We start from the raw sequence: 61,897 nt of genomic DNA, 5'->3' as shown, positions 1-61,897 counted from the left end.
GACATAAATCTTAAAATATAATTTCATGATCATAAAGAATTAAAATATCAATGAATAAAAAATATAGTACATGCAATATATTTTTACAGAAAATATAAAATATTAAAAAGGGCTGAAGGAATTTCTACTTAAATATTATGATAAATTATGCACATGATGGATAGGTCCAATAATATACAGGTATAAATTGTGTCCAAATTTATAGGTAAAATCATTATTGTTTGAACTAGCCTCTTAAAGGGTTCCATGGGGATACCTACCAATAGTAATATTTATGACCATTAGTAATATTTATGTAAAAGGGGAAATGAAGTACTGAAATATTCTTGACTAAGAAATGCAGACAGAATCAGCACAAGTGGATCACATCTGTAATCCCAGCTACTTAGGCGTCAGATTTGAGGATCAAAGCAGTCCTGGCAGAAAAGTCTAGCAGACTTCTGTCTCTAATGATCCAGAAAGAAAGAAATAAACATAAGCTGAAATATATCATCACAGAGATATTTGATTTATTTACTACAAATCATGATAAACTTCCTGATAAGAAATGTGGTGGCTTTTGAGTAGGGAACAGTTTACCAGATTGGGATAATTCAGAGGCTAGAAATAATTCTTGAGTGCTCAGACCTCAGTACCTTTGCAGTCCTCTAGGGAAAAATAAATTGTTATTATAAAGGTAGAAGAATAATCAATCGTTTTATGTGAACAAAAGGAAAAGAGAATGAAATAACCCCTCATCTGATATGTAGACATTAATTAATAAGAAATTGAATAAAAGCTGGGTGCTGGTGGCTCACACCTGTAATCCTAGCTACTCAGGAGGCTGAGTTCTGAGGATCACGGTTCAAAGCCAGCCCAGGCAGGAAAGCGATGAGACTCTTATCTCCAATAAATACCACCAGAAAATTGGAAGTGATGCTGTGGCTCAAGTGGTAGAACTCTCACCTTGACCGGAAGGGCACAAGGACATCACCCAAGCCCAGAGTTCAAGCCCCAAAACCGACCAAAAAATTTAAAAAAAGAAACTGAATACATAAATGGGATTTATAAAAAGTAAATCCCAGTTATCATAAAATTTTCTTGGTTTTCCTGTTATAGCCTGGTATGATTCAGATAGTACACATCAACATCAGTTTTGTTCTATACAGGTAACATAATGTTGCTTGTGGAAAGACATAGTGATACTACTCATCACATGATTGATGTGTGTAATTCTAAAATATTGATGAGACTGAAATCAGAGGCCTGAATGGTTAGACAAACATTATAGACTCTCATCTCCAATTCACCAACAAAATATAGAGGTGGAAGCACTGAGTGATGATTAGAACACCAGCTGTGAGCAACAGTCCAAGGCTCTGAGTTCAAGCCTCAATACTAGCACAAATAAAGGCGGGAAAGTATAGGTGTAGGTACCTAAGAGATGAGTAAGCTGAAAAAGGAAACTTACAAACATATATCACTAATAAAGGATTAAGGGATTAGTCCCTAAAGTGTGTATTTTTGTGTATATAGTATCTATAAACATGAAATATACAGACAAAGGCACTGAAAGGCATAATGTATAAATATATTATAAAAGGAGACCTAAGATGCAGAAACATCTCTGGGAGACTCCAGAATTTGGACATATGCATAATTATAAAATTTCAGGATTTTGTGTGGCACTCATTTGTAAACAGTAGGTTGCCCATAATGAACACGTTATTTATCAAAATTCCTACCTTACTTTGAAGGCTGTTTTTAAAGTTACCTTTCAGGAGACTATTTGGAACTCCAGAACTAGTATAATGATGACTAAGCAAAGAGCTGTTCTTTAAGCAAAAGACAATTCTTCTTCTTTCCCTTTATTTCTTTAATTATATATATATAACTTTAACCATTTGTTGAACTACACCTTTTGCTAGTTTCAGTATATACATGCACCTATTTTACTCCTGTAGATCTGTCTTTCATCAGTATAACTGGTAGTCCCCCAATTACATACATATATAGGAAAAGAGAAATATTCTTACTGTGCCACATCTCATAAACTTACTATTACCTCCTTTTTCACCTGCCTCTAATACTTGTAAAATATCTGTTCATTATGAAATTACCATTCCACTTAAAAGAAATATATCTTCTATTCACTTGCTTGCAACTATTTCTTCAAATTGGAGCTCAGTTCATTTCAGTTGGAACACAATTGTGCTTCTTCATTTATTAATGAATCATTCTTTTTCGGAAAGAGAAAGCATGGGATGTGCTTCATTTCTCTAGCTTTCTTTATTAAATTTCATGTTCTGGTATTCTTTCCTATGTGGCCTTCATCACCCATATTTGGGAACATATCTATAGACTGTATGTACATCTTTATTTAGCATGTGTTCTGGGTCTCATCTGTGAAGATAAGAATGTGTGGAGTTGGATAAAGCAATGTCCTTGTTTTGAGAAAAGCCATTGTGTAATCTTTTTTCAATTTTTCAGCAAATGGAATACATTTTTTAAATTTTATTTTATTTGTGAACATACTGTACAGAGGGGTTACAATTACATGGGCAAGATAATGCATACATTTCTTACCAAGCATTGCAGCCTCCTCTTTGTTCACCCTGCACCTTCCTTCCCAGCCTCCACTCTCCCCCGCACCCAATCCTTACCCCCTCCGCTCCACCCCCCAGCAACATTGTAAAGCTCCTTTTTGACATGATAATTTGTACTTCTCATTGTTGGAACAGGTCCAACTGAATCCTTAAATGACTTGTTTTTCCCCATCTCCTCCATAAGATATACTGCCATCAAATATATTGAAAGCGGGGGTTATACTGTGGGGGAGGTACATACAAAGCAACAAAAATAAACTTATAAATGCATAAGAAACACATGCATGAAAGAAAAAAAAACATTAAAATGCCTATCTAAGAATTCATTTTCCTAACATCACATTATCTGAATTTTTCCACTTGACTCATGCATATACTAGATATTGCAAATAAGGGAAACCATGGGACCTGTGTTTCTTTGTGCCTGGCTTACTTCACTTAATATAATTTTTTCCAAGTTTTTCCATGTCCTAACAAATGGAGCAATGTCATTCTTTCTGATTGAGGCATAGGATTCCATTGTGTATATAAACCACATTTTCTTGATCCATTCATCTACTGAAGGGCATTTGGGTTGGTTCCATATCTTAGCTATCATAAATAATGCTGCAATAAACATAGTTCTGCTGGTAGTTTTAGTGTGGTCTTGTTTGTAAACATTTGAGTAAATGCCCAAAAGTGGGATTGCTGGGTCATAGGGGAGCTCTATGTGAAGTCTTTTGAGGAACCTCCATACTTCTTTCCAAAGTGGTTGAAAAAGTTTATATTCCCACCAACAATGAAGTAAGGATCCCTTCTGTCCAAAACCCCTCCAGCATCTGTTGTTAGAATTTTTGATTTTTGGCATTCTAACTGGGGTGAGGTGGTATCTCAATGTTGCTTTGATTTGCATTTCTTTTATGGCTAGGTATGTTGAGCATTTCTTCATGTGTCTATTGGCCATCCTTCTTTCTTCTTCACAGAAGTTTCTCTTTAAGTCTTTAGCCCACTTATTTATTGGACAGCTGTTTCTTTGAGGATTTGTTGTTGGGGGATTTAATTTTTTGAGTTCCAAGTATATTTTAGATATGAGACCCTTGTCCGTTGTATGGCTAGTAAAGATCTTCTCCTAATCTGTGGGCTTTCTATTGATCTTGCTAGCTATGTTCTTTGCCATACAGAAGCTCTGCAACTTCATGCAATCCCATTTGTCCAACCTTTCTTTGATTTGTTGTGTTTCCAGGTCTCTATTCAGAAAATTCCGGCCTGAGCCAAGGAGACCTAGGGTTTCTCCTATTCCATCCTGTAATGTTTTCAGAGTGTCTGCTTTGACTTCGAAGTCTTTGATCCATTTGGAGTTGATTCTGGTGCAGGGTGATATATAAGGATCCAGCTTTAGTTTTCTACAAGTAGGTAACCAATTTTGCCAGCACCATTTACTGAAGAGGCTGTCTTTCTTCCATTCTATTGTTTTAGCTCCCTTATCGAAGATTAGATGGCGATAGGTCTGTGGGTTCATTTCTGGGTTTTCAATTCTATTCCATTGGTCCTGAGGTCTGGTCTTATGCCAATACCAAACTGTTTTGATTACTATGGCTTTATAGTAGAGTTTGAAATTTGGTATTGATATTCCTCCAGCAGTGTTCTTTCCGTTGACGAGCCTTTTGGCTATTCGTGGTCTTTTGTTTTTCCATACGAATTTTTGGATTGCCTCTTCTATTTCCTTGAAGAACGAGGTTGGAATTTTGATAGGTATTGCGTTGAGTTTGTAGATAGCTTTGGGAATTTTTGCCATTTTCACGAAGTTAATCTTTCCAATCCAGGAGCATAGGATGTTTTGCCATTTTTTAATTTCTGTGTTGACTTCCTTTTTCAAGATATTAAAGTTTTCATCAGAGAGGTCCTTCATTTCTTTGGTTAAGTTAATTCCTAGGTATTTTATTTTTTGTGGGGCTATTACAAATGGAGTTGCTTTCCTAATTTCAGCCACACTTTTCTCATTGTTGGCATACAGAAAAGCCATTGATTTTTGGGGGTTAATTTTATACCCTGCTACTTTGCCAAAGTTTTGAATCAGCTTGAGTAATTTGGGAGTGGAGTCTATGGGATTCTTTAAATATAAGATCATGTCATCTGCAAAGAGGGAGAGTTTTATTTCTTCTTTCCCTATTTGGATCCCCTTTATGTCTGCATCTTGTCTTATTGGTGTAGCTAGACATTCTAATACTAGATTGAAGAGAAGTGGAGAGAGTGGGCATCCTTGTCTTGTTCCTGAGTTAAGATGAAATGGCTTTAGTTTTTCACCATTAAGTATATTGCTGTCTGTAGGTTTGTCATATACAGCCTTTATTGAATTGAGGAATGTTCCATGGATTCCTAATTTTTCCAAAACCTTCATCATAAAGGGGTGTTGGATCTTGTCGAATGCTTTTTCTGCATCTATTAAGATAACCATGTGGTTCTTATTCTTGCTCCTGTTGATGTGATGAATAATATTAATTGATTTGCGTATATTGAACCAGCTTTGCATCCCTGAAATGAATCCTGTTTGATCGTGGTGTATGATTTTTTGGATGAATTGATGAATTAGATTGGCCAAAATTTTGTTGAGAAGTTTTGCATCAATGTTCATCAAAGAAATGAGTCTATATTTCTCTTTCTTTGATGAGTCCCTGCCTGGTTTTGGGATGAGTCTTATGATGGCTTCATAGAATGTGTTCGTTTGTGAGCTTTGGTGGAGTATTGGTGTGAGCTCTGCTTTGAAGGCCTTGTAGAATTCCGCTGTAAAATCATCTGGACGTGGACTTTTCTTTGCTGGGTGGTCTCTTATTGCTGTTACTATTTCAATGTTTGATATGGGCCTGTTAAGATGGTGTAACTCATCTTGGTTTAGTTCTGTCATGTCAATGTTTGCTAGGAAAAGGTCCATTTCTGTCAAGTTCTCAAACTTATTAGCATAAAGTTTTGAGAAGTATTCCCTTATAATGTTCTGAATGTTTGTTGTTTCCGTGGTGATGTGTCCATTCTCATCTCTGAGTTTATTAATTTGGGTGTGTTCTCTTCTTTTTCTGATAAGATTTGCTAAGGTCTGTCAATTTTGTTAAGTTTTTCGAAGAACCAACTCTTTGTTTTGTTGATTCTCCTTATAGATTTTTTGGATTCTAATTCATTTAATTCTGATTAAATTTTAATTATTTCTTTCCATCTACTGGATTGGGGTTTATCTTGCTGCTCTTTTTCAAGGAGGTTTAGATGTGTCATTAAATTGTCAGTTTCAGATCTCTCCAATTTGTTGATGTAGGAGCTCAGAGCTATAAACTTGCCTCTGAGTACTGCCTTTGCTGTGTCCCAGAGGAGCTGGTAATTTGTGTGTTCATTTTTGTTGAATAGCATGAATATTTGAATTTCCTTTCTAATCTCCTCCATGACCCACTCATGATTCAGCATTGTGTTGTTCAGCCTCCATGTGATACCGGACTTTCTTTGGTTGCTTTTGGTGTTGAGTTCTAATTTTATTCCCTTGTGGTCAGAGAGGATGCAAGGTATAACTTCAATGTTTCTGAACTTAGACAAGTTTGCTTTTTGGCCTAAAATGTGGTCTATTTTAGAAAACGTTCCATATGCTGCTGAGAAAAACGTGTATTCTGATGCTGCTGGGTGAAATGTTCGGTAGATTTCTGTTAAGTCTAATTGATCTATGCAGCTGTTTAGATCTGCGGTTTCTCTGTTGACTTTTTGCCGAGTTGATCTATCTAGTGGGGTGAGTCGTATGTTAAAATCCCCAACAGTTAATGTCTTTGGATCTATATGGGATTTGAGGGAAAGTAGTGTTTCTTTGATAAATTTGGGTGCTCCATTGTTTGGCGAATAGATATTTAGAATTGTAATATCCTCATGAAGGAGAGATCCTTTAATTAGTATGTAGCAACCTTCTTTATCTCTTCTCACCAATTTTAATTTGAAGTCTATTTTATCTGATATTAGGATTGCAACCCCTGCCTGTTTATAGGAGCCGTTTGCTTGGTAGATTTTGTTCCAGCCTTTAACATTGAAAATGTGTTTGTTTTTACGGGCAAGATGTGAGTCCTGCAGGCAGCAGATAGAAGGGTCTTGTTTTTTAATCCAACTAGACAGTCTATGTCGCTTAATTGGAGAGTTCAGTCCGTTAACATTAAGAGATAGGACTGAGAGGTATTTGGGAGTTCCTGCCATGTTATCCACCTTCTTGGGGCTTGCAAAAACTGGGTTCTTCCTATGGTTCTTGCATTCTCAATTTGGGTGCAGTTTCTTGACCTTTATTGTGGTCTTGTTGGTTTTCTATGTGTAGGACATCTTTAAGAATCTTTTGTAGGGCTGATTTGGTGGAGATGTTTTGTTTCAATTTTTCTCTACTATGGAAGGTTTATATTTGCCCTTCAGTTATGAAGGAGAGTTTAGCTGGGTACAGTATTCTTGGTTGATAGTTGTTTGTTTTTAGGGCATGGCATACACCATTCCATGCTCTTCTTGCTTTGATTGTCTCTGCTGAGAAATCTGAGGTGATTCTAATTGGTTTTCCTTTATAGGTGATTAATCTTTTCTCCTAGACAGCTTTAAGGATCTTTTCCTTGGTCTGAGTTGATCCTGTGTGGATTATAATGTGACAGTGGGATGTCCTATTCTGGTGTGGTCTATTTGGGGTTCTAAAAGCTTCTTGTATCTGAATAGGCCTATCTTTTTGCATATTTGGGAAGTTCTCTGCTAGGATCCTGTTAAACAAATTTCCTAGGCCATTAACTTCTGTTTCAAGGTGCTCCTCTACACCCATTATCCTTAGCTTAGCCCTTCTGATGGTGTCTTCCAAGTGTTGGATAGATCTATCATATTTCTTGGACATGTCTTGGATGGTTGTCTGTTCTTTCTCTATAATATCTATGCTGTCTTCAATCCCTGAGATTCGATCTTCTACATGGTCAAACCTGCTGTCAAGACTTTCTACTTTGTTTTTTATCCCTTTTCCTTCTAATTGGTCAGCTATGATGGCTTCAAGTTCTTTATTGAAGCTTATTGTTAGAACTTGTATGAAATTCTTTACTTCCTTATTTTGATATTCAGTGTTTAATCTCAGATCACTTATTTGATTGGTAATGGTTTCCTTGGACTCCCATTCCTTCTGTTGGGTTCCATTCAGCATTCCCTTTGTGGTCTCCCTGACTTCCTTCAGCTCTTTGTTAATGGATTCCATGAATGCCTTTAGTGATCTTTGTGTATTCTCTTCCTGCTCTCTCAATTACTGTATTACTCTTTGATAAGCTTCCTCCTGTTCCTGGGATTCCTGTAGTTCTCTTTGAGTGTTTTCAGCCTGTTCACGCCACTCATGCCTTTCTCTTTGAGTATTCTCAAGCTGCTCATGCAAATCCTGTATCCGCTTTTGAGTAGCTTCCTTATGCTTATGTTATTCCTGTATAAACTTTTGGAATTCCTCCTCTCTCTCCCTATCATGCTCATACAGTGACCTTTGTATGCTTTCAATCTTTTGATTTATCATGTTTGCCAGCAGTGTTTGTAGAGCTATTTGGGAATTCTCCTCTGGATTATTCATTATTTTTTCTGTCCCCTGATTATTGGGATTGGGAATTGAGATACCCGGATTTGCCAGTTTTCTTGTGTTTTTCTGGCTTATTCTGCCCATTTGAGATGAAAATAGCACCAGTTTTGTGCTAGAACACTATCTTAAGGCAAGCATCAACCCAAGTCTGAATTTGCACAGTCAATAGTCTACAGATACAATCTAGTTCAACCGATACATCCATTCAACATCAAACAACTATACCTTTATGGGCTATGAAACGGAAAGAAGAATTTGGAAGACCAGAAATTATTAGGGTTAGGGAGAGTTGTGGGTAAAAATTAGGAATAGATTGATGTGGGGAGGCTCAGGGAGAGTTAACTAAGTCTTAATCTCATAGCAGGAAACAAGTTGGGTAGGATGAAAGTAGGGAGAGAGGAAAAAAAGAAAGGGAAAGGGAAAAGAAAAGAGACCAGAACAAATAGAAAGGTAGAAATTAATAAAATTATGTAGAGTCGATAACAATCTATTTAGGTAAGAACCTGAACTTATTGAGAGAAGGGGAGGTATATAAAGGAGATGTGAAAATTTTAAAAATAAAAATGCTTAAAATATTATATAGGTATAAAGAGGTAGTACTGCTATTAAGGAATTTAAGTCTTAGAGGTTTTGACTTGAGTAATAAATTTGTGGATTAAATGTGTACACAATGGGGGATAGGGTCTAATATTCAATTACGTGTTTATCAGAGGATGTGGAAGACAAGAATTTAGTCATATAAAGAATAATGAAAGAGAGGAGAAGGTGAAATGGATAAGAAAGGAAGAAGAAAAAGATGAGAAGTTCAGTAGAGCTAAACAAAAAACAAAAAGATAATTTTAAAAGAAAAAAAAGAGAAAGAAGACGATAAAAAGAAAGCAAAAACACACACTCCCCTATCCCCAAAATAATAATTATAAGAGGAAAAGAATGTTACTGGAAAACAATTTTTTTATCAAAAAAGGCAAAGATTAAAGGTTGAAAAAAGTTTTAGCATAGAAAAAAAAGTTTTTTTTTATATAAGGTACCAAAAATCAAAACTGAAAAAAAAAGAAGACAAAGAAGAAGAGAAAAAAGAAAAGAAAAAAAAGAAAAACTTCATTGTTTTTTTTTTGGAGGTGTGGGAAAAATCCTGTATCTCCTTGTGTCTGTAACGAGCCTCTTGTTGGAGTCTCTGGTCTGCTTGTGGTCCTGTGGCTTGGTTTTTTTCTTAAGTCAGTTTGTTCGAAAAGGCAGTAAAATGCTCTGCTTTACCCAGGATTTTGCGATCCTCCTCCCAGGCTATTTAATTGGGAGACGGATCTGCTTTGAGTATCACAAAAGAGGGGGATGCAGTGATGAGTCTAGGTTCTGGTAGCTTTTCTGGGGGTGGTTTGGGAAAACCTCACAGAGCCCAGTCTAGAGCCAATCTCAGGGATTCTGTTTACTGACTTTCAATTGCTTGTCGAGGCTGCTAGAGGGAGGGGCAGCCTCTGGCCATGATTACCCAGTGAAGAAACCCACTCCTCAGGCTGGCGCCCGAGCTGGGTGACTTTTCCCTGGGTGGAGCTGAGTCTGGTAGGTCATGCTGCAGTTAAGTTCTGTGACCTGCTAAATGACTCGTTTTATTCCAAGGCCTGAGTTGGAGCTAGCAGCTTTGCCGAGGTTTGTCGGTATCCAAGATGGAGATCACCGGTGCTCGGGAGGGGGAGGGGGGCCTTCCCTCCTCTGCTCCCTGAGAAGGAGTGAGGATGTCAGGCTTCTACTCACGCCAAGTCTTAGTTCCTGGGTCATCTCTAGTCTGTGAACTACAGGATGAAGATGTCTGCTCCTTGTCGGTTCTTGCTGGTGATGAGTAGAATCCGCTCGCCTGCTGCCTCTGGCTCCTTTGTCCTGGACTCTCTGTTGCTCAGGTTTGGCGGCTGGGCTCACCCGCCACCGCCACAGCTGCCGCTGCCGGGGCGGCTTCTAGCAAGGGCTCAGAAGTGTCTCCTTGCCTGGGTTTCCTTCTCTGGTCTAACTCTCTGTCCTGTGATGGCACACTTGGTGTAATTCTCTGACTTAGGACTGTTCACTGGAACTCTAAAACTGCTTTCTATGAGAGAGTTTACTTAGACTCCAGCTTCTCCTCCGCCATCTTCCCAGACTCCCTCGGTCCTCTGTTTTTTACCTAGGCCAAGATCACAATTTTTCTATATAAGCCATAGATCTCCTTCATAGCTGGGATTGCATTTGCATACCACTATAGTCTTTAAGTGTGAATTAAGTTGAGAGGAGAGCTTGCTAACTTGTTTTTATTTTTTTTCATCCAACTTGGCCTTCAAAAATGAAATCCTTCCCTCTGAAATTACAGGAATGTTTAGGTACAAAGTTAGAAAGACTTTGACTCAAGGAACAAAACAAAACAAAACAGTTGAGCCTGAGAATATATGCTTGTAGTCTTCACAATGAGAAGTTCAGGTAGAAGAATTAAGGTCCAGGAGGGAGGAGGATTGGTGGAAGGGGGGGAGGATGGGAAGGGTAAACAAAGGAGGAGGCTACAATGCTTGATAAGAAATGTATTCATTATCTTGCCCATGTAATTGTAACCCCTCTGTACAGTATTTTCACAATAAAAAAGAGGAATTAAGGTCAATTCTGACCTGTGCAAAAGTTTTGAATCCCTAAGTAAAGAATACTTAAACATTAGAAATTACTTATGGATATAGCTCAGTAGTGGAGCACTGCCTAGCAAGCAAAAGACCATGAATTCTAATCAGTTATTTGTTAAAGGGGTGGTGGGAAGAAGAGGAGGAGAAAGAAGAAGAAGAAGAAGAAGAAGAAGAAGAAGAAGAAGAAGAAGAAGAAGAAGAAGAAGAAGAAGGAGGAGGAGGAGGAGAAGTAGAAGAAGAAGGAGAAGAAGAGGAGGAAGAGGAAGAGGTGGAGGAGGAGGAGGAGGAGCAGGAGGAGCAGGAGGAGCAGGAGGAGCAGGAGGAGCAGGAGGAGTAGGAGGAGCAGGAGGAGGACAACAACGGTGAGGAGGAGGAAGGAGAAGGATGAGGACGAGGAATAAGATGCGAAATGATACTTGTCATTAATTTACAAGTTTCCAAGACAGGGTCTATTATTTTAGATGTCTTCAAGAAGAAGAAAAGAATGGTGGCAGGGGGAGAGGGATAGATGGTGAGAGAGAGAGAGAGAGAGAAATAGAGAGAGAGACAGCAAAGAGGGAGGAAGGGAAAGAGGGAGGAAGTAAGAGGTAGAGAAAGAGAAATGGTAATCAATGAATAAAAGACTAGAAGAGAAAAATATCTGAACACACAACCATGAAGTAAGACTTGCATAATACCTATTTCAACAAAAAAAAATAGAAAGGAGACAGGGAGAGAAGGGATTGCGGAGAATGAGAGAGGGTGGGGAGGAAATAGGGAGAGAGGGTGAAAGAGAGGGATGGAGAGAAATTATAATCAGTGAATACAATCTTAGATAAAAAGGTCTAAAAACATACACATGAAGTAAGACTTTTATGATAGCTATAAAGATGCTTCCTCTATTTCTGTTTCCTTCCTGAATCTCACCCACCTGGATAGATGGATTTATTACTGTTGCTTTCATAGATGTGAATGCAAGTGGTTTCAGACCTTTGGTTGCCTCACTTACTTTATTTTTGTAAATTATAACTTATTAATTGAGGAAAAATACTTATGAAACATATTTTAAAATAGTTATTGATTCTGAGAAAAGTTATTTGCCATGAAAAAAAATGTGTGTAAAGATTTCTTTTAAGTTTTACTCAAATCTTTAAACACTGATGATGTCATTGGCGTGGACTCTCATACAAAGGAGGGACTATTTACCATAAAGGGGATTTGAAGACCAGGGACTGTAAATACCCAGGCTAAAGTCAGTCATAAGCACACATACGATATAAAACCAGCACTGTATTCCACAAAGGAGCTCCTCATTCACGTAGTTGTTTCACTTCAGAATTCCTAGATGAAAGCCTACAGAAGGTGCAAGATATAGCACAGAGTGTTTTGTATTCACATTCTGGGTTCATTCTGGGTGCTCATGGACAAGCTCTTGTAATGCACCCAGCTTCCCTACCAAGGAGGACACTTCTATCCATCTCCAGTCACCTGCAAACCCACAGCAATGTCCAGCCAGACAGTATGTTTCCAAAAGCCCAGCCATAACAACTCCTTTGTCATTCTGTGAGCCCACAATGCTTTGCTCTCTCTCCTACATTTCTGTGTCTATATTCTTTGCAGTTATTCTTATTTTATAAGCCAACACTGTAGTACCCCAATACTTTCCTATAGTTCATAGTTCTTTCTATTGAACTTCCCTCTTGTTTAAATTACTGGGTGGATTCTTTCCCCTGACTAATCTGTGACTGATACACCATCCAAAGCCATCTGTCTTCTAAGGACTATTAAGACTGGCTCTTAGCTTTACATTTACTGATAGAATGGAGATCCATGTCTTATATCTTTGCAGCCAGGACACTTTAAGCCAAGGGTCAATACTATGAAGATTAACGACTGCTTTAGTGCACAGAAGTATTTAATAAGGTCTTTTAAAACATAATTTTAAGGCATTTCTCTTCTGGTCTATTTTCCAGAAAACAAATTCTTTAGTATTAGGTCATTTAGAACCTGATTGAAGACTGTACAGAATGGCAATTGGTGCCTGTTCATGATATACTAAATATCTTGTAAGAACCCCATGTTTATGTATATATAGAGAGAGATAGAGAGCATTAATACAATGCATGTATATATGTATATGTGTATATATATGTATGTATGTGTGTATATATATATATATATATATATATATATATATATATGTATAGTGATATAGTGCAAGTGCAATCCAGGAGATCTAAGCAGTGTTGTGGCCTGGGCAGAGACTAGAACACAGTTGGTCAAGAAAATTTACAAGTTTTACATAAATTTATTATAAAATTTAAAGTTATCTTTTCTTTTTTTTACTTTTGTTAAGTGTTGAAGATGTTGTTTTAAGAGTGTCAGAATTTAGGGACTGTTTTAGAATGTGAGAACGTTTACCATGGTTTAAAATACTAGAGGATGTTCGTTTATTTGTTGTTCTTCTGGTATTAGTGCTTGGACTCAGTGTCTCAAAATCTCTTAGCCTTTTCACTTAAAGCTGGCACTCTGAGGCTTGAGCTAAAAATCCACTTCTGGATTTTTAAAGTAGCTATTTGGGTATAAAAATCTCACAAACTTTTCTGCCCTAGCTAGCTTCAAATCACAATCCTAAAATCTCGGCCTCCTTGAATACTTAAGATAACAGGAATGAACCCAACAATGCTTGGAAAAAAATAACGTTTCTTATTAAATGATGTTTCATATTTCCTCTCCTAAGAGTCTTGGTAAACTGAATATATCATTAGAGAAGTACATTGAATTCCCCATCCAAGATCACAAAATCAGCTATCAATATTGCTGCAATCAGAACCATAGTTATTTGAGGAAAATCTTCAGTCCTGAAAGTTAACAACAACAACAACAAAACTTTCCAACCTATTAGCAAGTATATGTCTATAGCAAATCCATTTGTCAATGTCATATTCATCACCAAGGCCTGGATTCTTGTCCAAGATCATATATAGATTTTATCACTTTTGATTTTCCACTCAAAGTTGTAGCTCTACCACTTGAATCACACTGCTACTTCTTGGCTTTTGTGTTGGTTAACTGGAGATGTGTCTCTTGAGCTTTTCTGTTAGACTTTGTGGAATATTATGGTCCTCAGAATGTAAATGAAGTAGAGATGCTATGATTAATTCTGAACATATTTTCTGCATGTTCCATGTTCTTTTTCTATGAAATTTGGGCATTGAAATCCTCCAGTGGTTTTAAATAGAGACCATTTTCAAGTTGGTAAAAGTCGTGATCATTCCCATTTTGGACACACAATAAGTGTAAGTTGATACAGATGTAGAAGAAATACTTCACCTTTTCAAATAAAGCATATTTGGTTAACTCAGTAAGTTTTGATATCATGGTAGTATCACCTGTAGTCAGAGATGACATTTCAAGGGTAAAGTAAGAACACATGGTGTATTCTGTCTGGTATCACTTCTTGTAGTGGTGATGGTGATGATGGATGTGTTTGAGCTCAGCGACTTAATTTCTGACTCAGCTTTCTTTCTTTATTTTTTTAATGTGAAAATACTGTACAGAGGACTTACAATTACATGGGAAGATAATGAGTACACTTCTTATCAAGCATTGTAGCCTCCTCCTTTATTTACCCTTCCCATCCCTTCCCATCCTCCCCAACGCCCCCCCATCGTTCCCGCCTCCTCCCCCCACCCAAAAGTTGTAAATTTCGTTTTCAACATAACGACTTGTACATCTCATTGTTGCAAGGGCTCCACCTGTATCCCTATGGAAACGATTTGTCACCTTCCCCTCCAAAAATTATACCCACATCAAATACAGTGAAAGCTGGGATTATACTGTAGGGGAGGGACATAAAAAGCAACAAAGAAATAATCTTATAAATGCGTTAGAAAAATTCACATTGACTCAGCCTTATTGTTCATGGCTGAGGCTCATAGCTAGAACCATCACAAGCATTTTGCTAGTTCATCAGAGATGGAGAGTCATGTGGTCTTATTCCTATACAGGCTTTGAACTTCCCTCTTCCAGATATCTGCCTTTGAGTACCTAGCATTATGAAAACATGACCCACTGTGGCCTAGTTTTAGTTTAATTTTATAATGCACCAGTCAATAATGATGAATTCTAGGTTCAAAAAAGGGGAACAAAATTCGATAAGTATATTTTATTGCGTTTATCCACAAATGACTTTCTTCTGCACTGGGTAATGGGAATCACAGCAAGATGTCAATTATAACAAAGAATAGAAACTTTGGCAGAGAAATTTGTAAAATGTCACATCAGGTAGGTCTGCTTGCTAATAACTTTTCAACTTTTAGTAATGTAGATCCACGAGTTAAAACATCATCAAGTTTAAGGGAAAATTTAAATTTATCAGTTCATAAAAAAGACTTTTCTTTTTTTCTTTTTTTCAGTGGTAGAGTGCTTGCCTTGCCTGCCTGAGGCCCTGGGTTCGATTGGTCAGCACCACATAAAAAAAGACTTTCCTAATGAAGTTCCTCTGATATTGTTATTAGAATATGTGGGTAGATAGCTACCACCGGGTTCATTGTGTAATTTGGATAATATGATGATATTTTCTCATTCCTGTGAGCTTGAGTCTACTTTAATATTGCCCCCACATCACTCATACATGTATCGTGAGTATGTAGAATGCTTCATTTGTTTATGATGTTTAAGAACATGCACAGGTTTAATATGCTAGAAATTGCCTTTAAATCTAAAAATCAGATTCATTTTCAGACTTTCAATGCCTTTGCAGTTAATCCTTATAAATTGCATATATTATTAACTCCAGTGCATGATAATACATTTGGGATGGATTGTTAACACAAAGAAAGGTTGGGGTAACCCATGTTCAAATCAACTCAGTTTCCTCTCACACACAATAACATCTTTAAGTTGCTAGACACTGGGTGAAAAGTAGGTTCAGTTACAACTTGGTGAGAAACTTCTTTAGTGGGAGTAATGAAGATATATTTCTATGAAATTTACCTGTAAGAGTTTTGACAAGTTCCCATCACAATGCTCAGATTTTAATAATTTCTGTCATCCGAGGAAAAGAGATGCTCCCAAAATATCTTGTTCTTGGCAAGAATGGGCTTCTGGTTAAGAAAAACGGTGCCACTATTGTGTGATTTGAAATAGGGAAAGGATTGTTTGAAAACCCAGCCTCTTCTTGCCTTTCTGTCATGTACTAGGAAAGTCAAAACTGAAAATTTTGGAGGAGAAAGGAAGACAGAGAGGAAGAGAGAGAAAGAGAAAGAGAGAGAGACTGGGGTGATGGTTCTGGGACGGAGAAAACAGAGGGAAACGGAAAGCAAGAGAAACTTAGGTATAAAATACAAAGCAAATATCTTTACAGATACCTTTCAAACCTACCACAGGGTTTGGGTATAAGTGATTGATGGTGATATAACAAAGGCTATATAACAGCAAGGTGTTTTATTTTGCCCAAATCCAGCAGGGGGAATAAATAAAACAAGAATATAAAAAGTAAAGAACTTTTAATACCTACAAGTACAGCAAAGATGAAATAGATCTTAATGCCCAGCCAGATAAATATAAATCCTCATACTACTGGCGTTTTTTACTTGTATTCTATGTACTTGATGTATTTGTCTTTTCACAAAAATTTAAGAGACACTAAGGGCCAGGTTCAGAAAATATGTATGAATTTTTAATCCAATATAACAATTTTCAGATTGACAATTTCAAAGAATTATATAATCATAATTACTACATGGATGGAACAAATTGGACATCATGAATTAAACATACAGGTAAGGAGAGAGACAGTAACATTAGAAAGAATTTTTAAAATATCACTGACGATATTAATATAAAACAGAAAACAAAAGACTTTGATGAACTCATCAGTGTAGTGGGAAAAATACATATGAAGATATCAGTGAGCTTAAAGACTTTTCAATAGACAGTTACCAATCTGAAATTGAGGAGATAGAAAAAGGAATGAATTAAAAGAAATAAAATATTCAGCATCTATGTGATAATTATTGAAGGTATCATATATGTATAATGAATACCAGAGAAGCAAGAATACAAAGGCCAGAACAGCTGATCAAATGATAATAGTTGAAAATTAAACAAAATTTATATGAAATTCCAGAAGCTTACAGAAAACAAAGCAAATATTTAAAAAAAATCGTATTTTAATGGCAGAACACCAACAGCAGAAATAAAATAGTCACCCACCACACAGTGAGACCATTGGCAGATATTCATAGCAGCATATCAAAAAGGAACAATCACTATGTGCACATGTTCTTGTAAAATAATATTTAAAGAAATGAATTCCAAGAGATGGAAATGAGATTTTTGGTGTTGGTGCTGCTGTTTTTGTTATTTTCCTTTATTTGTCATTTCAAGGATGGGGGGGCACAGAAAAGGTGGGACAAAGGGAGAACAAATGCAGCAGTGGTATTCATTAGACAGTATGTAGAAAATGAAGTGACTGTCCCTCAATAGATGAATAGATCAAGAAAATGTGATATATGCTGGGTGCCAGTGGCTCATGCTTATAATCCTAGCTACTCAGGAAGCTGAGATCTGAGGATTGTGTTCAAAGCCAGCCTGGGCAGGACAGTCCTTGACACTCTTATCTCTAATAAATCAACAGAGAAACCAGAAGTGGCATGTAGATCAAGTGGTAGAGCTCTAGCCTTGAGCTGAAGAGCTAAGGAACAGTGCTCAGGCCCAGATTTCAAGCCCCATGACCAACCAAAAAGAAGATATATATGAATTCAATACTTCTATCAGAAAGAATGACACGGTCCCATTTGGAAGGACTTGGAAAAAAAATCATATTAAGTGAAATAAGCCAGACCCAAAAGAACATAGGTCCCATGGTTTCCCTTATGTGTAATAAATAGTATACATCTAGGATAATCTTAGCAGATGAGCAGAATAGCTCAATAGCCATGTACATATGATCATATAAGATGATGCTAAGAAAAATGAATCCCAAGATATGGGCACAGGAGGTTTTTATTTGTTGTTGTTGTTTTTTTAATGTACTATGTGGATTTTTTTTGTTTCTTTTACATGTACTTTCCCCTATGGTATAATTCCTGTTGTCACTGTATTTGATTTTGGTACCCTGGGTATTGTATAAATGTTTATATCAATTAGGGAAGGGTAACAAAAAATGGTGATTCAAAGGACAAAGATGAGAACCAATTCAACCGTGATACTCACAAAACCGTATGTTGGAAATGTTCTGTACAACTTTGGGGGAGGGCTTGGGGGAAGGGAAAGCAGGAGAAAAATGAAGGCAGGAGTAAAAAGTTAGCAAGAAATATACTGACTAACTTACTTATGTGACTGTAACCTCTAGGTACAACACCTGGACAATAAAATTTAAATTTAAATTAAACTAAAACTGTGAGTAGGGATGGGAGAGAAAAACTGGGAGAGAGCAAAGGAATGGCTGGCAGAGTTCAAAAGGAAATACATTTATTAGCTGACTTACATAATTATAACATTACCTGTACAATACATCTGTGTATTAGCTGAACAGTAATAATAAAATATATTTTTAAGAGAAAAAGAAAGACTGTCTTAGCTGTGGTGAGTCAGAGGGAAAGTGGAAGAAAAAATGAGGGAGTGGTAACAATGCTTGACAAGAAATGAACTCACTACCTTACTTATGGAATTATAAAGCCTCTTTGCATCACCTTTACAATAAAATTAAATTAAATTTAAAAAAAGAAAGAAAATCACACATAGTGGAGCCTTACTTCAGAGGGACAAAGATAAAGATTTTATCAAAATCTTCTAAATTTTTCCAAGCAACAATTAAATGGAGGAGAATATTTAAAGTATGGAAGAAAGACATAACAAAATAGAGCAAAACTAAAACAGAAAGACAAGTTTAGAATCTCATATTCAACAAAATTCTTATGAGAAGAAAACATTGTCGGGCATACGAGAACAATTACAAAAAAAAGTGATTTTTTTTCTTTGTGTGTTGTGGGGCTTGAACTCTAGGCCTGGTTACTGTCACTGAGCTCTTCAGCTCAAGGCTAGAACACTACCACTAGAGCCACAGTGCCACTTCTGGCCTTTGTATTTTTTTTGTTTTTGTTTTTACTGTTTATATGGTGCTGAGGAATCCAACCCAGGGCCTCATGTATTGGAGGCAAGCACTCGACCACTCTGAGCCAACCTCCCAGCCTCAAAAGTGAGTGAATTTTGTCCTTCATCTTCCCAGATTCATCCATCAATGTTTTTCAGAAGGAACAAAGAAAGGGGTCATCTTAAATGACTTTCAAGATGATCTTGGTAATTCTAAATAAATTTTGATGAAAGGGCATTGTTTAGTGTGACACAATTCAATGAATGGACAGTCATGGTGTTAGTGACCTCTTCTGGAGAGATTATGTGTAAATAAATCTCAATCCCTATTAGGTTGGAAAAGCTCATGACCAACAACGTCTGCAGAATCCCACTCCCAGCTAGTCTTTTAGATGAGGCTGATTGTCCATTGCTCCCCTTAGAGTTCATTATCAAATTTGAACCATGAAGCCTTGTATTTGCCCTGGTTACTAGCCTCGAATTCACTGGTTAGAATCCTAGCTGAGGCCATTCTTGATCATCCTTGTCTATAGTTTTCACGCGTTCACACCTGGAGAGTATTCACTATGTTTAGTCCTGCAAATTAGACTCTGACTTTCCAGTATAAAATTACAAATTTGTTTCTTTTCACATGTTGTCATAAATTTCTTATAAGGACCCAAATAATAGTCATCCCTGGGCAAATGAGTCCATCAACAATGAGGAGAGGACTCTGGAGGTAGTTTGGATCTTAAAATATTAAAAATAGCATTTTCGCTTAGATGCCTTTCTGAATAAATCTAATTTAAAATAAACTAAGTATAAAACTGGGCACTGGTGGCTCATACCTGTAGTCATAGCTACTCAGGAGGCTGACATCTCAGATCATGACTCGATTGCCACACAGGTATGTAAATCTGTAAGACTCTTATATGGCTGCAATGGTAAAGCACTAGCCATGACCATAAAATTTAAGGAACAATAACACTGAGTCCCTGAGTTCAAGTCCCATTACTGAAATAAATAGATTAGTAAATAAAATAATTTATTAATCAACTAAATATAGCTACTCTGTGGCTGTACATTTAAGAGACAATTTTCTAAACATTCCAGAGAGAACATGAGATGAAATAAAGTCATATATGTTGATGCTTGGTTTTGTTATCAATGACATGAGAATGTATCAAAGAGTTTGATCTAGAATAAATGAGTATATTGATTGAACTCTATTATTCCTGACAACTGAGATGACAGTTTGAATATCTGGTGAATGAAATCATGTATTGATTCTTATCTAAATGACAGGTGTTCACTTTTCAAAAAGGAAGATGAAGATGAGAATTTTTTAGTTGGATATGAGGGCAGAACATATTTTGGGAAGTTGACACACAAAATATCAATCAATAGAGTATCTTTTAAAGAGTTTCCTTAGGACAATAAAAAATATGTAGGGGTACCAGAGTAACATGTAAAATATATCATTCAGTTTAGACGATTTGTGAAAGGATCAAAAAGATGATTAGGTTTCCATAGAGATATTTTTTAAATTTTTTTAAAAATTAATTTTTTAAAGTTTTATTATTATGAAAATACCATACAGAGGGGTTACAATTACATGAGCAATGTAATGAAGACATTTTTTGAATTTTTTATTTATTATAGGTATATATATATATATATTATAGGTATATTTATATGTTATAGGTATATATATGGCACATTGGCAGGTTTGATATTTTCTGGTATTATGAATATTTAAAAACAAATTGCTTTTGAAAGTTTTCTTCAAAAAGAAAGAAAAAGAGAGGGTGTGGGTATCTTTCCATAGCTGAAAGTACTTAAAAATTACTGAGAGGAAAAAAATCTAAAGAAGATATCATTCTTGATAAAGAAATGAGGCAGTTTCAAATTAAAAGTACAAGATTAAGTACTTTTCATAAAATATTAAAACTAAAATCACATGCATAAGGTATTTAATTATAAGAATAGCAGTGAAATTTAAAAAGGACAGGATTTACCTATGATAAATAGGCGTTTTTAGTGCAAATACTGCAGAAAAAATTTCCAAGCAAAGATCATAATCATTCTAATCTATATAAAAAACAATCTCAGTTCTTTAAACAATGTAGAGTGCATCTGAATTCAGCCATTGCAATGAAATGCCAACTTACAAACCTTAAATCTAAAATAATGTACTTAGTTTTATTTCTCATTTCTCTCTTGGCGGTCCATGTTTTCAGGAAAATCTGTAATGGACCATGAAGTTGGCTGTGCATTGCTATCTCTTGTTTAAGTTTCTCTTCCTTGGCTCTTCTACAGTGGCAAACTGTTCTTTTTTCCATGAAGCTACTGAGAAAATCATCTATTTCAGTTTTTCCCTCCGAGAAATCTTCAGCAATATTATCAGATTCTTCCTCAGCTTCATGTGCAGCGACTTTCCATCTTGCCTGTAGGGCACTTGCACTACAACTCTCACTCAGTTCATGTTGTCTCTGCATCTTCTTTTCAAACGTAGATTTCATTTGTGTAAGTAACTAATACTTATCTAAAACAGTTTGCCTTTTGGCTTCGAAACTGGGCTACTTTTTACTAAATCACCCTTGTCATTAATAATTTGTTTTAGTTGAGGTAAACTCAGAAACTGTTCTAGTAATACTTCCTCTTGTTCATTCATATCTGTGAGTTGTGACACAATTCTGAGAGTTCTGGAAATGCATCAGGGACATCTGGCATCTTGTACCCAAAACCATTTTGGCTTATCGGTGTTGAAGTTTCCATTGTGGGAACAGGCAATGGCAGACTTGAAAGGACACCAAATGTAGGAGCAGCAGACTTGGCTGTTGTATAACTTGTTGAAGAAGAAACAGTGTCAGTAACAAAGAAGTGATGTTCTGTTAGCTTCTTGAGGAGGATATGCTGGAAGAAATGGAAAACCCTAAGAAGCATAAGGAGGCAGCCCACCTGGGTTACAATACAGGTATGGAAATGCTGTTGAAGTGGGACTTAAAACAGGAGAATTCTTCCAAAACTCATCCAACAGACTCTGGCTAATCTTTCCAAGATCTGAGTGTATTGTAAAATTGCTTACTAATGGAGAGGTAACATATATTCCATGTTTATCCATTAAAGGATGTCAGATTGGTGGATAAACACTGATCGCTCGTTTTTCCTGAAGAAACTGTGGAGGAAGTACTATATTAATATTAATTGTCAAGTTGTTTACAGTGAAGGGCAATCTGTATTCCACATCTTTCTGTATTTCAGCTATACTGGAGTGGGAGTTCCGGAAGGACTCGATCAAGCACTGCTTCTGCTGTTGGAGGCTGGTGAGGCCACCACCAGGGACCCTGCTCTTGGTCAGGGGAAAGAGCCAGCTCATCCTCCTCGGGTCCCTGGGGCCGGAGGCCCTACAAGGTTTGTGCCTGCTTCTCCCAGAGGCTGCCCGGCAGGTCTCCAGCTACAGAGGAGTGGCCTGAAATACCCAAGGTTCGAGTCCGGTTGTGTGTGGGGGGGGCGGAGGGGCAGGCTGTGGGGCAAGCCAACGGCGCCTTTTACCAAGTAAACCAGGTTCTTGGTCCCAGGGTTTGGGGGGCCATGACACAACTGGAGAGAGCTAAATTGTCAAGCAGGACACAAGCAACCAGGATCCTACACTTGGAGGCACAGGTGCTCCAGACTGGCTAGCCAGTCAGATTGTAACCTGGCTGCTCTGGGCATGCCTGGCCTCGTCCTACCATGAGCACATTTCTTATCAAGCATTGTTGCCTACTCCTTTGTTTCCCTTTGCCATTCCTGCTGCGACACTCCCTCTCCCCCATCTAGTCCCCCGACTCCTCCCCAAAGTTGTAAATTTCATTTTTCAACTTAATGTCTTGTACATTTCATTGTTGTAATGGGTTCCTATTTAAACAATTTGTTTTTCCCTTCCCCTCCACAAATTATACCAACATTAACTACAGTGAAAACAGGAGTTATACCGTGGGGGAGGGACACACCAAGCAACAACAACAACAACATATCACCCTGGGCTTGGAAGGTCGCTCAGTGGTAGAGTTCTTGCCTTGAATGCAGGAGGCCCTGGGTTCAATTCCTCAGTACCACATAAACAGAAAAAGCTGGAAGTAGCACTGTGGCTAAATAAGTAGAGCACTAGCCTTGAGCTGAAGAGCTCAGAGACAATGCCCAGGCCCAGAGTTCATGCCCCACAACCGAAAAAAAATCACTTTATAAAACATTAGAAGCAATAGAAAGCAAGAAAAAACACTTCAGTCCTTATCTTGAGGTCCATTTTGCCTAACTTCAACTTATCTGTCTTTTTCTGCTTGACTCAATACATACACAGGTTATTGCAAATTAGGGAAACCACGGGACCTATGTTTCTTTGGGCCTGGCTTACTTCACTTAATATAATTTTTTCCAAGTCTGTCCATTTCCTCACAAATGGGGCAATGCCATTCTTTCTGATGGAGGCATAGAATTCCATTGTGTATATATACCACATTTTCTTGATCCATTCATCTACTGAGGAGCATCTGTGTTGTTTCCATATCTTAGCTATGGTAAATAATGCTGCAATAAACATAGTTGTGTTGATAGCTTTAGTATGGTCTTGTTTCTGATCATTCGGGTAAATGTCCCAAATTGAGTCAAAGGGGAGCTCTATGTGGAGTCTTTTGAGGAACCTGCATACTACTTTACAAAGTGCTAGAACAAGTTTACACAACCACTGACAATGCAGTAAGCTTGGACAGTTTTAAATTAGCTACCAACATATCCTTTTTATATATTTTATTGTAAAAATACTGTACGGAGGGGTTACAGTTACATGAATAAGGTAGTGAGTACATTTCCTATCCAGAATTGTTACCCCCTCCTTTGTTTTTGCCCCTACCATCCCTTCCCTCCCCAATTCCACAACTCCTCCCACCCCCTTCCAAAGTTGTAAAGTTCATTTTTAGCATAGTGTCTTGTACATCTCATTGGTACAATGGGTCAAGCTCTTTCCTTACTTCAGCATGTTGTTATTTCCTTCCCCTTCCCAAATTAGAAAAAATGTATATACAAGATGCAGGGCACTGGAATCAAGTGCAGATATTTTTTTCTGCATAAAATACTATAGGATGAGGGAGGCGACAAGATGGTGGAGGAGAAGCTGGAAGCTGAACAAGCTCTCGCATAGAAAGCAGTTTTAGAGTTCCAGTGAACAGTCCTAAGCCAGCGAAACACACCAAGTGTGCCATCACAGGACAGAGAGTTAGACAAGTGAGAGAAAGCCAAGGCAAGAATACACATCTGAGCACCAGCCAGCAGCCGCCGCCGCCGGCGGTGGCGGCAGGGTCATAGTGGAGACCACAGCCGGGCTATCGGCGGCGGCAGGGTCGCGGTGGAGACCGCATCGGGGCTATACCTGAGCGCTGAGAATCCGGGACTAAGGAGCCAGACGCAGCAGGCGAGCGGATTCTACTCAACACCAGCAAGAACCGACAAGGAGCAGACAGCTTCATCCTGCAGTTTGCAGACCAGAGACGACCCAGGATCCAAGACTCGGCGTGAGTAGAAGCCCGACATCCTCACTCCTTCTCAGGGAGCAGAGGAGGGAAGGCCACCCCTCCCCCCCCCAGCACCGGTGATCTCCATCTTGGATACCGACAAAGCTCGGCGGAGCTGCTAGCTCCAACTCAGGCCTTGGAATAAAACGAGTCATTTAGCAGGTCACAAGAACTTAATGGCGAAGTGACCTGCCAGACTCAGCTCCATCCAGGGAAAAGTTACCCAGCTCAGGCACCAGCCATTGGAGTGGCTTTCCCCACTGGGTAACCAGAGCCAGAGGCTGCCCCTCCCTTTAGCAGCCTCAACAATCAAAGGAAAAACAGAAACCCTGAGAACGGCTCCAGGCTGGGCTCTGTGAGTTTTTTTTTCTTTGCTTCACAAATCAGCCCCAGGGAAAAGCTACTGATTGGTGAAAGCCCTCAACTCTACCCAGAACCTAGCCTCACCACTGCATCCCCCTCTTTTGTGATTCTCAAAGCAGATCTGCCTCCCATTAAACTAATCTGGGAGGGGGATCCCAAAATCTTGGGTAAAGCAGAGCATTTTTCTGCCTGTTCGAACAAACTGACTTAAGAAACCAATCAAGCCACAGGACCTCAAGCTGACCAGAGACTCCAACAAGAGGCTGGGCACAGACTAAAGGGAGATACAGGATTATTCCCACCCCTCACTCCAAAAAAAAATCAAAAAACTTATTTTTTTCTTTTCTTTCTTTTTTTTTGGTACTTTATATATATAATTTTTTTTTCCTTTTCTAAAAATTTTATTAATCTTTAATTTTTGCCTTTTTTGAAAAATAATGGTTTTCCAGTAACTTTTTTTCCTCTTATAATTTTTATTTTAGGAATACGTGAATGAGCGGTTTCCTTTCTTTTCTTGTCTTCTCTCGCTTTTTCTTTCTTTCTTAACTATCTTTTTGTTTTTTGTCTAGCTCTACCGAACTTCTGATCTTTTTTTTCCTCCCTTTATTATCCTGTTCACCTATTCTCTTTTTTTGACCTTCTTTATGTGACTTAGCTCTTGTCCTTCACATCCTCAGATAAACCCGCAGTTAACTAGTAGACCCTATTCCCCATTGTGTACACACTTAACCCACAAATATATTACCCAATTCAAAACCTCCGAGATTTAAACTCCTTAATAGCAGCACTACCTCTTTATACCTATATAATATTTTAAGCATTTTTTAAGTGTTTCACTTCTCCTCTATGTCCCTTCCCTTATCTTAATATACTCACATTCCTCTCTAAATACATTTCTATTTTTTTTCTGGTCTCTTTTCATTTTACCTGCCCTTTCTTCTTTTTCTCTCTCTCTCTACTTGCATCCTACCCAACCTATTTCCTGCATTGGGTTTAGGACATAGTTAAATCTCCCTGTGCCCCCCCACACCAATCTATCCCTATTTTTTACCCACATCTCTCCCTAACCCTTATAATTTCTGGTCTTCCAAATTCTTCTCTGCGGTTCGAAGCCCATTAACATATAGTTGTTTGACGTTGAATAGATGTATCTGTTGAACTAGATTGTATCTGTAGACTATTAACTGTACAAAAGCAAACTTTGATTGATGGTTGCCTTAAGATAGTGTTCTAGCACAAAACTGGTGCTATTTTCATCTCAAATGGGCAGAGTAAGCCGGAAAAACACAAGAAAAATGGCAAATCTGGATATCTCAATTCCCAATCCTGACTATCAGGGGTCAGAACAGATAATGAATAATCCAGAGGAGAGTTCACAAATAGCTCTACAAACACTGGTGGCAACCATGATAAATGAGAATTTTGACAACTTCCAAAGGACTCTGTATGAGCGTGAAAGGGAGAAAGAAGAGGCATCCCAAAAGCTTATACAGGAATATCATAAGCGTGAGGGAGCTTCTCAAAAACTGATACAGGATTTGCGTGAACAACTTGAGAATACTCAAAGAGAAAGTGAAGAATGGCGTGAGCAGGCTGAGAACACTCAAAGAGAACTGCAGGAATCCCACGAAGAGAAGGCAGCTAATCAAAGAGTAATACAGGAATTGAGAGACCAGGTAGAGAATACACAAAGATCACTAAAGGCATTCATGGAATCCATTAACAAAGAGCTGAAGGAAGCCAGGGAGACCACAAAGGGAATGCTGAATGAAACCCAACAGAAAGAATGGGAATCCAAAGAAACCATAACCAATCAACTAAGTGATTTGAGAAAAATACTGAACACCAAATAAAGGAAGTACAGAAATTCATACAAGACCTAAAACAGAGCTTCAACAAAGAACTTGAAGCCATCAAAGCTGACCAACTAGAAGGAAAAGAGATAAAAAAGAAGTAGAGTGTCTTGACAGCAGGTTAGATCATGCAGAAGATCGAATCTCAGGGATTGAAGACAGCCTAGATATTATAGAGAAAGAACATACAACCATCCAAGACAAGTCCAAGAAATATGATAGATCTATCCAACACCTGGAAGACACCATCAGAAGGCCTAATCTAAGGATAATGGGTGTAGAGGAGCACCTAGAAACAGAAGTTAATGGTCTAGGAAATTTGTTTAACAGGATCCTAGCAGAGAACTTCCCAAACATACAAAAAGATAGGCCTATTCAGATACAAGAAGCTTTTAGAACCCCAAATAGACCAGACCAGAATAGGACCTCCCACCGACACATTATAATCCACACAGGATCAACACAGACCAAGGAAAAGATCCTTAAAGCTGTCAAGGAGAAAAGGGTAATCACCTATAAAGGGAAACCAATAAGAATCACCTCAGATTTCTCAGCAGAGACAATCAAAGCAAGAAGAGCCTGGAATGAAGTATGCCATGCCCTAAAAACAAACAACTATCAACCAAGAATACTGTACCCAGCTAAACTCTCCTTCATAACTGAAGGCCAAATAAAAACCTTCCATAGCAAAGAAAAATTGAAACAATACATCTCCACCAAACCAGCCCTACAAAAGATTCTTAAAGATGTCCTACACATAGAAAACCAACAAGACCGCAATAAAGGCCAAGAAACTGCACCCAAACTAAGAATCCAAGAACCATAGGAAGAACCCAGTTTTTGCAGCCCCCAAGAAGGTGGATAACATGGCAGGAACTCCCAAATACCTCTCAGTCCTATCTCTTAACGTTAACGGACTGAACTCTCCAATTAAGCGACATAGACTGTCTAGTTGGATTAAAAAACAAGACCCTTCTATCTGCTGCCTGCAGGACTCACATCTTGCCCGTAAAAACAAACACATTTTCAAAGTTAAAGGCTGGAACAAAATCTTCCAAGCAAACGGCTCCCATAAACAGGCGGGAGTTGCAATCCTAATATCAGATAAAATAGACTTCAAATTAAAATTGGTTAGAAGAGATAAAGAAGGTCGCTACATACTAATTAAAGGATCCCTCTTTCAGAAGGATATTACAATTCTAAATATCTATTCGCCAAACAATGGAGCACCCAAATTTATCAAAGAAACACTACTTTCCCTCAAATCCCATATAGATGCAAAGTCATTAATTGTTGGGGATTTTAACACACCACTCTCCCCACGAGATAGATCAACTCGGCAAAAACTCAACAGAGAAACCGCAGATCTAAACAGCAGCATAGATCAACTAGACTTAACAGACATCTACCGAACATTTCACCCAGCAGAATCAGAATACACGTTTTTCTCAGCAGCACATGGAACATTTTCTAAAATAGACCACATTTTAGGCCACAAAGCAAACTTTTTTAAATTCAGAAACATTGAAGTTATACCTTGCATCCTCTCTGACCACAAGGGAATAAAATTAGAACTCAATACCAAAAGCCACCAAAGAAAGTCCGGCACCACATGGAGGCTGAACAACACACTGCTGAATCATGAGTGGGTCATGGAAGAGATTAGAAAGGAAATCCAAATGTTCATGCTATTCAACAAAAATGAACACACAAATTACCAGCTCCTCTGGGACACAGCAAAGGCAGTACTCAGAGGCAAGTTTATAGCTCTGAGCTCCTACATCAACAAATTAGAAAGATCTGAAACTAACAATTTAATGACACATCTAAACCTCCTTGAAAAAGAACAGCAAGATAAACCCCAATCCAATAGACAGAAAGAAATAATCAAAATTAAATCAGAATTAAATGAATTAGAATCCAAAAAAACTATAGAAAGAATCAACAAAACAAAGAGTTGGTTCTTCGAAAGACTTAAAAAAATTGACAGACCCTTAGCAAATCTTATCAGAAAAAGAAGAGAACACACCCAAATTAATAAACTCAGAGATGAGAATGAAAACATCACCACGGAAACAACCAAGATTCAGAACATTATAAGGGAATACTTCTCAAAACTTTATGCTAATAAGTTTAAGAACTTGACAGAAATGGACTTTTTTCTAGCAAATATTGACATGCCAAAACTAAACCAAGATGAGTTAAACTATCTTAACAGGCCCATATCAAGCATTGAAATAGAAACAGCAATAAGAGACCTCCCAGCTAAGAAAAGTCCAGGACCAGATGGTTTCACAGCGGAATTTTACAAGGCCTTCAAAGCAGAGCTCACACCAATACTCCTCCAACTCTTCAATGAAATTGAAAGAGAAAGCTCACTACCGAACACGTTCTATGAAGCCATCATAACCCTCATCCCAAAACCAGGCAGAGACTCATCAAAGAAAGAGAACTATAGACCCATCTCTTTGATGAATATTGATGCAAAACTTCTCAACAAAATTTTGGCCAATCGACTTCAACATTTCATCCAAAAAAATCATACACCACGATCAAACAGGATTCATTTCAGGGATGCAAAGCTGATTCAATATACGCAAATCAATTAATATTATTCATCACATCAACAGGAGCAAGAATAAGAACCACATGATTATCTCAATAGATGCAGAAAAAGCATTCGAAAAGATCCAACACCCCTTCATGATGAAGGTTTTGGAAAAATTAGGAATCCATGGAACATTCCTCAATACAATAAAGGCTGTATATGACAAACCTACAGCCAGCATTATACTCAATGGTGAAAAACTAAAGCCATTTCCTCTTAACTCAGGAACAAGACAAGGATGCCCACTCTCGCCACTCCTTTTCAATCTAGTATTATAATGCCTAGCTACAGCAATAAGACAAGTTCTAGACTTATAAAGGGGATACAAATAGGGAAAGAAGAAATAAAACTCTCCCTCTTTGCAGATGACATGATCTTGTATTTAAAGAATCCCATAGACTCCACTCCCAAACTACTCAAGCTGTTTCAAAACTTTGGCAAAGTAGCAGGGTATAAAATTAACACCCAAAAATCAAAGGCTTTTCTGTATGCCAATAATGAGAAAAGTGTGGCTGAAATTAGGAAAGCAACTCCATTTTTAATAGCCCCACAAAAAATAAAATACCTAGGAATTAACTTAACTAAAGAAGTGAAGGACCTCTATGATGAAAACTTTAAAATCTTGAAAAAGGCAATCAACACAGAACTTAAAAAATTGCAAAGCCTCCCATGCTCCTGGATTGGAAAGATTAACATCGTGAAAATGGCAATACTTCCCAAGGCTATCTACAAATTCAACGCAATACCTATCAAAATTCCAACCTCATTCTTCAAGGAAATAGAAGAGGCAATCCAAAAATTCATATGGAACAATAAAAGACCCCGAATAGCAAAAACACTCCTCAACGGAAAGAACACTGCTGGAGGAATATCAATACCAAATTTCAAACTCTACTACAAAGCCATAGTAATCAAAACAGCTTGGTACTGGCATAAGAACAGACCTCAGGACCAATGGAATAGAATCGAAAACCCAGAAATGAACCTACAGACCTAGAGCCATCTAATCTTTTATAAGGGAGCTAAAACAATAGAATGGAAGAAAGACAGCCTCTTCAGTAAATGGTGCTGGCAAAATTGGTTAACTACATGTAGAAAACTAAAGCTAGATCCTTATATATCACCCTGCACCAGAATCAACTCCAAATGGATCAAAGACCTTGAAGTCAAAGCAGACACTCTGAAAACATTACAGGATGGAATAGGAGAAAGCCTAGGTCTCCTTGGCTCAGGCCGAAATTTTTTGAATAGAGACCCGGAAACACAACAAATCAAAGAAAGGTTGGACAAATGGGATTGCATTAAGTTGCAGAGCTTCTGCAGGGCAAATGACATAGCTAGCAAGATCAATAGAAAGCCCACAGATTGGGAGAAGATCTTTACTAGCCATACAATGGACAAGGGTCTCATATCTAAAATATACTTGGACCTCAAAAAATTAAACCCCCCAACAACAAATCCCCAAAGAAACAACTGCCCAATAAATAAGTGGGCGAAAGACTTAAAGAGAAACTTCTCTGAAGAAGAAAGAAGGATGGCCAATAGACACATGAAGAAATGTTCAACATCCCTAGCCATAAAAGAAATGCAAATCAAAACAACATTGAGATATCACCTCACCCCAGAAAGAACGGCAAAAATTAAGAACTCTAATAACAACAGATGCTGGAGGGGATGTGGACAGAAAGGAACCTTACTTCATTGTTGGTGGGAATGTAAACTTGTCCAACCACTTTGGAAAGCAGTATGGAGGTTCCTCAAAAGACTCCACATAGAACTCCCCTATGAACCAGCAATCCCACTTTTGGGCATTTACCCAAATGCTTACAAACAAGACCACACTAAAGCTACCACCACAACTATGTTTATTGCAGCATTATTTACCATAGCTAAGATATGGAACCAACCCAGATGCCCCTCAGTAGATGAATGGATCAAGAAAATGTGGTATATATACACAATGGAATTCTATTCCTCCATTAGAAAGAATGACATTGCCCCATTTGTTAGGAAATGGAAAAACTTGGAAAAAATTTTTGTAAGTGAAGTAAGCCAGGCCCAAAGAAACATAGATCCCATGGTTTCCCTTATTTGCAATATCTAGTATATGTACGAATCAAGCGGAAAAGTTCCGATAATGTGATGTCAGGAAAATGAACCCTTAGATATGTATCTTAATGTTTTTTCTTTCATACATGTGTTTCTAACGCATTTATAAGATTATCTCTTTGTTGCTTTGTATGTCCCTCCCCCACAGTATAACCCCTGCTTTCACTATATTTGATGTCAGTATAACTTGTGGAGGAGATGGGGAAAAACCAGTTGTTTCAGGATACAGGTGGATCTGATGCAACAATGAGAAGTACAAGTTGTCATGTCCAAAACGAGCTTTACAACGTCGGTGCGGGGGGGGGCAAGGGAGTGGGGGGGAGTGGGGAAGGAGAAGGATTGTGATGGGGGGGAGGGGGGAGGCTGGGAAGGGATGGGAAGGGTAAACAAAGGAGGAGGCTGCAATGCTTGGTAAGAAATGTACGCATTATCCTGCCCATGCAATTGTAACTCCTCTGTACAGTTTGTTCACAAATAAAATAAAATAAAATTTGAAAAAAAATACTTTAGGATGAGAGCAAAAACATACCTTGAACAAAGGTTCTATTGGCTTTCTCTGCAGAACATGTGTAAAGCCTGCAAATGAATCCAAGATATCCTCAACCCACAGACTCACAAATCATGTAAAATTTGACTCATATTCTATACTACATTGTTTAGAGATGTGTGTGTGTGTGTGTGTGTGTGTGTGTGTGTGTGCAGGTATTCGGGATTGAATTAGGATCTAGGCACTGCACTTTTGCGTTTTTAGTCAAGAGTGATACTCTCACTTGAGACACTGGTCCACTTCTGGAATTTTTTTAAATAAGTATTTTTTTAATTGTGAGAACACTGTACAGAGGAGGGGTTGCAGTTACATGAGCAAGGTAATGAGTATATTGCTTCTGAAGCATTGTTGTCTCTTTTTTTTTTCCCTACCATCCCTTCCCTCCCACTTCCACAACTACACTCTCCCGTTCCCCACCACCTAAATTGTAAAGTTTGTTTTCCCTGTTTTCTTGTACATCTCATTGTTGCAATGGGTCAAACTCTATCCCTGTTTAAACAATTTGTTTTTTCCCTTCCCCTATACAAATTATACCAACATCAAATACAGTGAAAACAGGGGAGGGACATACAAAGCAACAAAGAAATCACATGGTACCTTATAAATACATTAGAAACAATAGCAAGCAAGAAAAAAAAACACAATTGTGTCCTTATCTTGGCATTCATTTCCCTTAACATAATCTTATCTGACCTTTTTCTGCTTGTCTCAGACATATACTAGTTGTTGCAAATAAGGGAAACCACTTGTGGCTTTGTGCTGGTTCATTGGAGATGAGTCTCATAGACATTTCTGTACAGGTAGGCTTTGAGCTGAAATCCTCACATCTCCACCTCCTGACAGGTATTATAGACATGTGTACTTTGCTGTTGCTCACATTTGCTACTGATAAATTTAATCCCAAGCACTGTATTTTAGCTATGAACTTCAGAAACAAAATTTTCTGGCTTTATTAAAATTTAAAATGAAATGTGCCTGCTTTTTTCTTTCTAAATAAATGTGCCTGCTTTTATTTCTTTTAAGAAATCCTTTATGGGGCTGGGAAGGTGGCTCAGTGGTAGAGCTCTTGCATTACATGCATGAGGCCCTGGGTTGGATTCCTCAGCACCACATAAGCAAAAAGAAAAAAGCCGGAATTGGCACTGTGGCTCAAGTGGTTGAGCCCAGGCTCAGAATTCAGGCCCCACAACAGGACCCCCCCCCAAAAAAAAGGAAATCCTTTATATGCTTTACTTCTTATTTAGAAAGAACTTGGCTTCAGAAAGATAAATGAGATTTTTAAATTTACCACCAAGCTTAAGAAATGAAGCTTGCATGAACACAGTCTTAGACTTCTTAAATCTAAAAGTATTCTCCAACTTGAATTTTTTCTGTCAGCATTTACAACATTGAAAGGAAATAGTTCCAAAGAATTATGACACTTGATACTTATTTGGCAAAAGTAGAGCATGACAATAGTAAAATACGGTTATTTTAAGGGGTTTGAAGCAAAGGAATACTTGGAACCTCCATAGTCTATTCAGATAGAATTTTAGAGACTTGGCATGGTCTTGGAGACACAGCATTTGCAGGCATCCTTGAGGGATATATGTTCATGTCCGAAGTTTTGGATTCTTAAGGAGGTCCAAGACAAAATTTAGTATCAAAAATCTGTGAACACAGACAAAATAAGGAAATAACAAGGAGCACAAATCTGGAGATGAAATCTCTTACAGGACTTTGAATATATTAGAGAAAGTACAGAGAAAGACCAAGGTAGGCTGGCCAGCTTCGTATTTCCCAGATTTTCCTCTGTGTTTGATAAGAATGATTTTGTCTTAATATCACCTTCTTCAAGAGGTATTTATTATTGCTGTTGTTGTAGTTCTTGTTATTATTATTTGTGACATGGCTAAACTGCATGTTTTGCATGTATTTAGATTTTAATCTCACGGAAATTTCTTTGTTAATTGGCTCAAAATTATATCATTTAGAAGGAGCCTAGTTATAGGAAATGTACTCATTACCATATTCATGTAACTGTAAACCCTCTGTACAGTATCTTTGCAATAAAAATATATATCAAATAAAAAGAAGTAGCTTAATATAATATGCCTAATTTCCTTAATAAATAAGAAAGTTTGGACAAGGAGATAATCATTGAAAATAATTCAGAACAGAAAAATGATAGTAATCTAGAATTCAAGGAAAAGGAAGGCCACAACAGACACTTTTAATACATCCTAGAGCAAGAAGTAATCTTTACTTTTGTAGCTCCCAAAATTGTGAAAAAAAATATATCATCCATCTATCTGACTGTCTGTCCTTCTCCATCTGCTTTTCTTTTTTTTTAATTTTATTTTATTTGTGAACATACTGTACAGAGGAGTTACAATTACATGAGCAGGATAATGGGTACATTTCTTACCAAGCATTGCAGGGTCCTCCTTTGTTTACCCTTCACATCCCTTCCCAGCCTCCCCCCTCCCCCCCAATCCCAATCCTTCTCCTTCCCCCCCTTACCCCCCCCGCACCGACATTGCAAACGGAAAAGGTCAGATAATGTGATGTCAGGAAAATGAACCCTTAGATGTGTATTTTAATGTTTTTTTCTTTCGTGCATGTGTTTCTAACGCATTTATAATATTATCTCTTTGTTGCTTTGTATGTCCCTCCCCCACAGTATAATCACTGCTTTCACTATATTTGATGTCAGTACAACTTGTGGAGGAGATGGGAAAAAACCAGTTGTTTAAGGATACAGGTGGACCTGTTGCAACAATGAGAAGTACAAGTTGTCATGTCCATCGGCTTTTCTATATAACATCTATCTGATTTAGTTTAGGAAGTAGAATCATTAGCTTTATGCATGTTAAGTTCACTGAGCTACAGTCTCAGCCCAATTTCTGTAATCAGAGTTTCTGTTTGACTTCCTTACTGCACCTTTAGGGAATGGATACATGTGTGGGTCTTTCCCTTAGTACTAACTAGCAATAAGCAATAATAAGCCATAAACAATATAACACTATGTATTACTAGAAATAATAGAGCTCTCTTAGAATGCATAAATTTTATGCTTATCTAAGTATAATATGTTATAAAATAACTGTATAAGCATAAGAAGCAGATATTTTATGTATCCTTTATTAGCATAAGTTTCCGGAGGGAATATTTCCTGAAACCAGGCTGCATTGCCAGCTACACCTAACTAAATTTAGCTGGAGATCACAACAGATTATCTTCTTATCCCTCTACTTGGCTTATCAATATATGGTTGTTATAGTCTAAACAATAATTAGATGGCTAAATGCAAGATTCTTCATTGCTGAGTGCAGTCGGTAAATTTTCCTCTGATATACTGTAAACATTCAGTATGCATTTATATATCTTTTATAAATTCAGGAGAATTTTTGTTCTATTGTTTTCATTTTCTTTATGCCTTCTAAAACCAAGGTGAAACTTTGTCTTTCATTACTTTATCATTACCCTTTTCCTTAATATTCTAGTGTGTTCGATTGTTATCTTTATCTTTCCTGGTTTGGGCTTTATTTCTGAATTTTTGACTAATATCTGTCATTTTCTAAGTCATATAACTATGCTTTCTGTTTGCCCATCCCTTTTCTTTCATGTGACTTTCTCAGTAGGCTTGCACTTTGCCCAGAGTGGCAAAATATTCCAATGCTTGTTTCATGTATGTTGTAAGATCTCAGTTTTCATCCCATTATCAGCTGTTACTTGTTTTGCGGGAATCTCTAGCACTTTAAAATATTATCGCTATATGAATCCTATAATTTTTGTTTCTTTTAAAAATATCCACTGAGGAGAAATTGCTTTACTCAGATTTTGTAATTATAGTCTATTTGGCGAAGGACAAGGGAAAGAATTTTCCACAGGTTGTTTATATTTCTCTTTTGGTCGGTATTTTCATTTCTGAATATTTATTTTTTATTTTTCCCAAAAAATTGGGATACTCAAAAACGGAGATAAAAGCTGAGACTTTTAACAAGTGGAAAATCCTTCCCTTCCATCTCTCTGGTGCTGTCTCTCTGTTCACATTTTTCTCTCTCTCTGTCTCTGTCTGTCTGTCTCTCTGTCTGTCTCTCTCTCTCTCTCTCTTTCTCTCTCATTCTTACCTCTTATTCGTTGTTCTCCCTTGTCTCCTTCCTGAAAACATGTGTTGTACCCAAACATTCACTTTTTTTCTCATTTCTTAAATGCTTTTGATTCAGTGTGGCTACTTATTCAGTACATATGGCTCAGCTTGAGTCTGGATTTGTATACAATTTCCTCATTATATATTTGTTAATTTTAGTTGACAAATAAAAAATATGTATATTAAGTGATATATGCATATGTTGTACAAAGATTCAATCAAGATCATTATTTAACCAATATATTACTTTTTATCTTTCCATCTATCTATCTTATTTATTTGTTGCCTGATGACTGTTCAGTTGTGTCTCTATTGAATGCTTACTTATATTCCTTTGGATACATACCTGGGAGTTTTATAGCAAGATATATAGCAGTTTTAGTCTTTTGAAGACTCTTCTTACTGTTTTTCACAATAGCTGCACTGATTTATATTTTATTCACCTCACATTAGTGCTGCTTGTTTTCTTAATGATTGCCATTCTGATTGTAGTGAGATGGAATATCTTTATCATTTCAATTTTTTATGACAAAGGATGTTGAGGTTTTTTTCTGTTTATTGGCCACATATGCTTCATTGAGAATTGTCTGATCATTTATTTTGTCCAGCTACAAACTGGATTATTTTCTTCAGTTTTCAGTTGGTTTGAAATTTTTTAAAGTATAGTCCTTTACTTGACAAATAGCTAGAAAACATTTTCTTTATTTTATAGATTTTCCTTAGATTTGAATGCTTATTTGCTTTGATGTCCAGAAGTTGTTTAATTTGATGCAAAAGCATTTTCAATTTTTGCTCTTATTTCTTGAGCAATTTGCATTCCTTTCAGAAAGGAGTCTCAAATTTAACTACCTATTTACACATTTTTAAATTGCCATGCATAGTCATACATGTCTGTAATGACAACTACTCAGAAGGGAAAATCAGGATGATTATGACTGGAGACTATTTCAAATTTAATGATACTATCTAATAGAAAAAATTAAACAAAAGTACTGCTGACTTGTTTCAAGTGGTAGAGTGCAAGAGAAAGACATTATCACAATGAGAGAAAAGGAGGAGAAAGTGGAGGAGGAGGAAGTAGAGAATGAAGAGGAGGAGGTGAAAGAAGGAAAAACCACAATAGTCTTCTATAACTAGAATTGCCTTATTCTTCAATTAAGCGAATTCCCTTATTTTTGAATTCTGTATATCATCATGTGTCCAATAGTATCTTCAATAAAAATTCCTTTCCTTAAACTTCAAGATTTTTATGGAATCCAGTGTTCTTTCTCTTTTTTAATAAATCCTCCATTGTCTCTTCAAATAATTTATCACATATATTGTTTTCATTGCTCTCAACATATAAATATGTCTCTCTCATTTACATATCTGTACACATTTATTTTTAATATAGTTTATCTTTCTGTATTTTAAGAATAATATTTAATAATAATTTATTTGATTTGTTTTTTCTTTCACTCAAGCTATACTCCATTCTTCAAATATGGAAGCCAGTCATCTATCTGGTTACTTTTTATGAACTTCATGTACAGGTTCAGAAGACAATCAGTCTTTCTTCATTAGTAGGTCATTTTGAGATTAGTGGTATCACTCTCTATGAATCACCTATTAATAATCAAAAATATATTGCTTATATTGATAAAATAGTAACCTGAAGGGATTCATCAGGGCCCATGCATTCGAAGAACCAACGTTCAATATTCTAATAATGTCAAAAGATCGAAACTGAGGAATGAAAAATGAGGAATGTTTGGAATGATTATACCTGAGTTTTAAAATGAAAAATGTACATGAATTGTGATACTAATATTGTAGAAGCTTTGTGAAAAATTTGACCAGGTTCTTATGAATTTTTATGTTAAATCTATTAGAGAACCCAGGAAAGATTCAAAGAAATACAACTTGTGCATACAATATGAATGTGTAATTAAGCATTTATAAATATATGTATAACTACATATGTGTAGATATATGTAGAAATGTTTCCTATAATAACTAATCACTATAATATATTGTTATAAATTTATTTTAACTTCTGGAACCAATATTTTGATTTCAGAGGTTTGTATTATTATAATAATACTTGCTTCACAATCAAGGTTTTATCATTTCATTGTCATTCTTAAATACCTTATTACATCTTTTTAATATTGCTAAGTGTGAAGGCCTTGAAAATCTAATATTTCATGTTTTTGTTACTGTCTGTCATGATGGCTGAATTCTTATTAGTGGGAAATCTTTTGAAAAAGTTTGTTTTCAATTGTGTTGAAGGAAACTTTAAGACATGGCTGTAAACATCCACCTTCTATCATGGCCATCCAATGATCATGTTCTAACAGAACCAATATATGTTAAAACTTCAATAAAGCAAAGGATGTATAGATATTTAGAATGTAAATTATATATATATATATATATATATATATATATATATATATATATAATTTGCTTGTGGCTAGGTCAGTGATTCTACATCCTACATTCTTTGCTTAATATTTTACATTTTTAACCCAGAGCTCAAAATAAAAAAAGACAAAAAACTCAAAACCAACTACTCCTTTCTTATTTTCCTGGTGGTAAGAATGTTCTTTACCCATGTGTTCTTTCAGTGTGCACGACTTGTTTGATCGAATTTTAATGTGGGGGTCTGAATTGGTGCTCTTTCCTACACTTCAACATGTGCTTGATTTTCAGCTCAGCCTCTTTTGCTGGGCTTCGAATTTGCCCTGTTTTTATGGTATAATTCAATCAGTATATGAAAGTATGTTTCATGAATATATCAAGAATGTAGAATAGTTTTACATTTCAATTCTTTCAAAAGATTATTTATATGAATGTAAAGCACAAAATGCAGCAGTCTGCCATTTTCCTAATCTGGATTTTAGAAGAGTCTTATTCTTCACATCATATTCTCCCAAATTGCCCTTGCAGTCAGTAGAGTGTGCTTAGCAGCTGTAGTCGGTCTGGGCATGAACACCAATCTGATTTGGCTAATAGACTGTGAACAAGCTTATACACTAGATCCAAGCAAACGCTTTAAATGTATTGGAAAGGTTTGGCTATTCCTTCATCTTGAGCCCTAGAATGAGATAATATGTAGAAAAACTAGAGCTGTTTCAGCTGACCAGTGAAGTTTCTGTAAATACAAGCAAAAAGTAATTTTTTGCTGTTAGCTGCAATTGATTTGGGTTTCCTTGTTGCCATAGCAAAGAATGACAGATCAAGCAGAGTGATTTTCATTTCCCTTTGGTACTTATTCCTCTTGTACTGATAAGATTCAGACTCTGCTTTCATGAAAGTTTCCATTATTTAAAGCCGCCTTTTCAAATAATTTTTCAAATAATTTTCTGTGCTCCTAAATGGGAGACTTCTGGCACTTGCCAAACTACTTTGCCCATAATTATAATAATGGTCTCTTTTAATTAAAAACGACTTAATTGTATGTCATTTTTACATGATCTCCTATGTTTTATCCACTGAAGGAAAGGTATTATATACTCTTATGTCATTCATATGGTACATGGTAAAAATATGGAAGGTTTTCCCTAACTTTTAAATATAAAATGAAAACAAAATCCCGTAGTTAAATTCACCCAAGATATTTCAAATAATCTGGTTTCTCCAGTGGACAACGAGGGCAAAGGATTCTCTTTGTTTTTCTTTGTTTAGTTCAGCTTAACATTTGTCAGCCTTGCTGATCTTTTAGAAGATGGACTGTTTTGTTGATTGATTCATTCTTACTTGATCTCCATTTAATTGATTTCTGCCCTAATATTTAATTATTTCTTTCCAACTACTCATTTGTGGATTGGAATGTTCATTTGAATTGTGTTTAGCTAATTATACAATAAGTTTTCAATTAACATGCCAGTTTATGACTACAATATCTCTTGACTATGTTATCCTTCAATAGTTCAACCCTATCTCTCTTAGTTCCATTTTCACATATGAACAGACCCATGCCCAAATAGCTTCAAATAAACTATTAGGCTGATTTCTCTATTTATTTAAGGTGCATGTGTGGTTGTTTGTGGTTGATCATTTTCTTATGTAGGTATTTATAGACATAAACATTTTTTTAAAATTACTGACTTTACATTCCCAAAGGTTCCTGTATTTTTTAAGATTTTTATGGCCTAATACATGATCTGTTTTGTAGAAAGTTCCATCGATGACTAGAAAAATGTGTAATCTTCTACAGTTGGGTGAAATACTGTTTAGGCATTTTATCCATGGTATTGTTTAGTTCTGAGATAAATTTGTTGACTTCTGGTTTGGATCTTTGTTTATTGATAAGATGTAAGTTAGCATTCATTAAACACACTTGAACAACTCATCATTAGTATAGTGCTTTTCATCATAGTTAAGCTACAGAAGCAGCCAAGATGCCCTAAAACTGATGAATGGATGAATGATAGGAATATAAGATGGGCTCTGTTGGTTGGTGGGTGCCAGTGGATGGGAAAAGAAGGATGTAGGCAAGAATAGGTGAAGAAGGATGAATATAGTCAAAATACTTTACATACTTGTATGCAAACAGAACATTGAAACTTGTTAAAATGAGTTTAATGAGCAAATTATGAAGGACAATGATAGAGGAAGTGGATTTGATGAGGTTACACTGGACACATGACAGAAAGTAGCATAATTAAGCCCATTTGCATCCATAATATATGCTAATAAACAGGGAAACAATAGACAATAGAGTATCATTCAGCTCTAAAGAAGGAAATTATGTGATTTTCAGGAAAATGAATGAAACTGGAGATCATTATGTTAATCAAAGGAGGCCAGCTTCAGAGGGGCAAATATGATATGCTTTGTCTTATATGTATTGAAATGATATACACTTAAAAAGATATATACATACACACATTATACATTCATATATATATATATATATATATATATATATATATACACACACACCCATAACAGAGAGAGGATAGAGAGAAAGAGGGAGAATTTGATTTTAATATTGGGATTGCTTGTGGAGACAAGTGGAGAGAAGGAAAGAGAATGAAGAAGGCTGAAAGATATTGAAATACATGTTTGTGTACAGTTATGAGTAGAATTAAAAATAAATAATAAAGTGAAGGAATATACATAATCATTATATCAAGAAAAATAAAATTATCCTGAAGTGAGGAGCACATCTTCTGTGATCTTTCTGAGCTAGAGAGACCCAGATATAATCCATTTCAATCAAACTGAATGAAACAAACACATAACAAAATGTGGAACTAAAAAAGGGACTGTATTACAGGCACACTGAGAACAAGCCCTCAACCATCTTCCCCCAAGTGACTGATATAGCCGTAGTTGGTATAGCCTCACTACTAGTAACCTCTCATTAAAAATAATGCCAGATGGAATTTTTCAGTTTGCCTTGTTCAGAACCTAATCAATAATCTTAAGTTTGTACCAAGATTCTATATCTTGAAATCAATGGGGGGAAAAGTATTAAGATTCAGTATCTTTCGTGACTCTCTAGGCTTCTTCTGGAATTGAATATTTACATAATGAAGTTTGGTCATTATGAGCAAGATCTAAATTCCATTCAGGAATATAACACTAGGTGTAAGAATTCAAAGCCAACTAACAATTCATTAAATTTAAGAACTGCAAAATTTCAGTTCCTGTGAATTTAACAAGTTATTTGGCGGGGGGGAAATTAACTGAACAGGAAGATTGCATACAGCAGCTGCTGCATTACTAGTGGAGGTATATTTATTGATTTAGGACTTTCTTAAACACCTGTATTAACTTGGTGAGAAAAAGTAGAGTTTTAGAGTTGTGGTATATACATTTCTTTAGATAAAGTATTGCAATAAATTTTGTACAAACCATTAAGGTATACAAATTACTTGGATAAATAAAAATTACACAAAACTATGGAAAATTTTCCCCAGCTTTCAATGCATAATTATAGATAAAGTGAACAAAATTTTCATTTATTTTTGCTTGTGATCTTCTACCCTACTTTAGTAATGTATAATTTTATTGTTACTTTTAAGGTGTGCACAGAGGAGTTATCATTTCATAAGTCAGCATATGCCTTTTCCTCTAGTTTTAAAAAATGTTTCTAATAGATCAAAATAACTTTTAGTATTTGTTTTACTATATGGTGATGACATGAACCTTCAGAGAACATAATATCCCTAATTCAGAACAATTACAAAGTAGATATTATAGTGGAATGAATAATTTGAAACAGAAAACTGAATTTACTGTAATATATGTTCTCTGAGTCTTCTCTTGGGCTAAAATAGGAATAATGTGCCAATGGAAGGTAGTGAAAAAAAGGAATAGTTAAAAACTGCTCATCTGGAGGTGATTGATGAAGATTAAAAATGAAACAAAATGATATCTCTGACAGTATTATTCACCACAGTTTCCATGTCAAAAAGAAATATGGGAAAAGAATGAGCAATATATGAAGCATGAATAGAAATCACCCAAAACAAATATTCAACAAGAGAACAAATGGAACATGAAACACCCCGTCCTTAGTCTATGAGAAATAATAATTGAGAAGGTGTGTTCTCAGATGCACTGTGATAAATCCTGCATATAGAACGGGATCATCATGCAACAGAAATAAAACCCAGTATTCTGGGATAGGAAAGCTTTAGACATGATGATAAAACCAAATGATTTATTTATAACTTGAACAAGCAAAATATTCCTGAATTCATTCATGCATTACAACCAAAATGAAAACCATCATAGATTTTTAGGTTTATCAATATATATTATTGAATAGTATGCAGGAAAAATTTACACACATCTTATGAATTCTATAATATGTGTATTTTTACAACATACAATTGATACAGACTTTATTTGTGACTCATGAGTTTATACTTAATATAAAATATTTTTTAGTGTTAAGAGACAAAGTTCTGATTATAAGTATCTAAATAACTGATTTCTTTTATTCCTTTCTCTACGTTTTACTTTGCAAGTGCTTACACATTTGAGTTAACTGAATAAAGTGTTTATTCAACTGAATAGAATACTAGAAGGAAGAAGAGGATACATCCTCAGAGGACAAGAATGTCAGGAAGAGCGCGCTGTGGTTAGAGGTGAAATAGGGATGTGTGGGCTGATTGAGTCTAGTAGGTATATTGAGTGCAACTGTGAAATAGGTACTATAGTTGGATGCTTGTTGTCTCCAAAAGAAAATTGAAACCCAAATTCATATTTCTTAAAATTAAAGACCCAGAAAAAAGTATTTTTCAAGACATATGGGCCTATATATTGGCCCATATATATATATATATATATATATATATATATATATATATATATATAATGCTTTGAAAGAATATTCCTTATCAGATCCTTTCATGTAATTTTAGGAGAATAATCATAATTTCAATAAATTATTAAGTATTATACATCTATAATATCTATAATTTATCATTACAATTGTTTCAAATTAGAGCATGATGGTACATAACCTTTTATACAAGATGCAAAGACATGAGAATTATAATGAGGTCAGCTTACACTACATAACAACTTTCTGTCTCAAAATTACCAAAATGATGATGATAATGATGATGATGATGAGGAGGAGGAGGAGGAGGAGGATAAAACATTAGCAACAATAACGCTTCTATATACTTTACAATTTTATATTATTTTAAAAGACTAAGGCAGAAAGTTTTGTTTTAGGGTCAAAAGATATACACATTTATAATAAATACAGTTATGCTCTAATATTCTCAGTGATCTAAAACAAAATGGCATACTACACATATTATAAATTATGGAAATAATTGTAATGTTAGTAGCACTGTTGTTGGTCCAAGGCCCAGGCTGACTTTAGACTTTGTATCTTCCTGCCTCAACTTCTAGAGTGCATTATATATACCACAAAGCTCAGTGTTTCTCACCTTAAAATTTTAATAGTGACGAGAGCAAAACACAAATAACCAATGATTAAAGATATGCTTATGATTTCATCCTCTCAGCTCTATATTAAACAGTTCTTTTGTTATTGTCAAAAATTTATTTTATAGCTTGATTTTTGTTTATTTTTATTTATTTTCTCCTGACTTAAAGCCTAGGGTAGGACAACCAGTATTATGTTGAATTGAAGCTACATCAGTGGAGATCTTTATCTTGTTCCTGTTCTCAGAAAAAAGAAAAGAGAAGAGAAAAGAAACTTAAAGAAAAAGCTTTCAGCCTCCTTAAGTTAGCTCTGACCTTGTCCAATATGGACTTTTTCTCATTGAACTGTATTCCCTTTATATCTATTTTTGAGATATTATCATGAAAATATGATGATTTTTGTCCAATGCTTTTTCTCTGTTGTGAACAACTATGTGTTTTTAGTCCTTCACTCTCTCCAAGGAGTTTTTAACACTTCTTTGTGTCTATTGAGCTTGCCCGCATCTCTGACAAATCTAGGTTGACCATATTGAATGACCTGCTACTACTGTATTGTGACACTTATTTTGTTAGTATTTTGCTGAGGTTTTCCTGTTTTTTTTTTAATATCCAGGATATTCATCTGTCTCTTGTATGAATGGCTTTGGTATTTGGTTAATACTGGTCTTGTAAAATGAGCTTTTACATATTCCTTTCAATTCATTTTATTTTAGAAGAGTAGTGACATTATCCAAGATGAATTATACTCATAACTTAATTTCTGGAATTGATATCCCTTATGGACAACTACTTAATGATAACAAATAGGATTTTTAATGTTGGCTTTTGCTAGATGCAGTTGGCTCCTGCCTGTAATCCTACCTACTCATTCAGCTGCCATTTGATGATCATTATTAGAATCTATCTTGGGCAGGAAAATAAGTGAAATTTTTATCTCAAATTAACCACAATAAAGCCAAGTGGAGCTGTGACTCAAGTAGTAGAATGCTGGCATTGAGTATCAGAGTTAAGAAATATCATCCAGGCTCTAAATTCGAGCATCAGAACTGGCAAAATTAAACAAAAAAACCCAAAAGTTCTTAATTTTAAAAATTACTCTCATATGATTCTTTGCATGATTATACTATCACAGTGCTCCTCACTTTCTCCTTTTATCTTATGAATCTTTTCTGTTTTTTTCTAGATTAGCCAAAGATTTGTTGCTTTTATATTTTTAAACAAATTATTACATTCATTAATGCATTCTATCGCTTTTTCTACCTTTTATTTCAAGGATTTAAATTTTGATTTTTATTATGTACATCTTCCTACTAAAGTTAATGCTACTATTTTAAACTCTAGTTCCACTGCTCTCTCCAGTTTTGAAACTGAGAACAAAAATACTTTTGTAAAAGAGCTAATAGAATATGTTAAAATATTCTAAAATTTATAGTACAGAGTGCTCTCCACCACAATTTTAATAAAAGTCAAGAAATATGTTGACTCATAATACATAAATGTTTGTATTTCTTTTATATGTAAAATTGCATATTGAATTGCTAGAATCAACAAATGAAAAATAATACAAAACAATAAATAAACCAATATTTTTGTAGAAATAAAAGGAAAGTGAAGATAGAACAGAGTGACAAGACATAGGAAAGTTTCACTTAATTTAGAAGATGGTAGAAAAAAGAAGTCTAAAGATGAATGTTTTCTGAACATTGTGTGTGCCCATGTGTGTGTGCAAATGTGTGTGCATGCACACACACACACACATACACACACACACACCAGTACTGAGACAGTGCCGTGGGCACTGTCCCTTAGCTTTTCCTCTCAAGATGACGCTTGTCACTTTAGCATCACTTTACCTCTGGCTTTTCGGTGGGTGATTGGAGGTAATATTTTCATTGACTTTGCTGCCTAGGGTGTCTTCAAAGCTTGATCTTCAGATCCCAGCCTCCTGCAATTTATTATATATATTATATACAATATGTATTATATAATATATAATATACTATATAATTTACAATATCTCTCTATATATAGTCTCTGTGTGCGTTTAGAACTTTCTATCAGTGTCACATCTTCCATTCTTATTTCACATCTACTCTGTTTTCCCTTCCCCAGTACCATCAAGTCTGCCACTCACTTTTCACATATGTGTTTATTATTATGACTATATATGTCAGCCTTATACTGTTCCATTCATCCACTACTCAAACTATGTTTCAGCTACATGACATATTTTTACTTTTATTTTATTTTTTTTAATTTTTTTTGGATCCGGTCATGAACTTGAGCCTGGGCACAGTCCCTTAGCTCTTCAGCTCAAGGCTAGCGCTCTACCACTTGAACCATAGCGCCACTTCCGGGTTTTTTCTTTTTGCTTATGTGGTGCTGAGGAATCAAACCCAGGGCCTTGAGCATGCAAGGCAAGCGCTCTACCACAGAGCCACCTTCCCAGGCCGATATTTTTACTTTTAGAGTGTAGTTTGTAATTTGCCAATTAATTCTAGAAGGGTTCTGTGAAAAAAGTAGATAATTATGTTTTTCAAAAGCAATAACATCAGAATATATATATACACACATATGGAAATGATTGTATATGAATAAATATCTCCTATAGTTTTTAATAAAATTTAATTTTAAATATTTTTAACAAATTGACTACATGACCATCTCCTATTATTTACCTCGTTGAATTTTACATCTTCTTATTTTTTTTTCCCAGTCGTGACGCCTTAACTCTTGTCCTGGGCACTGTCCTTCAGCTCTTTAGCTCAAGGCTAGGGCTCTACCACTTGAGCCACAGCATCACTTTGGCTTTTTCTGCTTATGTGTTGATGAGGAATTGAACCCAGGGCCTCATGCATGCAAGGCAAGCACTCTACCACTGAGCCACCTTCCCAGCCCTGAATTTTACTTCTTCATGCTAATGATTCATATTTATTGGAAATTATGTGATATTTTTATACCAGGAGGTATTGTGTAAAGTTCAATTTAAGGCAAATCTTTCTCCAAATCTTGCTGGCACAGTCCCATGATCCCAGTCTACTCTAGAGACTGATTCCTGAGGATCATGGTTCAAAACCAGAACATCTAGGAAAGTGTGTAAGACTTTAATCTCCAATGAACCAGCAAAAAGCCAGAAATGGAGCCATGATTCAAGTGCTAAAGTGCTAGACAAAGCCAAATGAGAATTCAAGACCTAATTTCACATGTTAGTACCTTCTTCCACAGATCTACAAGAAAAAAACTGAAAACAAAAACGAAATCCATCTTCTTTCATCATATGTTTGATCTATGTAATCTAGAATTGAAATATATAATACACTGTCACTGTATCTTATAAACTTGAAATACACACACACACACGCTCCTTTTCCCCTCTATTTCCACAACACTGACACGCTGAAAATTTTTGCATTTGTTTTCAAAACTTGCTGCAAACATTAAATCTACTTTGCCAAGAAATGATTGAGCAAGAAGGCATGCTACATTCCAATACAATCAACCTTCTCTACAGTAGCACCAAAATATTTGGAGTGCCAGTTGCAGAAGCTGTTTGGCAATTATGAAATGAGAGCTGGATTCATGCCATATCATTTTTTCCACTTTCTTCTATTGTGCCACTTTAGAAAATAGCACTGTAACATCGGTTGTGAAAATATTTCCTTCATTATCTAACAACACCTGGACCTAATGGGGAAGATTCGATGATTTCCCAATGCAGAGATTATGTGCACACAGAAATAAAAGGTGTGTGTGTGTGTGTGTGTGTGTGTGTGTGTCCATGTGTGTATTCTATTTTAATAATATTTTAAAATGTTTCCTTTTTAGTGTTTCATTATGATAGTTCTAGTCATGTATACAATTTACCATAATTAACCTATCCTTTCTAGGGTTCTGCTTCTTCTTCAAACGATTTCTGCACCTTACAATGTTCTGTTTTCATATAGGCATATGAAGTACATATATGCATTTTCATCCTCCACCATATCTCTAGGTTTTCTCCTCCTTCTGTGCCTGCCTTCCCTCAATAGAGGATGTTTTACTTTTCTTTCTTTTTTTTCATTTCATTTGTTAGTTTAATGTTATTGTTAGGGTGATGGACAGAGGAGTTTCAGTCACATATGTCAGGTATGTCGAACATTGTTACCCCCCAATTTCATTTTAATTGTACAAAGTACTTTCACCATGGAATTTTACATATTTAGAGATTAAATTTAATCAGATTAACCTCCCTTATTCACTATCCTTGATTCTTCTGTCTCTTCTAAACTCCTATTGTTCAATAATCAATAACATTTTAAAAATGTATTTTCTGATGCTTATTTTGTGAGTCTTGACATTCTTAGAAATGCACTGTGGCTTTTTCATACTATATGATATTATCCTGAAGACATTTTTAAACATTATGCACATCTCAAATTGCTCACCTTTCTGCATCAGTGGTGAGGAGTGAGAGTCAAGAGAGACTGTCACAGGAAGTCTATGCCTCTGTGCAGAGGGCAGACATGAGGCTCATTATTGCCACTGTGATTTCAAAGAAGCTTCATCTAACTCACATTATTGCTGTATCCATTTGAAACAACATTTCATGATGCAGGGCACCGATAACAAATACAGTGAAAACAGGTATTTTACCATGGGTGAAGAACATGAAGAGAAACAAAAAAATCACATAGTACATGTTAGATATCTTAAAAAACAATAGCAAGAAAAAAAACAAGTTGTGTCCTTATCTTGGGGTTCATTTCACTTAAGATCATCTTATATGGTCATATATACATAGCTTTTGCCCTTTTCTGCTCGTCCTCCACTTATAGGAGTTATTACAAATAAGGGAAAACAAGGATACAAGATGATCCATTGGAACAATGAGATGTAAAGACACTATGCAGTAAAGGAACTTTACAACTTGGAGGGGGAGGTGGGAGGTGGGGAGGTGGGGCAGGAAGGGATGTTAGGGGAAAAACAAAGGAGGAGGTAACAATGTTCTATAGGAAATGTACTCATCACCCTACTCGTGTAACTGTAACCCCTCTGTACAATATTTTTACAATAAAAAACATAAAAAAGAAATAGCATTTCACGCTTGGGTTTTCCTGAGTCACTGTTAATTTATCCTATTTCAATAAAGAAAAAAAAACAAAACTGGTCATAAATGGGGATTATTGTACACACCTGTAATTACAGACCTCAGAAGGCAGAGGCAGGTTTGTGAGTTCATGGCCAGTCTGCTCTACACAGGAAGACCTTCATTGCCTGAGGAAAATTAAAAAAAAAATAAAATAGAGAAAGAGATAAACAAAATAGGGAGGAGAAAATATTGCAAGTGAGAAAATATTGCTTTGGCTCAGGCTATGAATCACCAATGTGATACTCTAAATTCTTATTCTAGAACTCACATCCAGTATATATCTCTATCTATCTATCTATCTATCTATCTATTCTAGAACCCCCAACCACCATATATATATATATATATGAAAAAAAGTGAAAAGAAAATTATGAGTTAAAAGTAAACAGATATTTAATAAATAATCATGCTAAACAATGCTTATATCTGACCACTGATTTATATTTTGAAATTGTTTTAAATGTGCTATCACATTAATTCTTATGAAATTTTTGAACAAATTGAACCCCAAGATAGGGACACTAGTGTTTTTTTTCTTTCTTTCTATTGTTCCTAAAGTATTTATAATGTACCATATGATTCTTTTTTACTTTTACATATGATTCTTTTTTTCTTTTGTTACTTTGTTTGTTAGTCCCCCAGGGTATAACCCCTGTTTTCACTGTATTTGATGTAGGTGCCCTGCATCTTGTACATACACTTCTCTAGCTTGGAGAGGGGAAGGGAAAAAACAAAATGTTTAAATAGGGATATAGGTTGACCCATTGTAACAATGAGATATACAAGACACTATGCTGAAAAATGAACTTTACAATTTAGGCAGTGGGGGGGGATTGGAAGTTGTGTCGTTGTGGAGGTGGGAGGGAAGGGAGGATAGGGGAAAAACAATGGAGGAGGTAACAATACTTGATTGGAAATATACTCATGACCTTATTCATATAACTGTAACCCCTCTGCACAGTATTTTCACAATAAAAAAACTTATTGAAAACAAGTAAATTTGTATTGAATGGGTATTTTTCTTACTGCAGAAGAGATAGGAAACATTTAAATATCACTATAATTTTACTAAAAGAAAAAAACTTTTTACAGTAATTTCTTTGATTATAGATGATATCCAAAGCTGTCAGGTTTGTCAGTCCTGATAAAATAGAGGAGGAAGATTTTTTTTTTGCTAAAAACATTTTTATATCTTTTCCTTAAAAAAATAAAAAAACAACTCTTTGTGTTGAGTTTGCTTTGCACCAACCTTGTATATTTTTATTTACAGTTGCTACTAAAACAAATGGTGATTGGAAAGACTTGTTTATTTAATACAAGTATTAAGAAGAGGTTTTCTCTATAACTTCTAGGCACACTTGGGATTTTTGCCCCGGTTTTAAAGAATGACAGCAAAAACACCTTTATCTGACATTTAGGATGATTAAGTTTTGAAAAATCACTTGGCATATTCTGCAGGACTCCAGAAGGTACTCAAGTTCTATAAGGTAATGGATCATCTTAGCTTAACTTATATTTAAGTTTTGTTGGCCTGCTATTACTGTGTTAGGCACTCTCACTGAAATGGAAATATAAAATTTTGCTGTCTGGAGATCAAGTCTCTGCCTGCCCTGCACTATAAATTAGCTGCATAATGCTTTAAAATGTGGTGTTTATCCTGGTTCTAGTAACATTGGGAAAATAGCAAAATACATAAAATTAAGCCTACTTTGTGTGAAACCAATGTTCTTTTGTTTATCATTGACATTTAGGAAGAAAGGTCACTTGACTACAAAGAAGGTTTCATAAATAATGCTAAAAGTCAATTGTGTAAGAAAGCTCATTTTAAAAAGCAGTATATCTATTGGTTTATAATCCCTACATATTACATATAATATTTATTATATAATATGCTGAAGAAAAACATCTAAGAAAATATACTAGTGAATCTAATTAACATTTAGCTTTGTTATTTTGGTAGTACTGGGTATGAATTCAAACCCTTGTGCTTGCTAGTTAATACCTAAACCACTTGAACTACACATCCAGCCCTTTGTTTTTAGTTATTTTTCACACAGGGTCTCATGCTTTCTGGATGTCCTAGCCTAAGATTCATGATAACATGTGTTTACAATTATACCCATCTTTTTCTTTGAAATAAGAGCCTAACTAATTTTGACCAGGACTCACCTCAATCATTGACTCTCCCAATCTTTACCTCCTGAGTAGTTAACTCAGTTTGAAAATGTACCCTTTTTTGGTGATATGTATTTATTAAACCATCCAAGTAATTTTTTAAAGTATATGATAAAACTTTTATCTTTAGAAAATTATCTTGAGCAAAATTATTTGACCTTTACAATAAAATTAGGACCATAATCATTATCACCCATGGGGTTCTTCTAGTCTCCAAATTTCAAGGCAAGAAGCATAGCTATTCATAAAAATAAAGGAAAGCTTTACACTAGAGGACTGTCACTTTCTATGTACAAAATGATTTCTTAAACACAAACAGAATAATATCCATGCAAAGTTTAATAAAACCTACAAACCTTCTATAATTTTATATAACCTTGTGTAAGTTGATGGAAGTATTTTCTGTGATGCTGAGTGGTATGCTTTCAAGTATTTATTGTATTTTTCTTATTTTGTTTTATTTTGGTGTGAGTGTGTATGTGTGTGTGTGTGTGTGTGTGTGTGTGTGTGTGTGTGTGTGTATACCAGGGCCTGAACTAAGTGACTGAGTGCTGTCCCTTATCTTTTTTGCTCAAGACTGAAGCTCTATCATTTGAGTCACACTTCCACTTCTAACTTTTCATTGAAGCTAAGAGTTTCTGGGATGTTTCTGCCTGAAATGCCTTAGATCCTTGATCTCTGATGTCTGCCTCTTGAATAGGATTAGATGTGAACTGCTAAGCCCTAGCCAGCAAATGCTAAATTTAATATATCCTGACATGTTGACAAATCTTAAGATAATTTTTATGACTTAAGATTCCTTTATGAATCTCAAAATGATATGCTGTTCTCCCAAGTCCTCACAAATCTTTTCTTTATAAAGTTCTAGTTTTGAAATAAAGTTGGGAAGACGTGACTTTTGCTATGTTCTTATACCTCACAGGCACATATTTATATAAATTATCAAAAGCTTAACAAATCTTGTCTGTCTTCCTGCAATCTTGACAAAGAACATAACTTTACTGTTCCATGTATGAGTGATCGAATAGAAAATAATATGAGGTGGGGGAGGAAAAGTGGGAGAAAAATGAGGGAGTAACAAGTTTGACAAGAAATGTACGTAATTCTTATGTAATTGTAACACCTTTGTGTATCACCTTGGCAATAAACATAATAAAATTTTACTGCTGAGAGAAAATATTCTTGCAGTTTTTTTTGTTAATGTGATAATGCATTAATCTACTTGTGATTTTGTTGAAAATAGTCTCCCAATATTGGTGGATATGTCCTCTCTTTTTTTCTTTTTTGTTTGATTTTGGAGCTTGAACTCTGGGTCTGGGTGCTGTACCTGAGGTCTTCTGCTCAAGGCTAATGCTCTACCACTTGAGCCAAAGCACCATTTCCAGTTTTCCGGTGGTTAAATGTAGATAAGTGTCTCATGGGATTTCCTGTCTGGGCTGACTTCGATTTGTGATCCTCAGATCTCAGCCTCCTATGTAGCTAGGAATACAGGCATGAGCCACAGGGGAGCCCGGCTTGATAGAGTATTTGCAATCTGCATGTCCAAGTTTCAACCATCTCTTTGCTTATTTACTGACACAGCATGTTTTCTATCACCTAGCATATGTTTGTCATTCTTGTTTTAAAACACGTTTCTGTGATACATAGAAAATATTAAAAGCTTTTAGGAGCATAAATAAGACTGTATGTCAAGATTTTTAATCCAATATGTAAATGGTGATGTAGACTTCTGCAGCAAATAATTACCAATTATGAATTTCTAAACTCTTTAACTCTTCAGTGAAATTCTAATAGTGTCCTAATTATGAATGGTATTACTTCTACTTGATTTTATGGCAGTTATATATTTCTAAATGTTACCTAATGCGAAATATATAAAAAGTTTAATTATTCTACCTAGCTTCTGTATTTCTGCATTTTCATTTTGCGATTTAATGAATATAAATTCCTCCCCCTTATGCATAATTTATTCCTAATCAAGGTTAGTTATGTCACTCACAGTGTTAAAATCCATAATGGATATTTATACATTCTTCACATTAATTTTAGGATTCATGATTAAATAGATGAACTGTTTTTAAACTTGTTGGTTTTATTATTTAAAATGTATATCTAATTCATCTTCCTTCAGTTTGAAGAATAGAAATAGTACTATATGTTCAAAACACTAGTTGATTTGCAACAGCCATGATTTTTATGTTCCTTTTGCATGAGCTCTATGAACTTCAATTCAACTAATAAATCAATTAGACATTTTAAGTCTCACACAGAATATTGGAACTACATTGTATTTTCCATGTAACCTTATAATCATTTAGTGAACTTAGTTATAATCATAATTAATATACTATTATTTTGTATAAGAATATTGTGTTCATAATGTGTTCTCTTCAAATATACTTTATTCATAAAACAGTAGAGTCAAAGACTCTACTGACTTTGAGTCAAAGACTCAATAAATTTTTCCAGGATTTATAAATAAGAAAACTGACTAAAATACTATGAAACAACAGATACTTACAAATTCTGAAATACAAGTCAGATTCTATACCCTGTTGTTTTTCATTGTGCCATAATTAGGGAATCATATCTTAAGTGAGAAGGAAAATTTATTCTAGATTCTTCCTCTGAATTGATACTATTTACTTCCACCAGTTCTTGAAAGCAATGCCTTAAAAGTACTTATTCTGCCAGGTGCCAGTGGCTCATGCCTGGAATCCTAGCTACTCAAGAAGCGGAGATCTAAGGATCACAGTTCAAAGCCAGCCCAGGCAGGAAAGTCCGTGAGACTCTAATCAAATTAACCACCAAAAAACCAGAAGAGGTGTTGTGGCTCAAGTGGTAGAGCACTAGCCTTGTGCTGAAGAGCTGAGTGACAGTGCCCTGGCCCAGAGTTCAAGCCCCATGACTAGCCAAATATATGTATATGTATATGTATATATATATATATATATATATATATATATAAATACTGATTTTAAGAAAAATTAGACATAGTGGGTAATTTCAAAATATTTTGTATATATAAATATCTGATATATAAATATATAAATGTATATTATATGTATTCTAAATTATAAATTACATTTCAAATATATATAATAAACACACACATATATAAAGAAAATGTATTTATATAAATATAGAAAATATATAAGAACACATATGTGTATATGTATTTATATATATATATATATATATATTAAATTCACCAATGGTTATTTGAAAAAGCAGAGGGAAATGGGCACTGAGCAGTAAGAATATGGAAGATTGGGTGAACTTGTTCAAAGTAAACTGTGTGCATGTATGGAAATATCACAATATAATTCCTAGTTTTACAAGTTTTTGTTTATAAAAAATTAAACAGAAATCCTTACATAAGTTTAAAAATGTTAGTAAAACATAAGGTATGAACTCCTTAATACACATAACATGCTACATAGCAAAGGAGGGAAATATGTGGGCAAGAGCAGTAGTTGTAACCAGAGTCTATTAGTGAAGGCTCAGTGCTAGTCTTTTACAACTAAGTCTGAATTGGCCCACCACAAGCAAGCAGTGTCCATGAATGGAATTGTCTTATAAAGAATATTGCTAATTTTTCTATTGCCTACCCTTAGGGAATTATAATAGAAATTTTGCAAGTTTTCTCTAAATTACTGAATTTTTTCTGTATAGACTGTGTAATGAAATTATGTTTCTACAATAATTTGAATCAATTTCAAAGTTCATCTCACAAATTTATTTTTTTATTTTTTATTATGAAAATACTGTACAGAGGGGTTATAATTACATGAGCAAGGTAATGAGTATATTTCATACCAAGCATTGTTGCCTTCTCCTTTGTTTGCCCTTCCCATCCCTTCCCATCTCCCCACCTCCCACCACCATCACCCCCATGCCACTTTTATGTTATTCACGGTAATATTGCACAAAATAGTATAGGTTGAGAGAAAATGAAGTTATATATGGTTTCCAATTTCACCTAATATTGAATGGATGCGTTTTTGTCAATTACATATTCCCTATTACCTGAACAAATAGCTTACTTTGGAAAGAAAGGCTTTCATATAAATGGTTTCAAAAATTGTTCTTTGCTCTATCATACTGAAACGGCTTTATCAAGTTTTTGATTAAAAGGTAAAGGTCTGTCCTAGAACTTTGATTGATTTAAGTCAAAACTTCAGAATAATGTATTATTATAAATCTTTCCTCTAAAATATAGTGAAGACAGTTAAGAGGGCTTATCTTGATCAGTACTTCATACAGAAATGGTGGTCATTTAAACAACACATATCTAATCATTAGGTGTATTACTCATTTATAGTTTGTGTAACAAGTTACATGGTTTCTTACATGTAAAAGTACTTATTACAAGATATTATTGTGCTGCCAAAGTATGTCCAAAATATTTAAGGTAGGCAAGCATGGGAAGGAAAGATTGTGCACCAACTGGAACTCCAAATGTGCAGGCTGCAGAAAGTAATACACAAACTAAAATCTTGGATTTTGAGGAAGTTATAAGCCTTCTTTTAAAGACCTTTTAGCTGACCACATTGGACCTTGAGGAATCACTTAAAGTCAATTTAAAAGTAGACTTTAAGCTCATCTGTAACATTGTTCACAGCTATGTCTAGAGGGCATTTGATAGAATAATAGAAATGTCATAAGCTAACTACCAGAAGTCCAGCTGCCATCCTCCCCAACCACGTATTTCTAGAGGAAATGTTATATGCTTCTATATGTGCACTAGCAAAAACACTCTAAAACTATGGCTAAGCTGAACCACATTCATATATTGAAACCAATAGTGGCTGATAACCTTATTGATAACTCTTGTACAAGATCTTCCTGTTTGAGAATTGTCTCTTCGACTTAGATATTTGCTTTCAATTAGATTGTTCATATAGAACTCAAGAAAAAAAATAGCATTCAACTAACAAAAAAACTACCTTCTTTAAACTTTTGTATTAAATTATTCATAGTAATAGGCCAAATATTTGGGAAATATAGTGTCAATTCTATGTTTGAAAAGAAAGTTGTAAACACTTAAACAAAAGAACAGTGTTTCAATTAAATCAATATTATGTTTTCCTGGCCTATATGCGGACTGTATTTTGCTTTGTCTTCCCTCCCAACTCATATATGAATACTTCTCTTTGTCTTTGTAGACGCATGACAAGAAGTCCTATGAATATAGCTAAAGTAAATGGGACTCTATGCCTCTATCAGAAAGAAAAACATTGCCCCATTTGTTAGGAAATGGAAAGACTTGAAAAAAATTATATGAAGTGAAGTAAGCTTGGCCCAAAGAAACATCGGTCCCATGGCTTCCCTTATTTGCAATTACTAGTATATGTCTGAGACAAGTAGACACAGTCAGGTAAGCTGATGTTAGACAAAATGAACCCCAAGATAAGCATTCAAATGCTTTTTCTCTCTTGTGATTGTTTCTTTTATTTTTTTTATAATTATTCTTTTCTTTGGGGTCCGGTCGTGGGGCCTGAACTCTGGGCCTGGGCACTGTCCCTCAGCTCTACAGAACAAGTGTAGCACTCTACCACTTGAGCCACAGCACCACTTCCTGCTTTTTTCTGCTTATGTGGTGCTGAGGAATCAAACCTAGGGCCTCATGCATGCAAGGCAAGCATTCTACCACTGAGCCACCTTCCCAGCCCCTTGCGATTGTTTCTACCCTATCTATAAGATGATTTCTTTGTTGCTTTGTATGTCCCTTCCCCACAGTATAAGCCCTGTTTTCACTGTATTTGATGTTGGTATCATTTGTGGAGGAGACTGGGGACCAAAGTTCTTGGGCCTCTTATCTCCAACTAATTACTCAAAAAAAAAAACCCAAATACAAAACCTGGAAGCCAAGCTGTGGTTTAACTGGTAGCATGATAGCTTTGAACAAAAATCATTCAGGCCCAAAGCCAAGACCTTGAGTTCAAGACCCAAGGCTGACAAGAAAAATTAAGGAAAACAAACAGCAAAAACAACAAAAAACAGATTTCTCTGAAAGAACTTGCAATTCTCTTATGATTCTTTAGTAGAGCACATTGTGACATCCAGCAGATATTCAATAAATGAGTTTTGCATTGATTCATAAAGATGTATTTTCCTTTAAGAAGGTGTCATAATTGTGTATGATTGTTTCCCCTAGTAAAATTTGTATTCTTCATATTGAGGCATTTGTGAAAACATAGGAAACATGCTTGGTGACTTATGTTTCCTTAAATTTTTTTTGTAAGCTAAACATTTTAATGGTATTTCTGGTCAGAAGAGTTCATACTGAGTGATTTTGGTTCTGATTTTAGCTTCCAAGCATATTAAAAGTCAGCAAACACATCCATTATTTCTGAAAATCTCTGGTTTTGAAAATGAGGGATCTATAGAGAGAGGTAAATTAAACTAATATCTTTCTACTTTATCCAATATATTTAGGATTCAGTGTTACAGTTATATATTTCTACTCTCTTTCCTGATATTTTACAATATAGATTGAAACAAATTTAACGTCTCATTATGACTTTTAAAATTTATTTTAGAGAAAGTACATGATTTTCTGAATTAGATATGGCAAAATTGGTTTACTTGGTGTATCAAAACCATAAAATTATTATTATGAACAATAATTGATGGTCTCATATAAAATCATATCCATTGTCAAGCTCCCAGATAAAAGTCATAAGATCAGTCAAAGAATAATGGAAGCAAGTATCAACTATATTACACTTTTAATAAAGGAGGAAAGTAACTTTTCTAGTATTCTTAAAGACAAATGTATTCAAATAGAATCTATAGCTTTATTCATTCTGTACACAGATTCCCAAAACTCATTCATCCTATGACTTGAAGTTTACTTTGAGAAATACCTCACCATCCCCTTAACCATGATAACCACAATTATCTCTGTTATTGGGAGAACAAATTTGTTAGCAATCAAATATTGTAATATCATAGAATTTCTCTCATTTTGTCTGAATAACATTCCAGTTATATGCATATAATATACACATGTGTTTATACATACATGTATATATGTATACATATATGCAATATATTTTTATTGGTTCAGCAATCAATCAGGACAGTCTATTTCCATTTCTTGGTTTCAAAAAATAGTATAAAATTGGAAGTGAAGGTACACATGGCTCTTCAAAAAGTTGACTTCATTTTCTTGGCAATGTACCCATAGACAAAACTGCTGCATATTGGAATTATGAATAATTTCTTGAAGTCTCCATAATGTTTTCACATAGTGGTACCAATTTATATTCACATGAAGAGTGTACAAAACCTCCATTCTGTTATACGTTTACCAACACTTGTCATCTGAGTGATTAATTATACTCTCCCTAACGGATGGGAGGCAAAATTGATGTGTATATTTATTGACATTGCTGTAACAGTGATATTGAGTCCTTCGTTGTGTAACTATTGGCCTTTTGTATGTATGAAAAAGATATTTATTACATATAAATATTTGATATTTAACTACTATGCAAATTTGCAGAAAATATCATCATTGATCTTTATAGACTCTAACCCTAATGTTACCCTGATGGCTTTAATGTTGTTTTGAAAAGTATTTCTGGGTGAGTTATCTTTTTCTGATTTTGTGTTTTTTCGTGTTATTTTCTATTCATCTAGACAACGTGACTACATATGTTTGTTTCTCCAACTCCTGAATATGTACATTATGTATGCTTTCCAGCTGTAGCATCTCATAATTTCCTAATATTCAGAGGTAATTATACAAAACACACATGCTTTGAAAGTATCTCATGAATTAGGCCTCATTACAAAATAAGACTGTCTTTTTTAGAATTATTACTTTCACACTTCTGTTCAACTGACAACCTAATATTTCAGGCATCTATTTTTACTTGTAAGCAACAGAGTGTGACAGCATAGGGGTCATTTCAGTGTACAAATGATATACATGAGAAAGAAGGTAAATGATGGGGAGAAATGATAGTATATTCTAGGTTTTGCAAATGAAACAAAACCTCTAGTTGGAGAGAGTGGTATTTAATTGTCTACATTTTCTAGCATTGTCCTTACAATCTGTAAGATCTCTGAAGTTAATAAAATAGGCTATAGAATTTCACTCAGTTTAAAACATAGCATAAAAGTTTTTAAAAGAAAAGAGGAACTTTCATAAAAATAAGATATGGCACACTGAATCTGACATAGAAAATTTATCAGAGATTAAGCTGTGTAACTGCCTATTCAAACATCAGAATTTGATGGCAGCTTTCACAGGTCAGAAAAATCATGTTTACAAAGATAGTTATTTGGCTGGCAGAACTGTGAAAGATGTTTCAAAAAATGTCCAGGTTCCAAAGTTATAATTTTCACTGCTAATACAATGAAAAAATGTGCATTTTCAAAACTGAGTTTATGAATGGAAGTTGAGATAAATAAAAATTAGACTAAAAGAACTGTATGCTAGACTAGGTGAATCAACAGCTGCATGATTTCAATATCCTGGCCCCTATTGTTCAGCCATCAACAAAATCATCTGAATGAAAGTAGAGGTTTTATTAAAAAATTCAGATGTAGCATAAAGGACAAAATAGGTGAAATTATTCAAAATATCAAGGAGGTTTGTTCTAGGATTTGCTAGTAGGATTTTTTAAACTGTGTAACTTAATATAAAAGTTTAAATCTAGTCAGGTGCTTGTGGCTCATACCTATAACCTTTTCTACTTAGCAGGCTGAGATCTAAGGATCATGGTTCAAAGCCAGCCTGGGCAGGAAAAGCTGTGAAACTCTTATCTCCAATTAACCACATAAAACCCGAAGTGGCCCTGTGGCTCAAGTGATAGATTGCTCCCTTTGAGCTGAAGAGATGAGGGACAGTGCCCAGCCCAGAGTTCAAGCTCCACAAAAGGAAAAAAAAAAGTAGCTGCCAGGTCATGGTGTCTCCCATCTATAATTTGACTACTAAGGAGGATGAGAACCAAGCATGAGGGTACAAACCAGCTCCAGCAGACAAATCCTCATGTCCTCAAAATTCTTATCTTCAATAACTAGCAAATAACTGGATGTGGAAGTTTGGATGAGTGGTAAGGCACCAGCCTTGAGGGGAAAAAGCCAAACAATAGTACAAGGCTTTTACTTCAAACCCTAGTACTAGCACCAAAAAAGACATAAAGAAGAACCTAGTAGATAGTGGAAATCACTGCAAGTCTGCCAAGCCATTGACCATAAAGTATTTCAATTAAAGATAAGCCCTTAGAGTATTCTAAAGGAAAAGAACTTAGAAAACTGCAGAAACTATATGCTAGGAAAATAAAAATTAAAAAAAACTGTACCTACTCTTTTTTATGAAACAAATAAATCAAGGGAGCTAAATACATTTTCTTTTTTTCCATTTTTTTTTAAATTTCATTTTGTTGCTGGTTCTAGGGCTTGAACTCAGGGCCTGGGAGCCATCCCTGCCTTTTTGTGTTCAAAGTTGGCACTCTACCACTTGAACCACAGCTCCACTTCCAGCTTTTAGGTGGTTAACTAGAGGTAAGAGTCTCATGGAATTTTGACTCAGGCTGGCTGTGAACTGTGATCTTCAGAGCTCAGCCTCCTATGTAGGATTACAGGTGTAAGCCGCTGGTGTCATCCAGTAGTTTTTAATTGCCATGTTTAAAAGCCACTAAAAGAGTGCTGGCTTTAACTAGGAAATGAGGGTTTTGACCATCAAAGCTGGGCCGTGTTTGCCAGGCAGCTGCAGCTCCCAGGGCTTCTCCACGCAGCCGTCCCTGGGCCTCCGCAGTTACAGGTGGATCAGAGACTGACAGCCTGTGCCCAGTGAAACACTTCCTGTGTGGCTCAGTGTCCACCTGGGTCTCAGGATCCACCTTGCCTTTCTGCAAGGTGGCCCAAGGAGATTCCTGGGCACCCACTGCAAGTGTTCTCCCAATGGACGGGGAGCGTGGGGGAGGGGTTTTGGCAGTCTCCCTGCCTCACTGGGGAGAGGCTGGCCCGGTGGGAGGAGGTGGAGGGCTTGACCTTGTCCATGGGGGAAGGCAGAGTAGAGGGGAGGGCTCACCCTCAGGCACCGGGGTGGGCAGGAGGGCTCTCCATGGGGGGGCATTCACCCTCACCAAGGGGTTGGAGGTAATAGGGGGTGTAGGGGAGGGCACCTTCACCAGGGCAGGGGAGTGATGGTGAGGGTGCACCCTGCAGGCATCGTCAGCGGCCCTCAGTGCAAGCAGCCAACCCACAACCCAGGCTGGCCTAGCCTCTACCCCAGGAAGCCCTGGGGAGAGAAGTGCAGGCACCATCGCAGCCTGGGCCTCAGCCTCCTCCACAGCGTCCTCCCTCCACACTGCCCTCCCTCCAGTGTCCTCCCTCCACAGCGTCCGCCCTCCCTCCATAGCACTCTCCAGTGTCCTCCTTCCACACTGTCCTCCCTCCACAGCGTCCTCCCTCCGCACTGCCTTCTCTCCATAGCGTCCTCCCTCCTCGCGTCCTCCACAGCGTCCTCCCGAGTCCGCCCCAGACCCGCCCTACCCCGCCCCGCCGCCCTCGCCCCAACCCCGAGCGCTCAGCCCACAGCGCCCCTTGGAGCGAGCGCTCAGCCCACAGTGCCCCTTGGAGCAAGCGAAGCATGGGCCGCCCGGCCCCATGGCAGCTAGGACTGAGGCGCGCGCGCGGCCTCGTCCTCCCGGGCCCGTGCTCCCCGCGTGA

General features: G+C 36.0%; 1 pseudogene; it reads right to left on the bottom strand.

Moving 5' to 3' along the window:
• Window positions 1-21,014: 21,014 nt before the first annotated feature.
• LOC106002854 lies at window positions 21,015-22,218 on the bottom strand (annotated as a pseudogene).
• Window positions 22,219-61,897: the final 39,679 nt, after the last annotated feature.

Source organism: Dipodomys ordii, unplaced genomic scaffold, assembly GCF_000151885.1.
Source record: "Dipodomys ordii isolate 6190 unplaced genomic scaffold, Dord_2.0 Scaffold1000003374, whole genome shotgun sequence".
In the NCBI taxonomy this organism is placed as follows: domain Eukaryota; kingdom Metazoa; phylum Chordata; class Mammalia; order Rodentia; family Heteromyidae; genus Dipodomys; species Dipodomys ordii.
This window is presented reverse-complemented; position numbering and strand designations above follow the sequence as displayed.